General features: G+C 46.6%; 3 protein-coding genes across 3 annotated transcripts in view; 2 read left to right on the top strand and 1 right to left on the bottom strand.

Annotated features, from left to right (window-relative positions):
* Positions 1–833, bottom strand: part of LOC144157997 (uncharacterized) — a 30356-nt gene extending 29523 nt beyond the window's left edge. The window contains exon 1 of the mRNA XM_077688692.1: positions 662–833. Within this exon, the coding sequence (XP_077544818.1) occupies positions 662–818 (157 nt within the window). The 5' untranslated portion in view covers positions 819–833. The remainder of the gene's footprint in view (positions 1–661) is intronic.
* Positions 834–26617: 25784 nt separating this feature from the next.
* LOC144159605 (oplophorus-luciferin 2-monooxygenase non-catalytic subunit-like) lies at positions 26618–38144 on the top strand. The gene is made up of 5 exons (XM_077691193.1): positions 26618–26848; positions 33072–33462; positions 34608–34854; positions 35557–35749; positions 37904–38144. Exons 1-5 carry the CDS (start codon positions 26836–26838, stop codon positions 38050–38052), a joined length of 993 nt encoding a protein of 330 aa, XP_077547319.1. The 5' UTR covers positions 26618–26835; the 3' UTR covers positions 38053–38144.
* A 33808-nt stretch (positions 38145–71952) lies between these two features.
* Positions 71953–72089, top strand: part of LOC144159604 (uncharacterized) — a 6884-nt gene continuing 6747 nt past the window's right edge. The window contains exon 1 of the mRNA XM_077691192.1: positions 71953–72089. This exon is cut by the window's right edge and continues 30 nt beyond it. The gene's annotated coding sequence lies outside the window, so the exon portion shown is untranslated.

Here is a 72089-nt window from a genome sequence, read left to right as displayed (position 1 = left end):
TGTCGCAATTTTTATACACATAAAAATATTATTGAATGGGTCAACCTCAAGGCCCAAACATAAAATATTGAAATTTAATAGCGGAGAGTTGGGATCACAGACCCCTGTTAAAATAACAGTGGCCCACGAAGCTATAAGGTTTGACAGTATTGCAGTTAGGAGCTCTGTGTTTAGAGTGCCGTCCGGCGGCAGTCGTATTTTTTAGAGTGGGCTGACACATGCCAGCGCGCCCGCCATTGTTGTGCAGAAGTTCCGTCTTCGCTTCCTGTTGCTAAAAGCTGTGGTTCGACGCCACCTCTTGTCGTCCTTTTTCTTATCTTGTTTTAAATGTAATTTTTCTGACTTAGGTTAGTCTTGCGTTTAAATGATTTTGTCTGTTCATTAGGCTATGTTACTTTAATTTAGGTTACGTTTCTTTAATGGAGGTCGAAGTAGTTCCAGCAGCGCCATTTTTCCATCAAAACGCCGCCGGACGTCACTTTAGGGGAGTGCTTATAGTACCGTAGGACGCCACTATACACACAGCCGTTTGCGAAAGACCAGTTCCAACTCCAAGAGCTCGCGGAACTTACGGAGACCTTGGAATGGCTGCTAACGCCAACAAGGCGTCTGTTATGTTCCAACTCGCGCGACTGTACATTTCAACCATCGGTATACTTACCTACTTGACCAAAATTTGGAGGTCCCCCTGCGCTAAAGTCGACAACTTCCTCATCCGCGGCCATGTCCATTTGCGGCTGCAGCTCTTGAAACTCCTGGCCGTAGGAAACAGCCAGCAGCGTGCTGAAACCCAGGAGAGCAAGTAAAGTCGCCTTCATGTTCCACAAATGTGCCGATTCCTTCCGGAGAACCCAAAGTTTAGTTTCGCAGCCTCGGTATTTATCCTTTGCCTCCTCTACCCAGGCACTGCTCTAACTGCAACGTGCCGAGGCAGAGGCGGGGCTCAGAATTTGTTTTGCTGTTTTCATCACATATGGCTCATCGAATGTAACCTTTTCCGATGCTGAAGCAATCAAACGATCTCTTGAAGCACCTTTCGTAAACATGTTATTTCGCTATGCCAGTACCTTTCTTTTCTTTTCATTCTAGACTGCTGTGGTCTCGTTCGCGCGGAGCTCGCTTCGTATTTTGTTTCCTTTCGGGCCGTGTCACCTTTTGCTTATAGTACGGGCGTGTTCATTTTCTTCCGACGGGCGTTTCGTTTCTCAAAAGGGGAGCTTGCACAGTTTATTTTCCTCACTTCGTGGTGTGTTCAGGACCTCTTGACAACCACTTCGACCAAAGCATGGCTCTCCGTTTTATTGTTCGAAGCAATCTTTTTCTCATTACATTCACCGCCTGTCATTTTTGCAACTAAGTTTTTTCAAAGCTCAGTTTTTTACTCTTATTTTTCTTCTCCCATGTGCCACTCTCCAAGCGCAGAGAGCGGCACATTAGTGTCTCCTTCTGACGCTCGCCAAGGAAAGGTTAGCAAACAGCGTTACGTTCAAGGTGTGTAACGCATTTTCGATTAATTTACGGCTGAAAACTTTGGCAAGGAGACACCAGGGTAGCGTGGCCAGGCATGCAGTGGGTGTTGAGACAAAGGGCATAAAGAAGGTTGTATAACTCATGCGTCTGCGCACGGATTGAACACAATCGTAAATAAGGTGTCATTTTCCCAGTGCGTAGCCTTGTACTGCGTGGAATTGACAACAATGAGAAATGGATTGGGTCGTCTTAAAGTTATGAAGGCCTTTTCTCTTGCTATATTGCTGATGTTTCAATAGAGTTCGAAACTTTGCTTCGGTTCAGTGTTTATCAATTGTCCGGTCTTCCAGCACTGATGAGGCAGGTGAAAAAGTTTCAGAACGCCATGTCATTAAGCGCGCGTGCACTCGGTAGGCTTCATGACTCAGTCACAAAATTAATTATGGCAGGATGCTTCGCGGCTTTAATTCTAACCAGTCTGTTCGATGTAGGCAGCGAAATAAACTATCTGTAATTGAACGAAGAGTATATAGCCGGAAAAAAAAATCAGCACAAACTTTTAATCACGTTCGAAATTCGATCAACGGAACTTAATGGGACCGGCGGCGTCGGTTCAGTTTATCACGACTTCATTTACAGAGGGAATTCAGTGTGTCGGCAGACTGGAGAGTACATTTTCTCGGTGAATTCGAGAGGATATTCACGAGAGCATAACAAGTAGAGGTAAACAGTTATTACAGGAAAATGCCTTTTCAGCGCCGTACAGTAAATAAGGTAATCATAAAATATGATTGAACATTACGACCACATAACGACTGCCTTACGTCCACGCACGGGGAAACGTTTGTCGTTGCCTATCACTGAGAAGAACGAACGAAGAAGGTAGAACATTAGGCGCTTAGATTTACGTGAAGACCACCTCTACATTGACGTTATGAGCCAAGACGGACACAAAATGCGGTGGTAGTTATTGATACCGGCGGCTCAATTAACTAAAATTGAATAATTAACTTTTTAGTGACTGCAGTAAGCACGCATGTTTGTACTGAAAAGTTGGACGCAATCGTGTTTCGACGCCGTTTCATTTAGCAGAATTCTTCTAGCGCATCCGTACTCTGGGATGTCGAACAGCGAAGTTTAATTGCCGTTCGCATGATTACGCATGCAAGACAGTGAACACCGGCGCGAAGCTCCTGCCTTTTGCGACGTTCCTGCTGTGTGAGATGTTTAGTTTGACAACGGGGTGGAGGCATAGGGAAAAATGATAACTGGCACTGTTTCAGTCAGGCTGGCGTTGTAGCAATCATCCGAACTCGGAACCGCTATCGAAACACAGAACAAGAGGGAGGAGCTTTCGCCGGTTTTGATTGTCCAGCATGCGTAATCATGTGAACGGCAAATAAACTTCGCAGTTCGATATCTTGGAGTGCAGATGCTTGAGATAAATTCTGCAAAATGAAACTGCGTCGAAACATGATTGCGTCCAACTTTTCAATACAAAAATGCCTGCTTACTTCAGCCACTAAAAAATAATTATTCAGTTTAAGTTAGTGAAGCCAGGTACATCAATAATTGCAACCACATTGTGTGTCCTGCGGGTCGCATAACCTCACTGTAGAGGTGGTCTTCACGTAAATCTAAGCGCGTAATTATAAAACAACTTTTAACCTAATTTTGATCACCCGGTATATTACGCAATAGGCGTTTGAAAACGGATTATACGACGCTCTTCCCCCGCTTCGGAACGAAGAAAAAGCTATAAAATCAGTTATAATGCAAAATTTTCTCCCCACATTGCGCCATTGTTGTCCACCAGGGCGAAAGTTTAAGCATACGAAGTACAATATTTCTCATAACATGAGACAATTCTTAAACCGAAAAACGCCTTTATTCAGCCTGACCTGTACACTTGCAACGACCTTCGGCCATGACGAATCCCTAGTTAACTGGAGCTTGCAAAACAACTTAGGGCTGTGCCGGAAATTTGTGCCTAGGTGTTTAGTGCAACCTTCAGTGTCTTTAGTCATCGCTTTTTGTTCCGACTGGTTCTACGGAACGATCTTCAAGGGGGGGGGGGGGGGAGGGGGGATTGTGTTTAACAAGAGCCCGTCCTTGCATACATAAATACGGTCCCTATAAAACTACGTGCTCGTCCCGTCCTGTCCAGATGTTCAATAAATCTGCCTGCCCCGCAACAATAAAACCATCTGGGACGCAGCTTTTCCCTGCCGCGCTTTTTAAGGGCACTGATAGGGTTTGTCATTATTAATAAACTAAGGTGGCATTAGTAATCGCTCTCCTCTTTTTTGTGCATTCTTTCTTTGTTTTCTTTTTGCTGGAGTTGGTTTCTAAAGTTATATTTGAAAGTCTATAAACCAGCATAGTCTGCGGTGGCACCACTTTGTTGAGCGGGAGCGATTTGTTCATGAACTAGTCAAGACATCTAAGTGCAGCTGAAATATCCGAGCTGGGTGGTTTTATAATTAAAACGATCCTAGCCACATGAATACACACCTACTTTCAAGGTGTTGCAAAGCTTTTACCGTCTCTCTTACAGAGCATAACCTCTTTAGAATCGCCGCAATTGGGCTTGACCACAGCACTCCAGAACAGCCAATGATCATGACAAGATGAGCAAATTAGGTGTATGACGACGCGCAGCATACGATTACAGCAAAATACACTATCTGCGCTGTGACAACAACGTAAGGCGTGCATCTTCGCAGTTGTCACAGCGCAGATAGTGTATTTTGCTCTAATCGAATACTAGGCCTTGTCACGCTTGTGGCCTGAATGTCCACCGAGACGAAAGATCCAACGAGTAGAAAAGTTCAATTCGTCACGAGATCGGTGAGACGAAAGGTCCAATTGAGCCTCAATGTTAAACGGGAAGAGAGATCCAACGAGACGAAAGGTCCAACGAGTCTGAAGGTCCAGTCAAGCCTGAATGTCCAACGAGATGAAAGGTCCATCGAGACAGAATATCCACTGTTCGACCTTTCGTCTCCTTGGATCTTTCATCTTGTTGGACCTTTAGACGCTGAATCGCCTTGTCATACGACAAATTTGCATATTTGGGGACGAATATTGGTCGCTATTAAATGCTGTGGTGAAGTCCACTTGCGATGATTTTAAAGACGAAAATCTTTCTTGGGCTAATTAAACGCAGAAATTTTGGTCTGTCTGCCTGTCTGTCTGTTTGTCTGTCTGCGACTCTATTCAGCCACCCAGCCAAAGCGAAACGAAAGCTGCGCAATAGTCCTCTATAGCCACCACCAAATCTAAACGTGTAAGCCCGGTCTCAGTGTTCATAGTTGTCAAGATTGTTGAATAAGAACAAGACATTAGGCAAACATAAGGCAGTAAATCAATACATATGTGATATTCGCAGTGTTCCTTTATTAAAAAAATCCATGCATGCCTGGTTTTCGCGATAATAAACAAAATAGTACTATATCAATGGCAGAAAACCGTCGCCTGCTGTTGCCCGCGCTACCTCCTGGCGGAATTTAAGAAATCAAACGGCAATAGCAATGAAAAGTTCCACTAGATGGGATCCACGTTCCACTTGGAACGCTCGTGGAGTAGGGCAACGTGGGTCTATAACGGTTGCAGTAGGGTGCCTGAATTCACGCGCGTCTCCGCTGTACGGCAGCGCTGGCATCGAGACACCCGAGTCGGACCAGTGGAAACGGTAAATTCAAATTAACTAGATCAAACCTCTAGCGTGTAATCGTGGCAAGAACGAGGCGGGAGAGGGACATCATGAGAGGTGAGCGGGAAAAAGAAGGGAGGCAGACATTTACTAGGCAGGGGCGCCAGTCGACTACCGTCTTTCGTCAACATTTGCAACGAACGCAGCAGATACGCGGCCAATTTTGAAGAGTGTACGGTGCCGCTCTTCACTGTAGACTTGGGCGATGTGCAAGCGGCAGCGTAACGTTTTCTGTCGTTCGACGCCTAGGAGCAGACATCTACGTGAAAAATTTAGAGAAACTACAAATAAATCAAGCCCAACTTCAGTCGTTAGAAACATCTTGGAAGGCGAATACAGAAATTTGGACGCTTCACATTCGGGGACCTTTTTTTCGCTAATGATGGGACCATCTTCGACGCTGCTCAGCTTGCGTGCGCACAAGGACGACGTTTAATGAATGTGGCGATGTTTTCCAAGCAAAAATGCCTAGATTTCTACAGCAGATGAATCAGGTGAGGGTGATAATGGAAAAATGGTGGGGATGTTAAATATGCTGATTCGGGGAGTTGCGTTCAGGTATTATAGCGTAGCATTCTTTGCCCTATATAGTACCCCCGTAGAAAGGGCGGTGTAATGCCCTGCATTCGCATAAAAGTGCGCATTTAGCGGAAGCAACGCATATAATTTTTAGGATAACGTAAATGAAGATAGTTGGTCGAATAAAAATGAAAACAAGAAAAAAAAATACACATTTCGCAAAACTGTTTCGCAAAAACCAAATTATAAATATGCATCTTCTACATCTGCCAATAACGAAGGCTGAAATACAAAGGCCAGTAACGAAATGTTTGAAACACGAATAAAAGCCACAAAATTTGGCAAACCATTAAACAGCCCTCGTGAGCGTAAAAATGCACAATTGGCTGAAAGAGCAAAGTGTAGTTGTAAAAGCGTAATTGGAGATATTTACTCGATCAGAATTTTGGGAATTCAAGAAATATTTCAGTATGAAAATAAACGCTGTGCAAAAATAAACTAACGCAAACAGAAATATGCATCTTATGCGCGCACCCCTTCCACAACACAAAGGCTGAAGTTAAGAAAAACCCGGAAAAGAACCCTTAAACACGAATAAAAATAGAGAAACGGGCCAACCATGCCTTGCATCCGAACTAAAATACAGCATAGGCAAGGTTGAGGGAGTTAGATGCCATAATAGCATCAATGCATATTCTGGACAAAACGAAGCAGACAGACAGACAGACAGAAAAATTTCCCCCACCTCCCCTCGCGGGAACCCCTGTGTAGATGCTACGCATGGGGGGTTCCGTTGTTGTTTCCGTTAGGTTGATTATCCCATCGCGTGAAACGTGCCGTGAAACCCCTGCCGCGGCTATGACGCAACACAACCCAACACAATCCACTTTAATCCAATCCAATCCAAATCCCATCCAATCCAAGCCAAGCCAAGCCAAGCCAAGCCAAGCCAAGCCAAGCCAATCCAATCCAATGCCCCTCGCGAGAGAGTGTTCGCTATCGGAGAGGAGAGGGGGTGAGCGTCGAAGAGCGCAGCTCGCGCGGCGAGGAGAATGGGGGAAGGGTGTGGACGGACAACAACAACGCCGTATGTAGGGACAAGGTGAGCGAATGAGATGCAGTCGCATCTAAAAAACTTCATTCAGGTCCCGAGGAACTGCGGATACAAAAAAATGACGCAGCTTGCACTAATGGAAGGCAGGAGAAACAGCAAAGATCGGGGTCAACTTAGCTTCTCCTACACTGACAGCGGATCCCAGGCAAGAGGGAGCAGCCGGGCCCAGGCAGTGCAAAGCCGTTTTGGACGGCACTGTAAAGCAAAGACCAATAACGGATGTACCGTGTTTTTCAGTAGCATTCATTCATTCATTCATTCATTCATTCATTCATTCATTCATTCATTCATCATTCATTCATTCATTGAGCTTTATTCACTTTTGTTTTACATAGTTTTTGTCTCTGGTCTGCTTAAGCAGCGAATGCTTGATGGCTTTCCAGGCAGTTGGTGTAAAAAGGGAATAAGCAGAGTCTTAAGTTTGAACATGACAAATACTTCTTGCTCAAAAATCACATAGCAGAATCATGCACTGCAACACAGTGTAAACAATAAAAACGTACTTGCGGACAGCACAAATGTCCTTTCGGAGAGCATTAAAAAATTCTGGCACGTAATGTTTCCGCATTTTTTTCCAGTAGTTTCTGAACACTCGCGGCTTCACAAACCTCTCGGATTTTCTTAGCGTTCTACTTTTTCCAAGAGGAACTTTGAACTGGTTGCAGAAGTAATATCGAGTAATATCGAGTAATATCGAAGTAATATCGAGTAATCGTCTTCCCTTTCGCCGTCGTCTTCCGACGGCACAGCCGCGTGGGGCAAATCTTCTTGTAGCTGGTCCTCCCTTCGAAAGACTTCCACTTCATGGTCACCTGGCCTAGTGTCCGTTTCAACGAGTGGAGTACGAGGGGCTGGCTCGACAGATTCGCCGTCACCGATTTCTGCATGGGGGATCCGCGGAGCGCCGTTCGCTGCACGACGACGACGGAAGCGGGGGCTCCTGGTGTGGCGTAAGCCAACACGCAAGCCTGGACGACGCCGGGCGGTTGCGCGATGCATGCGCTCAAGTGCGCTCGGTATTTTTATGCTAAAACCAGTGCCCGAGGGTTGGGCCCGGATCCTCGCGCCGGGGCGCCGGACGGTCACCGCGAGGCACGTGCTCACGGGTGCTCGTGGTTTTCTGTCTGAGCTGGACATATTTGTGTCGGGCTAAACAGTTCTACTCGTAATGAAACAGCCGAACGTATTTGGTCGCTCGTAACGAAATCTGTCTATAAAATTCACAACGAAGACAACTGGCTTGAGAATTCTGCGCATTAGCAGACACATCTCTGAATTGTACAGGCTAAGTTAGTTCGTAGAATAAGTGTAGCTAAGGCAACATTTCTTTTGCCAGCAAGTGGGCTTGGGCGACGAACAAAATCAAGTTGTGTAAAGTTCCAAATTCAGCTTTCCAGTGTATTCAAACACCACGCAAATTCGTGAACGCATTTGAGCAATGGTAGTAGTAACACGACAGCTGTTTGGGGCATTGCTTTCCACTAACGGGTAAAAGATTGGGCTATTTTCACTTCATTCTTAACTGAACTTAACAATCGTAATTCTGAGTATGCGCCGCGTAGGTTCCCAGTCGTTTAGCTCCTTCTAGTCTCAGAACGATGATTTGAATTTGGCTAAGGGCGGGGGCCTGTCTTTCTTTGTTCTTTGTTTGGTCGTGGAGCGCCTGTCATGTTCGAAAAAAAACAGTACTTCCTACTGAACACCCGCATGTAAGACCACATGATCTTTATGCAAAAAGAGGTAGCTTACCTAACTTTCTAAAACACGGCCTTTTTAGACCAGAAAATATTTGGGTTTCTATATGAAATGAAGCCCTACAACCCCTGTTCCGTAACGTTCACAATACATCTTTTCCCCCTTCAATACAGAGTCTTTCGGTGTGAAATGGCACCTGTTGCAGCTGGCTGCGTGGTCTTTAAATTGCGGGAACTACTCCGACGAAACTCCATTTTTCGGACAGCTTGAATAGAAAATGCTCCATTTACACCTGTTTGTTTCGCCTCGGTGAAAGGTGCTCGTTTCAGGCTCAGAAAGGCGATGGCCATAAAAAAAAGACGTGCATTTAACCGCTGGGAGCGCGGCCGTTTTTGCTTCTTCGTGAATCTGCGCCGGAAACCATTCAAGCAGCGTAACATCGACTAACCATCTGTGGCACTTTTGTAAATACGAGCTCGTCACCGTGTCACGATCGCGCATCTATTGGGAGGACGCTAGTTGCCTAACATCGTAAAATCTTACCTGTTGGTGTGGCGCCTGTAGATAAAGATCTTACATGGAAGGGATGCTGCTCTAACAAGAACAAACACAGCCTCTAGGCGACGCGTTCCACATAAAACTGTTTTCATGAAAATTACTGACAAACGAAACAGCCTTTCCTTCCCATACCACCTTCCTGCTGGTCCACTTTGGGAAGTTAACGAATACAAATACTTAGGTGTAACTTTAGCAAATAAGGTTAGTTGGAATAGATACGTTAGAAATATTTGCCCGCCCGTCTTTCGTAAAGTCTGTTTTTGAGACATAAACTGCGCCATGCTCCTGCTAATGCTAAGCTCCTAGCTTATACTTCCATAATAAGGCCAAAATTAGAGTATGTGCGTTCGGTGTGAGAAACTTACACAGAAATTAATGTAGATGCCCTTGAAATGATCCTACGTAAAGCGGTCCGATTGATATATTCTCTGTATCGTGCAACTGAGTGTCCTAACCACCTGTTGAAGAAACATGGAATTACTACGTTGCAAATTCGAAGAAATATATTACTGCTAAAATTCCGTTTTAGTTAAAAACAACTCATTATCCTTGCAACCTGACTCTCATATTAAGGCATCCACAGCCCGGTTGTCAAGAAATAGGCACCTCCAACCACTTACCCACGCTACGCCCGAACTAACATTTTAAAATCAATTTTGTAGCGTAAGCTACACTGGCCGAGGTAGAGCAGTTTCGCGTGGACCTTGAAGTGCCGTGCTGCGCATGCGTGAGAATCATTGGGTTCGATTGGATTGGATTGGGTTTAGATTGGATTGGTTTAAATTGGATTGTATTGATTGGAAATCCAATCCAATTGGAGAGAGAATTGGGTCTGCACATTCGCCGGTCTGCGCTTTCCAGAGGAGTGACTTCATAGCCGTGGGAGACACACTGGCGCTGGCACGTGCCCAGCTGTGCGCCTCCGTTGCGCAGTAGCCAAGTCTGACGCTGCGCCGGAGCCGCTTTATAGCCGTTTCGCGTGGCTCCTGGAGAGCCGCGCTGCGGATACGCGAATAGCAGTGACTGGACTGGACTGGAGCGGACCGGACTGGATTGGACTGGACTGGATTAAATTGAATTGGATTGAATTGGATTGGATTGCAGTGGATTGGATTGAATTTGAAATCATTTTGGCAGCAGTAAGCATGATAATCAGCTATTCCTGTACAAATAGGAAACCTAAGAATAACCAGCTGAACCTTATTTAGCTCATTAGTCCTGCATAGCCGAGCTAAGCTACTGCAAATTTTTTTCCTTCGAACCATAACAGAATGGAACCAGCTTTCACTCTCGAACGTTGCAAAACTTGACGCCATTCAAAAACAGTTTGCTGATATGTGTTTTTATGTGCACCTTTATATTATGCCCTCCTGCTCGGGCCCTTGAATGGCGAGGCAGTGAGTAATAAATGCATAAATAAATAAACAAATAAATAAACAAATAAATAGACAAATAAATAAACAAATAAATAAACAAACAAATAAATAAATAAATAAATAAATACATGAAACTTTATTAACATCAGGATGGCCAGTCCGCCTAAGTGGGGGGCGGTTCGGGAGGTGGTGTCAAATAAGTCTGAACAAGTTCTCATTCTCAGATGGAAGCCAGTGGCGAGAGCAAAGTCGTATAGGGAGGCAAACACACGTTTGGCTGTGGCTGCGGGTAGATAAAGCCAGTCCTTCAAACACTTAACGCTGCTGGCTTTGGAAGGGGTGCGCTTTGCGTGCACTCCTGGATACTGCCAAATAGATGATAAATGCTGGGTGTGCCTCTTGGAGAGCACGTCACGCACGTAGGTGATGTCGTGTAGTGCCAAATAAATAAATAAATAAATAAATAAATAAATAAATAAATAAATAAATAAATAAATAAATAAATAAATAAATAAATAAATAAATAAATAAATAAATAAATAAATAAATAAATAAATAAATAAATAAATAAATAAATAAATAAATAAAAAAGGCCAATCGCAAACCGCGGCTAAAACTGTCCCGACTGCAGACGGAGATTGATGTGCACGAGGTCTCTCTCTCGCACACCCAATGGAACCAGATCTCGACCAGATGAAACAAAATTTTGGAATGAAGAAGACCTGGAAGCTACTTAGACACGTCCTGATGGGAACAAGACAGAACAGAGAACCAGCATAACCAAGATCATTCACACAAACTCCGGCTCTGCGACGGACTCATGGCACAAATCAGAGACATGTACCTCCCGATAGGATCCAAGATCGAACCACCCCAACAGCGACATGAACAGACATAACTGACGCCGAGATCCGATTGGAGATTCGCAAACTTAGGTCTAATTCAACCCCAGGTCCTGACCACATTTTGAATCGGGGGCTACGAAACCTGGACGATTTCACGATCACCGCAATCGCTGCTGTTCTCAATATATGCCGGATAACGGGGTGAATTCCGCAATCGTGAAAGCATGCCAAGGTTATTATAATCCCCCAGCCAAACAAAGCACTCACAATCGGACACCTCCACCCCATTTCCCTCACGTCGTGCTTAGCAAACCTCATTGAACATGAAATCCTAGCCCGGCTAACAGCACACACGAACGACATGGAATCATTCCCCCACACAATGATTGGCTTCAGACCTGGCCTCTAAACTGAATACATACTCAAGCAGTTATCAGAACAAATTATCGAACCACCCATCGGCATAGACAGAGCGGTGATACTGGTCTTGGACCTCACAAAAGCACCTGACTATGTCTCGCGCGAGGCCATATTGTCGGGTCTGGGATCGGTCAATCCGAGTGAGAGAACCTACAGTTACATAGGGCACTTTTTGTCAAACCGGACAGCCGCCATACATCTAGACAGCCTTGCCTCAGACACATTCCAGCTAGGCAGTCATGGCACTCCGTAAGGAGCCGTATTCTTACCATTACTCTTTAACCTTGCAATCATAGACATTCCCAACAAATTAGCATGGATCCCCCCCTCTAGCACAGCATCTACGCAGACGATATCACCGTCCGGATTAACCGGGGAGTGATGGGCACATTGAAGAAGCACTGAAAAGAGGCAAAAAAGTGGTGGTGGAGGAGGGAAGAAGAGAGGATTTGGTCTGCTCTCTGGTAAAGTCTGAGCTTCTTGTCACTCTTCCGAATCAGAAAAAGCGGCTCCAATCCAGCATCAAACTCCGCATTGAAGGTACGCAGATCCAAGGGGTCATGGCCCTGAAAGTCCTAGGGCTATACATACAATCCACTAGACTAAATAGCAAATTTCTCCAAACAATAGAGCAGCACATAAACCAAACCATTGGTGTGCTTGAGATGGTCACCAATACATACTAAGGTTTGACCGAGCAGAACAGGGTTCGCCCAATACAAGTCTTCATCGTGAACAGAATATTTTACTCGATTTCATACCTTAATCTACCAGCTGCTGAAACCAACATATTTAATGTCCTCAATAGACGCGCCTTCAAGGCAGCACTACATCTACCCCCGCCCCCCAGCACGTCGTCTACTAAAGTCGAAGGCTTAGGCCTTTACAGCAAGGCCAGCGAACTAGTTGAAGCCCACCTGGTGGGACAATAAGAACGCTCCGCTCGCACACCCACAGGGAGACACATACTCAAGAAACTATGAATACGATATCATACACTGAGTCAGGACGCGAATACAGTTCCCCCGTAGTATTCCCTCGTACATTGTAGCCGAACCACTTCCCCACAACATTCACCCCACGTAGCACTCCGAGCGCAGGAAACAACGAGCCCGCGGCCTGTACAAGAACTATAAAAATGATCCACAAGCTGTGTACGTCGATGCAGCACAGCAGACACAAGGAGGCTTTCACCGCAATCACCGTTCAAAATCACGCCAACACCAGCATACTCGATTCTACCACAGTCCAGACATTCATAGCAGAACCGGCGGAAGAAGCAGCATTAGCATTCGCCCTTTCACTCACCCCCCCACCCGCAACAATAATTAGATTCTAAAACTGTTCTCCAAAATTTTGCCGCTGGACGCCTATCCTCAACGGCGCTCAAAAGTTTGCTCTGGAACCCACTGAAATCCCCAGTACAACTGATCTGGACCTCCTCCGCCCTCCCCCCCCCTCCCCCCCACATTCTGGGCTCGAGGGAAACCAGACGGCCCATGACCTAGCCCAAGGATTTACTATACTGGTTCGGCCGAGCCCGTATCTTTACCACGGAGCCCGGTCCGCGCGGGACCGTCTGATCGGTTTTCATTACATTATCACCTATTACCTCCTCTCCCGCAGAATCTATCCTCGGGCCGATAAATCCTTCACACCACAGCAAAGACACCTCTGGCGCCAACTCCAGACGGGAGTCTCCCCCAATCACGCCACCATGAACCATATCCACACCAGTCTTCGCTGAACCTCGGCGTGCCCCTTATGTGGCTCATATCATGTGAACATGCACACAGGACCCTTTCCCTGAAATCTCCTCTAAGGAGACGGGGGGGTCTCGCTTCACAGCCCCTATCCGGAACTATAGGTCTGCCTGGTCAAGAGGGCGGAAGAGGTCTCGGGAAGGCACCAGCCTACGGCAACCATGGCACCAGCAACACAAGTCAAGGAGACGTCCAGGAGGGGACGGGTCTTCAGCCCGTTACCTCCAACCACCATTCTGACTTCTATTCTCCTCGAGACACCTCCTCAAAGTAATGTTTATCTTTCCCTTTCTCTCTCTCTCTCATTATAAAAAAACATATATCACATTCTTGCTTTCGCAACCTCGTACCCATGCAACTGCAAGAGAAATTAGGGTCACATTACGTCGAGACCCTTGTAAGTGTTTTCTGATTGAAGCATGTACGGTGTTACATTTATATACATTGAAGATTTTAAATATTTAGAAACTTAAAGGGGTCCTGAAATACCTTCCGCCGATGCGTGGATGTACATGTAACCAAATAAAGCAATGTATTAGCAATCTCCTCCCGCAAGAATTTTGTTGAAGCGATGAGTATTAGCTGAGAAATCGTAAATCAAAAACCGCGCATTTTCGTCGCGCCGCGTTTCCTCCTCCTTTGAACTTACTCTCCGCTGTTGACGGCGAGAGAGCCTTCCCTCCCATGATGCTGCGCTCCTCGGCGGTGACGTACTTCCGCTATTGCTCTGCTCACACACAGCCGTCTGCTACGGGCAAGCTTTGTTGACACCATGAAGCCCGCACTCCGCTCAAGGCTATAAGCGAACGAAAAATCTGGCCCCATGTGTGCGGCGGCCTGGCCTTGCCCTTTCGCGGTGTACGTGGCTGCAGAACTTTGCTATCGGCGGCACGAGACTTTTTATCGGCGGCGAACTCGCAGCCGCACGGGGAGGATCCTGCGCTCGCTCCCTTGGATTCACAGCGCACTGTTTATCCAAAAAGCGCCGTATCAGATGTGGCCCCGCTGGTGCCGGGTCTTATTTTGTGGCGGTGGTAATTCCTGCCGGCGGTATGTGAAAAAGACATTTTAAACAGTTACAGAACCCGTGCACAAAACGCCAGTTCAGCTTGGGGCGACGCGTGGTGGAGAGCGGCAACGTTGGCAAAACATGCTCCGCCGCCGCCGCGGCTCTGAGCTTTCTAGCGCTGGAGCGAGCACCATTTCTTTAACAATATCAAACATCGGTTGCCCTGGCAACAAGGCACCAACCGCTCTAGAAGTCAGTTACGGCTGCGTGATCCCGGTTCAGCTTGGGGCCCCACCTCGCGGCATATGGGCACTGCAAGCATACTACTCACGCTACTCACTCCCATTTGGGAAGTGAGAGATGCGTTTGGCATTACAGGCGGCGATGGTGTGTGTGTTGTGGACGCCTTTGTTTCGCGATGAAATCCGACGTTGTCCTTCTGCGGGTGGATAGTGCTTCCTATGGTCTGGATTATCTTTCTCAAGCGGCGTACGACTCAACCTCGCATGGGCTATGTGCAGCGTGCGTGGCTAAAAGCCATCTCGGCTTGTGCGCCAGAGTTAAGTGACTTGCTGTTCGTCCCCGCAAACCGCGCGCGAGGTGAGTGCCGAATTTACGAGGGGCTGCAGGAGGCAACCCATCGTCTGTCAATCGCGGTTCGGACTTGCAACGCATGTTGTGACGTTGTGTTCGTTCGAAACGCATCTCTGGATTGTTTGGAAGTTGAATAAAATGTATGCGTCAAACCCGGGCATTCGGCTCAGGGCGTTCTCTGCGATTGCAAGAAAGAAGTGCCACGGGGCTTCAACGCTTTCTTTATGGAACGTACTCAAGTAAGAGAATATTCATGTCGTGTTATGGCCCTGTTGCATTCAATACAAACGGTTAAGCGTTTGTTTACACTTGTTTCGTTTGTCGTAAAATGTCCAAGCACTCCGGCACTCCGCTGGCAGATCAGCCGGCGAGCCGACGCTGAGCAGACGACTCATCTCTTTGCCGGAAGTGCGTGAAAAAGCCGCCCAATAGCAGGATGTCTAGCTCATGACGAACATCTGGGAATCGATGATGTAGACATGTGAAGATGGCGGCGTCCAAAAACACGAAGGAAAGGGTGAGAAAAAAGCGACAAACTTTGCAACAAAAGTGTGAGCTTTCCGCTGCGCGTAAAAGAGTAATACTTGGCACAGATGATGTTGACGACCCAATCTAACGATTGCGCTAGTCAATTTAGTGTGCTCAAAACGCCTTTCAGGGCCCCTTTAACGTGGATACATTGAATAGCGGGCTAAGTTTTGTGGGGAGCGCCTTGGCCCGACACCTTCTGGCCTAGGGGGTGTCGCCCGGAGCCCCTCGCCATGGGCTCCCTTCCCTCGCCCTCTTCGCCTACCGTGAGGCCCGGTCGCCGGAGAGATGGCGCGAGTGGACGGGTAGGAACGGGCGGTGGTGCTGAAGAACCGCACGCGGGGGGACTGGGACTCGGGAGGCAGAGTGTTTTGGTGTGTGCGTGTGTGTATGCCCGGACGGGCGACAGCGTGGAGGATGTAAGTAAAGAGTTCTTTCACGCAACCGCAGTGTGCCTCATTCCTTGGCATGCCGTAGAGAGAAGGCCCACATCTGGCGCCCGAACGTGGGGCTGATGTCAAGCCCACCCGTGGACATTTGCTCTCTGCGGCTGCCGGGAAGGGGCCCACTGCGGTTTGGGACGGCATTCCTTTGTTCCGGGAAGGAAGCGCCATTTTGGCAGTGGGAGACCAGGGCTTTGAGCCGTGTAGATGCATGTTTGTAAATTAGTTTTGAAGCCAGTGTTTTAGTTTGCTTAGGTTTTACGATGGCTGTAGATGCCTGAAGTTTTTCTTGCGTTTTTTTCTCTGTTGTTCGCGTAACGGCCTGAGTGGTTACATTGCGAGTGTATTTAGCGTTTGTAGGGATATTAGTCATTTGTGTATTTTGACGTGTCCCTACTGTAGTTTTTTTTGTATTTTAATGTGGCTGTAGTTCAGCCCCGTTGGTCGAATGCATTGTCGTGACGTTCGTTTTTTGCTTCCATTATAGATTTGTGTGTGGAGTGTGTTTGTCGCGTTGCGTATGTAGTTAGCGCGGCTTCCTCTGTATTTCGCGTCTACAGTTTGGCGTGGTTGAGCCAGCTTTTTGTTGGGTAGTTCGCTGGAAATGGCTCCTACAACAAGGAGAGAGACGGGAGAGAAGGAGGAGCCGCAGGGCTCGGGGGGAGACTCAGCGGCCGCTGCGCAGGAGGCTGCTGGTCAGTTGCAGCCCGCAGATCTCGCCTCAATGATGAGGCAGATGACCGGGATGTTCGCGGAGATGACCCGAATGCTCGGTTCGGCGCTAGCTGCTCCCACCGCGGGTCCTGTAGTGCCGGTCTCGAAGCCGTGTTTGAATATCGAGGTTCCCTCCTATTCCGGCTACGGAGACGTGAAATCCGTTTGCGAATACCTGCAGCAACTGGATTCGTATCAGACTGCGGTAGGCGCATCGGATGATGACGTGCTGAGGCGGGTCCTGCCCGTGGCACTGGTAGGAAGCGCTGCGCGTTGGAGGCGCTGCCAACCGGCTTTCGAGTCGATGGCAGATTTTAAGGACCGCTTCCGCGCTGAATTCCTGCCACCCGATTACGAACACCGTATGAGGGACGAGCTTGCCCTTCGCACGCAACACCCTGAGGAGAGTCTCCTTGAGTACGTGCGGGCAATGCAGGAGCTGTACGAACGGGCCGACCCCGAGGCAGCCGACGCGGTCAAAGTAGCGCGCGTGTGCAGGCAATGCCACCCGCGTTTCAGACCGTACCTGCGTGGCCGGAGTTTTCGCAACTTGGAGGCCCTCGCACAAGAAGCGCGAGTAATTCAGGCGGATTTACTCGCCGAGCTTCACTACAGGTTGCCGCCGAGACCCGAGGAATCGCTCGAACCGGGTTGCGCCTGGTCGGGAGGGGGAGACGATAACTCCTCGGTCGGAAGCAACGCAGGCGACGGAAGAGGGAGGCAGGACAAAACGACCCGTTTGTGCTGGTTTTGTCACAAGCCTGGCCACTTCTCCCGTCAATGCCCCGAGAAAATGCGTAGCACGCAGGGAAACTCGGATCGCCGGCGGCGGTGAAGGGCGGTAGCTTGTCGTCGCCGGCGGGAAGCGAGAAGGGGGGGCCAGGCAGAAGGGGTGCAAGGGAGCCCCCAGAGCACCACGACGCTGGCGCCGGCGGCCAGCTGGTCCCCTCCGCATGTAGGGCACACGGGGACCCATCCTCGGTGGCCCCATTCATGCGAGTGCAATTAGTCGGTCAAGAACTTTTTGCACTGGTCGACACGGGCTCGACGGTTTCTCTCATCGGGGACGAAATCTTCGAAGCCTGCCGGAAAAGAAGAATCCGGGTCAGGCCCGCCGAGACACCCTTGAGCTTAGCAGCGGGTTCAGCAAAAGCAGACGGAGCTGTGAGACTCACGCTCGGTTTTGATAGCAGAAAGCGCAGACAGCGTTTTGTTTGCTTGCCTGGTTTGTCTGTTCCAGTCATACTGGGCAGAGATTTCCTCTCGAGGGAGGGTGTTGTGCTCGACATGGGGAGGAACGGCTACCAGTACGGGCCGCAACCCCCTTTCTTTCCTTTCGCGAACGCGCCGATGCACGGTTTACAACCGCACGGGGCAAATAGACTCTACTGCGCTGCGGAAGGCCAGGGAGAGGCGTCAGGAAAGAGGAGCACTGATGTAGAAGCGATCGTCGCATCTTTTTCAGGATCCGATGATCAGCGCCGAATGTTGGCGGAAAGTTTGCTCCCCTTATCGGAAGGGGGTGGCGGAAGCGCGTGCGCCGAGTGCGGTGGTTTCATGGGCGGCGCGGGCCACCCCGAGAGGGGGAGGAAAGGGCCGGACGGAGGAGTCGAGGCCGGCCGCAATGGGAAAGCGGAGCGGCATCTCGCAGCGGCGCTTTCTCGCCCCCCGAGAACAGAGGCCGAAAGGAATCTGTCTTGGGGGGAGGTAGTGAGTTAGGAAGAGCTCATTGAGGCCCAGAAAGCAGACGGTCTGTGCCAGCGGGTGCTGAAAAGGCTAGCGGGAGGCGTAGCTTGCACCGGTAACGCTGAGGGGTTTGACGCGTATCTGCTGGGCGACGATGGCTTATTACTTCGCTACTTTCCCCAACTTGACGACGAAGAGGCGGTTTCATCCCCTTTCGAGTCGTGGTCCCGAGGAAGTTGCGGAAACGGTTCATGCGGTACTTTCATGACTCAGCGCTGGCAGGACATGGCAGCGGCAGTAAGACTTACGACAAGTTATGCCGTGTCACGACCTGGCCAGGCATGAGGAGAGACGTGCTGAACTATTCCCGCGCTTGCCCTCTTTGCCAGGTAGCGAAGCCGCGCGCTGGGAAGCCTGTTGGTTTCATGAAGCCGGTGGAAAGCAGCTACCCGGGGCAGATTGTAGCGTGTGACGTAATGGGACCCCTCCCAAGATCCGCGCGAGGAAACCAGTTCATCCTGGTTGTAACGGACCACTTTTCTAAGTGGGTGGAGCTGTTTCCCCTTAGAAAGCTAGCGTCGGAGCGGATCGTAGAGAAGCTGTTGGAGACATTCACTCGTTTTGGCTTCCCCTCCGACCTGATCACTGACAATGCTTCGTATTTCACAAGCAAAGTGTTTTCAGACTGTTGTCGAGCGCTGCACATTCGGCACAGGAAAACGAGTCCTTATCATGCTCAGAGCAACATCACTGAGAGGGTGAACAGGAACCTGAAGTGCATGCTGGTTGCGACAACCAAGGAGCATAAGGACTGGGACGCGCGTTTGCCTGAGCTGGCTTTCGCGACTAGGACTACCCTAAATAGGTCAACGGGTTTGACACCAGGTTACCTAAACTTCGGTAGAGAGATCGCTTTTCCAGTGGAAAATGCACTGCGGTACGCGGCGGCGGGTAACGCCCCTTCTCTGTCGCAGTACGCGGCTAGGCTCCGGGAACGCCTTTTGACAGCGCAACGCACGGCTCGGGAGAATCTCGACGGGGCGCGCATGGAGCAAGCCGAGCAGTATAAGAAAGGCCGTCGTCACCTTGTGTACAACATCGGTGACCTAGTGCTAAGGAGAACACACCCACTCAGCAACGCTGCACGCGGTTTCACTGCAGCGCTCGCACACAAATGGCAAGGGCCATACAGAATTACGGCGCAGACGACTCTGCTCACGTATGAGATGCAGTCGCTTGAAAGCGACGAGCTGGTGGGTCCTGTGCACGTGAGCGATCTCAAGGCCTATCACGTTCGCACTGGCAATGACGAACAGGTGGTAGCGGAACCAGAAGGTGGGAGTCCCGCTTCTAATGGCAGAACGGCCGGCGATAGGGTTCGCACCCATCGTTACGACCTGAGGGTGCGGTAGTGTCTACCCCCCACGGGTCCGGGTCTCACGTGGTTCTACTACGGAGCAACCCGCAGCGCAACAGTCACCGCTTCAAGTTTCATCGCGCCACCTGTGCGGTGGTGCGAGGCGTGTTTTTGTGCCTGGCCGTTACGATGCCAGCCTGGGCCTGCCGACAGCGGGCCCTCCCGGTGCGACCCGGGAGCTTCGCGCCACCGGCCTGGTGGTGCGGGGCGAAACGTTCGTGCGTGGGCGTTGCGAGTCCGGCCCGGGCCTGCCGAGCAGAGGGCCTTACTGGTTCGACCCGGGAGCTGTTGCCACGGTCCGGGGGTCCTACCGCCCTTCCGAGATGCGAGGCGGCTGCGGTTCGCCTCCTTGTCAGCGGCGGAGCCCTGTTCGTGGGTTGGAGGCCTGCTGAGCTCATCGCGGAGCTGTAGCCCTGGCGTGGAGGCGCCGGTGGGCGCAGAGCCTACAGCTCGCTCTGGGGCTGCGAGCACCCATCAACCGGGTTTGCCCCGGGCTCATCCCGGCGTCTCCGGTTCCGGCGCCGAGCAGCGGAGATCGGGACACCGGGGCACTATCGAGAGGAGCCTGGCCGTTCGGTGGAATCCTGCGCCGGGCAGCCGAGAATGCGCTCCCGCGGACGCCTACATGGTGGCGATGGCGACAGAGCGGCATGCTGCCACACTTCGGCGGGTGCCAGCCCACCCACAGCCGCACAGGGCGGCCCCAGGCGCCGACCAGCGGTTCCTCGTGCACTAGAACCCCGAGGGCGATCTTCAATGATGGACCCGTATCCCGTGTTTGAGGGGGGGAGAGATGTGGGGAGCGCCTTGGCCCGACACCTTCTGGCCTAGGGGGTGTCGCCCGGAGCCCCTCGCCATGGGCTCCCTTCCCTCGCCCTCTTCGCCTACCGTGAGGCCCGGTCGCCGGAGAGATGGCGCGAGTGGACGGGTAGGAACGGGCGGTGGTGCTGAAGAACCGCGCGCGGGGGGACTGGGACTCGGGAGGCAGAGTGTTTTGGTGTGTGCGTGTGTATGCCCGGACGGGCGACAGCGTGGAGGATGTAAGTAAAGAGTTCTTTCACGCAACCGCAGTGTGCCTCATTCCTTGGCATGCCGTAGAGAGAAGGCCCACAGTTTGCAGCCTTTGCAATGAAAAAGAAGGAAGACGTGGGTGAAACTACAAAGGCTGCAATGGCATTTATGTATTGGTATTATTACACGGCGCAAGTTTCTGTATAGTGCATTCAACAGCAACGTTTATGGGCGTTTTAGGGCAACCAAATTTTATTTGACGATGGTCAGGAAGAAAACCCGCAATTCGTCCTCAAAGACGAAATGCAGAAGCTGTTTGTTCAACCAAATGAATATTCAAAGGAAGCGTAACAACGTTTAACATACCCGTAAACTTCAGCCCCGAAAGAAATTCAATTGACCAAATCTTCAGGAAAACTGCATCCACCTCTTCGCATGGGCATATACCCGTGCGGTATTAATCTAATATACATGTGGACTACAACGCCGGGCATTCAGATTTTCAAACTCTGGGTTGATGATCTCCAACTTTGCCTAAGACGCACAGCCTCATTCTGTATTTAGGAAACCACAATTCCATAGCTTTTCCATCTGTCTCCTCTTCATTCTGTATTTAGGAAACCACAATTTACTGCCTAGCTTTTCTAGCCGGCTCATCTTAATCTGCAAGATTTCACGAAACCACGTCGTATTCGAGGGAGCACATTTAGAGGGCAACCAGTTGCATCCTAATTCTTTTATTATATATCGGTTTAAGAAGTGTGTTACAACACCCCCATTTTAAGTACTTGATCGGCTGAATACCTAGAAAGTCTTAACAGCCCACATAAAAAGTGTTTTTTTTTTGTTATACATTTTTTCAATAGTATTGCTTTGATGCGCGCTGCCCGTTTCTCGCGTTGTCTGATGAGGAACTAGAGTCTCTTCTCTTTCCGCGTATCACGGTCCTCCGTGTGGTCTCTGGGAGTAATAATAGGCGTATTTCTTGAGTTCTGTTTACGTAGTCAAATAAATATTTATCAATTTAAGAAAAGGAACTTTGACAGCACTTCTGGGGTTGGAACCTCATGAAGAATACCTATAGCGTTGAACAGCCTTCGAGATGTGCTGTGGAGAACTTTGTTTAGTGAAAATAACATAAGGGGTCTCATAGCTTGCTGACATAGCCTTTCGTTCCGGTTTGGCTGTGTACAGGCCAATGGCTCAGATCAATTAATTTATCAATTAGCGTGTTATACATCAATATCATCAGACGCGTGGGACTTCCCTTTTAAAACAACACAAGCAATCCATGATTGCTTGCAATTTGCAACAACTCTGACTGCTCCATGATGATGATGATGATGATGATTTCTATTGGTTTCCCCTTTGTATCGGGGTGATGACATGTCATATTACCAAAAAGGACTAATATACATATGTTTTACACTTTTGGTTCAATACTAGCGCTGCTTAGGGCAGGCACAAAAAGCTTATTAGGCACAAAATACTTTTTTTTTCTGTTACAGGTGGTAACTGTCCTAGGCAATATTCCCCTCTCTGCTTTTCGTCCACCAGCATTCTAATCTTCTTTTCGTCCCTCGACAGCCTTGAAGTTAACTTCCTCTGTGATGCCCTTAAATCCTAGGGCTTCTCAAAGCCCAATATTCCCTTCTTGTAGATTTGGATAAACCCTTATTCCTTCTCCTCCTTCCTTGGGCGTTTGTTTCAGGCTTATCTTACATGTGGCCGCCCGCATCATGGAGCACGAAACAATATACGAGTGGAAGCTTTGTTCCCTGAGGCCGCTAGATAACGTCACATGCACTTGGCGCAGCTTAAGCTGGCGCCATCTGTAGGCGGGTAAACACACTCGGCGGGTGCTGCAATCAGCTTACCGCTGCGCCGCCTGAGAGTGGCATGTCCAAAGTGTGGACCTGGACGGTATCATCATACCCACCAGGTGCCGCTATAATCTCATTCACCGCCTCAGCTACGAAGGTTAGTATTGTGTGTTTGTATTGTTTGGGAAATTATCCAGTCGCTAACTCGCGCAAGCCAACATGACGTATCAGCCAGTAAATGTATTTTTGCTCTGTGCGATGTAAATTTTTATGTTGTTTTTATGTTTTATCAGGGCTTTGGCAATTTCAGAGAAGTCGGCGGCCGTTCGCTCCTTCTTAGACGCTCAAGGCTTTGTTATTATTGTTGTCGTCGTCTTTGTGGACGCATGATTGATAGCCAGGAAACTCGACGACTCAACGATGCTTAGCGATAAGAACATAATACGTTACTCAGTCGCCCGAAACAGAGCTTGTTGACAAAAGCAGAAAAACTGTGTTAATACGGGCTTGTTAGTACATAGTTTGATAACAGCGCTAGGACAGGACACAGAATAGGCGACACGAGACAGCACCCAATCTTGTGCCACATTCTCTGTGTCCTGCCCTAGCGCTGTTATCAAACTAAGTTTGTTGAAATACTTCACGTTTCTGAACCAATACGGGAACACACTCTTACTTTGCTGAGCGCATTACTTTGAGCGTACTTCCTAACACATTAACTGAATCAAACTTGGAAGTACTACAGCTCTACTATAGGCGCCATTCGTTGAAACGTTTAGCGGTCAATTTCTTCGCCTGGCAACACTGGAAACGGCCACAGACATGGCCGATGCGCTAAGGACACGGCGCGGCTTGGGCCACTGCGCCCGCACTCCGAAGAAAAAAAAACACCGGCGTGCGTCATCTGCTCCGTTCAAATCGGATTCTAAACGGTGGCGTCAACAGAGATGTTATTAATTTCACTCACATTGAACTCGAGGAAATACTGTCCGTTCGTTTAGTAGAGTTTGTGACGTGAAACAGTCATGTGTTTCACAGTCCTGCTTAGCAAGGACAAGTACCGCCATCCCGCGGAGCCTGACGTAACGACTGCCGGCGCACCACGACCGGGCTAGAGCGGCGGCGCGCACTGATACGGCCTTCGCAGCGGCGGCGGCGGCGGCGAGAACAATGCAGCCCTGTCTCGACGTAAAGTTCCGCCACCAACGCGCGCACGCCGTTGCTCTAGCCCGGCCGTGGCCGCACTCACACGGTTGGATGGAAGAGAAGAGGGGTGCCTGATCTGCGGGCCGTGCGCACAACATCGCCTAGCAACAGACGCTTGGCCACAGATATGGCGGCGCACACTTGATTGCCTGCGTCAATTCCGCGCCATTGAATACCTGCTATAGGAGACAAATGAAGGCTGTCCGTTTTCCTCGCTCGTCGCAGGTATTTTACTGTTGTGTAATATACCAAACCGAACCGGTAGACCATGGAGGCCACCAGTGGCGTCGCCTGGAGCCGTGATACGTATGTCAACGGTGAGCGCCTGAAGCCCGCTAACGAATACACGCCCTCCACCTACCGAATGCGCGCGTATAAATGGCAGGGCAGGCAGAGACAGGGCGAGTGGCGAGCAATATACGCGGCTCGTAAAATAGCCGCTCCGATAACGAGGAGTATGAAGTGGTGCTCTACCCATTCTCCCTGTGCATATGGCTATGCTTCACTGCGCAACACATCGTAAGCCAGTTTACAAAGACAAAGCTTACACCGTTTTTCCCAAAGTCGGCTTCTCCTCTTAACGCAAATACTTTGTTGGGAAGACATTTTTGGGGCGGCAGTATCAGCCATAGGAGCATATGGAGGCTCTAAGACCTCGTATTTTATGTTCATGAATTTTTCCATGCGCTCTCTATCGCTGTAAACACAAGCCTCCAAGTTTTTGTTCCACACGCTGAGTATTCGTTCCACAAGACCGCGAGAACAGGGGAGGTTAGAGTTATACAGCTTCGCTGTACTAGGCGGTTTACCCAGCGAAGCGTGGCCAGAAGTCATCCTCAAATTTCCCATCAGCTTCAAAGACGATGACCGTAGCCCTCAGAATCTCACTGCCGATAAGAGGAATCTAATATCGTTGCGACGTTAGAGTCGCCACCCACTATTCCCATATACGCAATGATTATGACAGATGCTGTGGTAAGCTTATGTGGGTTTCACCACTTCCAATCTGGTTTCAGAGTCCATCTCGCAATCCCGCTTCCCTCGACAGCCTGGCCAGGCTACTCAGCTAGACCTGGTGCCCGAGCATAAACAGCCAGTCGAAGACAAGGAATTCCAGATTAAGGATGTCTTCCAGTGGTCGAGACTCATAACAGCAGCCTCTGCTCGATAAATAAACATTTATTCTTTCTCGCTTTCCCATCCCGATCAGTGAGATTGAGCAACGCCACTGATTCCGGCCCGCTGAGGCTGAAGGTGGACTCCCGAATTCCGGTCGGAAGCGACGTGAACCCACCCTCCCACACACGTGTTTTCGAAACTCCGAGAGAAATTATTATCACCAATTCTCACATTATGAGGGTTCTTCTTGGGTGCCCAAAAGTTGTTGGGTTTCCCTTGCATCGTTATGCTACGATGAGTTTCCTTAGGGGCGTCTTTATTGTCTCAACTGCATTGCTGTGATACCGTCGCCGATACGTTTCTTTCTTTTGGTGACGTCGGCCTGTAAGGTAGAGTGACGTGTCTTAGGTTTGTACACCTAATTATTCCCTAGAGCCCTACTACGGACCTATCATAGGCCAGGTTACACGCAATCACGTGCAAAGGAAATTAGGCGCTTTAGGTGCGTAATTGCCTTCGGGACTAGTTGAAACTTGGAACTTGCAATGGGAGTCGAACACACAGCGTCCCCAAGATTCGGCAGTTCGCTCTGCTCGAACAAAAATAGAAGAGCAAATGCTCTAGGACCACAAACCATATCGGAACGTCCCCTCGCGGTTACGAACCATCATTCTAGCACAACTTTCAGGACAGAATGTTTCGATTATTGTACATTGTATGCGGAATAAACGAGTAATGATTTATTTGTCCCCACGTCTACAAGTTACCTTACTTCAAATTCTTTGTTCTCTATCCTTTTTTAATCGCTAACCTTAATTAAGCAGGTAACAAGTTGCGAAAATTTGAGTTAGGCAATATTAGATATCTTTTTTTATATCAGTATACCTGCACATAAGCGACACCTTTTGAAGTAGAATATATGGTCGATACAAATGTCCTTTTAAAAACAGCTTCTGCTTTTTTTTAATTTGTACTTTTACCGGTTTATATATTTACTCATTTTAAAAACTTCTGGTGGCCCACTGCCTCCGTGTTAGTGAGATACTCTTGGAATTCCACGGACCGGCAGTCTTCTAACGAAGAGACTGTGTCACGACGACCCGGACTACGGCTGTTTATATAATACACTTTTCTCTATATCTTTCTCTAATCATTTCTCGGAATTGTTTCCATTAACAACTCAACAAAACGAATTTGAGAGGTAAAATGCATTGAATCATGTAGCCTCGAGATCCGCAGTAAGACGAAACACCCTTCCCAAAGCGCTTGTCTGTAGTTACTGTGTAAATCACAGAATTTTAGGCGGCACTTATTTTCAAGAAAAAATGTGTTTAACACTACTGAATGTCGGATTGCCGGCTTATCTGTGAGGCGGCAGCGGAGGTCAGCGGAAATGTCGCCGTGACAACTCCGAAGGGGGGCGTAAAAATCTCCAGCCGTTCTTATCTTGCCAGACACAATGAAAGATTCGCCGTAATGGCACAATGGAAAAAACTGTCAGCACAGAGACCATTGAATGCTCACCTTCGACCTAAGAGAACAATTTATCTCCCTGAAAGCAGCGCAATGAAAGAGGGCGCGGAGATATGCCTATTGAGGTCACACATATGTGCTAATATATTTATCAGGCACACAGCGGCTACAATTAAATCTGGATAGATTGGGAATGAGATAAAGGGTAAGTGCATTGATTACAGTTGACTCGCCGTAGGAAAAGCCTTTTCTGCAGAGAACACCCTTCGAAAGTTCCGGCTCGGCTCAGGAAATTTTCTTCGGTGTTCCGGACAGTCCGTTGTAGGCTGAAGGTACAATGGAGAAAACAGGTGAGTTGGCATTGTTGACGCAGGTGACGTTGATTGCTCACCATTTTTGTTCATGCTAGCTACAATTTATTTCGTTTGTGCAATATTTAGCGATAATATATTGCCCACCTTTTTGCAAGCTGAAAATCTTTATTGCTTTTAGTACCGCATTGCGACATGACGGAACAACTTTATTGTTTTGTGAGAAGCTCATGGATCACTATTTTTGCGCTGGCTTGACTTGCCGTGAACGTTTGAGTGGTTGTTTTTTCGAAATGACCTAGATCCAGCTAACGCGAATTTGAGAAAAAAGTGAAGTTTGTTTCGGGACATAAATGCAACGCTGTCAATCATATGATTTTATATATTTTACATATCAGCTAGGGAAAGTTTACGGTCACAAGTAATTTAAAAATACGCCATCAATTTAAGAGATATCGGAGTGATAGGATTGAATTTGGCTCGTATTGAATCGAAATACTCAAGTTGACGCGGCATTCTTGAGACAACTTTATTTAAATTGACTATCAAGCACGGTGCAATTTATGTTTGGTGGAAAAGGCACTAAAAAAAGAAACAGTGCTTCACTAAATACACACCACAAGAGCGGGTGAGTCCTCTTGGCACCATTAGCAATGCTTTTAGAATTTTTCCCTAGGATAATTTTCTTGAGCACGCCTGAAGGCGCTCATGAAGTAACAAAGCTCTTCATTGCTTTGCCGTGAATTTCCAAAATGCTTACAAGTAGGCTGCCCATGTCTTCTTCTTTGCCTTAATGAAGTGGTTCGTACTATCAGAGGGAGGCAGGGGAGGGGGAAGATTTTCCAGTGCTTGTAAGCGATGACGATTTAGTTAAGTGCCCAAAATGGTAAATATGACATTAGAAAATAAGGATAGCTAGAGTTATTTTGTAGGAACGGCTGAGACGAAATGAACTCATTGTTTGACATTTCTAAGTTTCATTTATTTGATTGTTTCTTCCGTTCACCCCGTCATTGACATCTGGGGTCAGATATTTCGCCGATCTCCTAAGGGCTGTCCGAATTCATAATAAGCCAGCTCCGAAAAGCACCACCCACGAAACAGCCTGAACAGACAAGCCAAAAGCAAACTCACACTGGGCAAATGAATTTGGCCTAAAATGTAGGACAGTTTCAAGCTGGGAGAGTTGGTACGTGTTCATACTTAATCACAGCGCGAAGGACGGGACAGACAGAAGACTAACAACTGGACAGGCGCTGACTCTCAACACTCAACAGCAGAGAGTCCGCGCCTGTCCAGTGGTTGATCTTTCTGTCTGTCCCGTCCTTCGCGCTGTGATTAAGTACGAATTTGGCCTTTTTTGACCCGTGAAACCGCAGTATCAGGCTCATTATTGGTACTAACTACGATTTCCGTACACGTTTTCAGGGCGTTATTTCAACTATTTCATTGCCACGCCTTTCTAGAGGGCAAAGTTGCTGAGGTTTTCTTGTCAGTGCAGTTTTATCCGACTCAGTTTCGGCTTCGGGATCTGGTCATTAAAAAAAATGCCTCATTCATTGACCTTTGCAATAAAAAACGAGCGCGTTACCACTGCACCACCGCCACAATCGGAATTCATGCCCGAACAAGTGCCATTTATTTGGTTTGTCAATCTGAGTCGCCCATGCATGCACAAATATTGTGATTTATGTTTACTGCTTCTCGTATATAACCCATTCCGGCAGTCATACCGCTTCTTGGGCACGCACCAGTCTCCAAAACGAGGCTCACCTTGAGCCGTGTAGCCAGTTATCTCAACCTAAAAGAGATATCGCACACCCCCGTTCTCCCCGACGAAAGCCAACGTGGCTATGAGTGAAATGGCATAGAGTGGAATGGCATGCGCGCCCGGAATTAAAATTATGTTGTGTAATAATACCGTGCTTGGATCTGTCTCAAGGCAGCTGATTACAACTAAGGAGGATCGGCGAAGCGCTAGACCCGTAGTCTGCCGCGTACAATTTAAGCCATGCCACGGACGGTTCTGTCCGCGGACTCAGCGCAGCGAAAATGAACACGTACGGTTTGATGGTTTGACCCTGTCGCAGCGAAAAAAAGCTGCCCATGTTTTCAACGTAAGAGTCGGCACTGCCATCCTTACACCAAAAACGGCGAATAAAGGGCATACAGTTTCATACCAGCCCTCCAAGTTCTGGCTTAAAAACAAGAAGCGCTAATCAAAGTAGCTTTTCTCTAATATGCCACGTTTTTAGCAGCACGTTATTAAAAATGCAGTTATTGTTTTTTCTTCTCGAAATTCCCAATGCAACCTCTATGTTTCTGTTATTATATCAGTCCTTCGCTATCGAATGAATTTTGGCTTGCTGCCAGCATTCGTTCGGAAAATGCCTTTCCATCATCAATACAGCAGTCAAGCTTGCCGTCACGCGAACATCTGCCGTCATCGCGCAGCGTGCGTACCAAATTTTCGGCAACACCTTTTCAAAAAGGCAGCTTTTGTAATTTTCTCTCAATGGTCAATGCCAAAGCTATGTTTCTGTTATTACAAGCGCTTCCCTCTCGTATAAGTTTTGGCTTTCTGCCATCATTCATTCAGAAAATGCCTTTCCATCATCAATTCAGCAGTCAAGCTTGCCGTCACGCCAAAATCTGCCGCCATTGCGCCGCAAGCCTGCCAGCATGGAGGAAGGTGCTGGAAGGTGCTGAAAGGTGCTGGCAGGCATGCCATCATGCCTGCCAGCACCTTCCAGCGTCTCCTTCCAGCAGCTTCCATTACAGTTTCTTACGTACATCAAGCTTTCCAAGGCGACCATCAAACGCAATCAACCTTTCCAGCAATGAATCTTGATGGTTGGTTGATGGAATTTTCAACAGGGACACCCAGAAATATAACGTAGCTTTTAAATGCGTTAGATTCTATGAGGGGCGGCCATATTTGGGTGTGCGCGATGTTGTTCTTTTGCTGCATTGATGAAAGAGTTCCTCTATTTTGGTGCTCCACAGACAATCTGTGCACTCCCAGAAGTTGCGCATTCGCAGCAACTTATTTTTCCTAAACATTGTCTTTCTAGTGTAAATGCAGCAATTACGCGCGCAAAACCAAAATTGTAAACAGCTAAGCAAATATAAACTTCCTGAAACACACGTCCTGGTAGATAAACGTCCTGTAAAGCTGGTTCCTGTAAAAACTCAATTCGTTATTCCATACTGAATTGGTGTGTGAAACAATCTTCAGACATATTAAGTATTATAGTGAAGTATCCCCGAGTTTGCGGTGGTCTAAGGACGTTTACAGATATAAGGACGCTTATAAAATATGTAAGATATATGATACCAGGGCGCTAAGGACGCTTACATGCGGCCAAGGGGCGCTTACAGTGGATATTTCCTATATTATTAGACTTGCAGTGGTCTCAAATTCGCTGCTGAGCCCAAGAATTAGTGTTCGATCCTTGCTGTGACGGCCAATGTAACGAAGGAGGCTAAAAATCGAAAACACCTGTGTGGCAATATGTCGGCTGAAGCTATAGATACGCAGGTGGTCTAAAACTCCTAGGCCATGAGGCCTCATAGCTTAGGGGTAGCTTCAGCGCTTAAAACATCCAAAATATAATTCTCTTAGTCTGTGAATTTCTCAGCCAATTTGGCGGTAAAACTACGTGTTGATGCATTATACTCTGCCTAAGGTAGACAAATCGCAGCACTGAGCATGATTAGAACTTACAATGAAGTGGGCGTGTCATAAGGTGCAAAGGGGTAGGGGGGCTGCTGCAGCTTTGCCCCTTTCTCAAGGCGTTTTGCCCTAATATCCATAGCGAGCAGCGAACTAAGGGTCTCCTCTTTACGTACGACCGAACCAGCTACGATTGCTATCCCTACCTCCTTATTTGTACCGTCGAGGCTGCTTCCCTGATGAGTATCTACACTGTTTCTAAGTGAAATAAAAACGCTTCGTACTCGAACACGTCATGCGCGATAACATGTATTAGTAGTGCTTATCACGGGCCCGGAATCACAGCCCCGCTTTTGGCGCGCAGCAGGAGCCATTCACTTGTATGCACACATACGGGCAAATGAAACGCGGACTAAAATATGAACCAGCACCCGCAAAATAAAAACTAACTGTTCGTGGAGTTCGCAAAATCGCACACATCAATTCGCATATATGGGAAAACACATTTCCCACCTTTGTTACTCTACTTAAAGGAGCTATGAAGAGAAAATACAACTTCATTTAATTTGAAAGAACTAGGATCCAGTATCTCAATCAGCTCCCTTACAGCCACAAAAGATGTTTTCTAATAAAAAAGCAAGCAGTATTTTCAAATTTTCAAATTTTGCGCCACGGTGACGTGTTATGAGCAAGAATGACGTCATACGGGCCAACAATAAAACATAATTTTCAGTGCGTTTACTGCACGTTAGCATTCAAGTGATGCGGTCAAATAGAACTACAGGCCCCATTACAGACGTCCAGTCATGTGTCGTCGCGACAGGTCAGTTAGGCGGCCGCCAATCGCACATACAAGTTTCCGTGACGTTATAGAAAAGTTGCGGGAAATTCGCTAGGGGGTCGCGACTGCTTCACACGTTTTCTTTAATATCTCCGTTATTTGTTCGAAGATTGCGATGATATTGGTATCATTGTTTTCGGGACTAAGCCGTCTTTTTAATAAACCCAACTTGTATTTTGTCTTAATGGCTCGTTTAAGTGGGACGTCCATTTGACCAGCATGAATAGAAATCGCGCTATTGATGTGTTCTAGTTCACATTTTTGATTGATTGATTGAGTGATTGTAGGGTGTAACGCGACGACGCAACGCAGGCGATGAGGCGTGCCGTAGTGGAGGGCTCCGGATTAATCTTGACCACCTGGGTATCTTTACGTGCGCCGAAATCTCGTACACACGGGCATTTTTGCTTTTCGCCTCCACCAGGAAAAGCGGCCGCCACGGCCGGGAATCGAACGTGCGACCTCGTGCTCACCAGCGCAACGCCTTAGCCACTGAGCAACCGCGGCGGGTTGGTTCGCATTTTTGGGGCGAAGCTTTTTAGGGGCTGGGGCTGTTGGCGTCTCCTGCCGTCGTCATAATTGTCATCGTTGTCGTCATCATCATCATCGTTTCGTATAGACGCTAGAGCGTAATGCGTTACTAAACGCACTAGAGCGTATCGCGTACTGAAAAAGAAAAAAACACCGGGACTCTAGTTTACCACTCGCGCTAAAACGTTTCGTGCTTCAATGACAAGATACTTTTGCAGCAAAGTGGTTTAGTTCTACCGCCTAACGGTTTCATCTACGTTGGAAAAAGCACCAAGGCGCCAAGAATACAATTATAAACTGCAGGCTTCGCCCCTCCGCAGGTTTCACGTTAGTGGAGATGGCCCGGGATTTTTGTGTGATCGCGTTTCCCTTGTCCATGACTATACGTAGGAAAATTCAAAATTTCTGAACCACCTGGCATGTTTTTTTGTGAATCATTCCGACTTCATTCCATGAGACAATCTGGAATGGCACAAGCTTTCAAGAGGTTGCTTACGGAAATCTGGTCATTTCGTGCTGATCCTCAAAAATGTGCAGCAGCTTGGCAAATATGCCACTTGGTACACTTTGTAAATATATTCATTGTTCCTCAAAGGCACTAGCGTGGACTATTCTTTAGCTCAACTCGCTGTCTAACAAACCGTAAGCTAACGAGCTTGAGCCTGCCTAAATTTTCAAGACTATTACGACATATTAGCGGTGGGCGCATGGTAGGTCCATGCATAGAATTCCTGGATCGGCACACGGAGGATGGGCCGCTTACTTGGTCTGATGCCTGGATCTATCAAGTACCCAATATTTTGCCTTCATCTTCGCAGTGCAAACCAAACCGGGCAATGAAAGAAGAGAACACAGGACAAGCGCTCAACTTCAGCTAAGCTGTTATTGAAGGAAAACAAAAACACATAACCAGTGGTGCTAGAAATACAATGGAAAAGTGTGACCCGACAAAACCATCTGCGCATGTGCAAGGCCTCACATGCCACACTCATTGAGATGCGCAACTACTTCGTCTAGAAAGGGAAAAGGGTTAGAAACAGACTTTTTTGCGCGAAAAAAATCTACATTTACCCATTCGCCCGTTTTTTTTTTCAATGTTGCTACGTTCTTTCATGGTTAGTTGCAAATTTTAGGTTGGCACTTCCTCGGTAGTGTACGGTATATAGGCTATTGTCACAGCATTGTCAGAAATATGGTGCGATGTTTCTTGACAGGTTCTGCTACCCTGTTTGCGACATGCCTTGCTCTGCTGCTGATTGCGGCTGAAACGGGAGCACAGTTCAATTCCTGCCCGGACCCGGAGTCGCTGCTCCCATGCACGTGCGACTTCACTGGCATCAACTGCATGAAAGCAAAATCAGCAGAACAGCTCGCGAAGGCGTTCAGTGGAAGGGAAAAGACTGTGCACAGAGCCCTCTGGGTGCAGAACCTACCAGTCACTGGCATTCCGGTCAATGTCTTCGGAGAGTACGCCTTCGGCAAGGTGTTCATCGAGATCAACACCGAATTAGCAACGTTTCCGTTGTCCGCCCTGGCAAACTCGTCCCAGTTCCTCACAGAGCTTAGCCTATATGGGAACCGCTTGCGTGGCATCGACTCCAACTGGTAATCTATCCCATGAGCCTGGTTAGCTTGCATGCCTGACCTGTTTGTATTTCGAACACTTTTCTTACTGTTCCCAAAAAACACGAGTAGCTTGTCAAAGCAACAAAGTGTTGTTTAACGCAACCATTTTTTTACTGAGTCTCGACGCATATGTGCATACATTCTAAATGCATTCTAAATACATTCATTATGCGCAAGCTTTAGATAAAATAAAAACGATGTCATGCAGCCTAAAGAACAGCCACGAGGTTCCGAGATGAACAAGATGATAAAAAAGGGCTCAATATATCAGTGGGAACGAGTTGTTTTAGAGAAATTTGTTTTGGATCGAGACATTCCTAATGCAAAGGTTACATGTTATCGATGCTTCCTGTCATCGGGTTTGTATCTTCGGGCATCCATCGGTGTGTTTATTCGTGTTTATCATATTTGGTGCGGAACATGGTTCTTCAGAATTAAATGGGCGTTTTATGCCAGTTATAAGTGCTCCCCGGAGATCAAACTGAGGCCGGTCTGCTTCCCAAACAAAACCATATTGACTCTACCGCGAGTGTTTTGTTTTGGTAACATGCCACTTTACAGCTGCGCCGTTTGTAATCGCGTTTTCTGGCCTGTTTAAAGTCCCAGGAGGCGCAAGAATAATTTATCACGGCTTCATCATCATCGTCATACTATCATTATTATTAATCATATTTGATCACAACTCAGCAACCCCAATTATGTGGTGTAGCTGTTTCAAACTCTTTCCTATGCCCATGTAACACACGGAACATATTTCCATGGGGATCAACCAAACTTTTCGAGTCCCGCACTTTACATGACTCGTGGGGCTTCGATATGCCTACTGCATATATACCCTTACTAGGAAACCATCTTTGTACAATTTAAAACGGTAATTTCTAGACGTTTCTCATAAAATATTCTGATCGGATAGCTATTAAAGCAGCATAGCCTTACGTCATTGTAACTAGGGTTGGTTTTTGTTAATTATGCTAGACGGTGAACTAAACTTAGCTATGTGGGACCTTGCATACTACCTGTCGATAATCACATGTTTAGTATACAATAATTGCACTGTAGATAATACCTTCGCCAGATAATTTTATTGAAACTTCATGGACTGTCGTTGTTTCGGTAACTTTCAGGCTTCCAAATTTCCAGAGGCTTCGTGTTTTGAACATGGCCAATAACAACGTGCAAGAAATCCCGTCCTACGCCTTCCGAAGCGTGTCGATTCAGACCCTCGTGCTGAACGGCAACCCCATCAAGACCATCGGTGCCTTCGCTTTCGAATCTTTGCCGAAGCTCAAGAGCCTCCGCCTCCGCGGGATACAGGTTAAGACACTGGGCGCGAACGCGCTCACCATTCCTCTACACCATCCGCAGCTCGAGGTAAGAGGCTGGAGGTTTCTGAGGTAATTTGGTGTTGTTTCCGAGCGGGGGGATAACAGAAACAACACAATCAAATGCGTCATCTTTGACCCCTATGGACAAAGCGAAACAGCCTGCATCGAAGCTGCGAAAAATTGCTGACACATGCCATAGAGTGGACAAATCAAGTACAATAAAGGATATCACGTTCAATGTCTCATAGTGGCACCGCCACTACAGTCTTCACGGTAAAAAAATGGCTGAAAGTAGAGTTAGCCCTGGATTCAAAAATACCATTGGTGAGGGAGGATGCGTCTGATAATGATATCGCTGAAGACAATTTCCGCACAGAACACCTGCAAATCCTACATCCAAATAACCCGTCTATTACACACGCAAATATTTGTTTCTTTTTCCGTAATTTGTGTATTTATAAAAATGTATTACGGTCACCCGCAAAGATCAATTAAGGAAACAGCTAAATTTATGCTGGTCATGGAAACACAACAGCGCCCCTGATGGCATTCTGTAGAGAGCAGGGATACATATCACCTAGATTATAAGTGCTGAGCGGTGGCTCGCAGTTTGAATATTCATTTAAAACCCCTCGTTCGCGAGGTAGTCACTGAGAAGTTGTCGGAAGAAAGTTACTCTGTACAACTCAGGTTCTTCCACAGAACCCAGCACTGACTTCGTTCCCTTGCCTTCTTTCCATCGTCACAGATCCTTCTAGATGGCGGACTTCTGGAGAATATTGAAGAGAAGGCCTTCGACGGGACGGCTCCTTTAACGCTGCAGTTGAACAAAAACTCGCTCACCGACCTAAGCGGTCCGGTGTTCAAGCCACTTATGACGGCAATGGCATCAAATGCGCGACGCAACAATTTGATCGGGGAGTCCAGGATAATCACCGCAGGTAACAAACATTGCACCAAGCAGGAGTACGTACTGAACTTAGAGTGGCTGTTGCGGATCAACTAATTGGGCCACAACAGCACCGGACAAACCCTTTTAGGGAACTTACACAGCGCAAACCGTCGTTACAACTGCGCAAAGAAGGTCTAGTGAACGACAGTGAATAGCAGTAGACAGGACTTCGGCGCAGGCGAATGAGGAATGGTAATTTGTACCTTGTCTGGGCTTGTGAAAAACATAAAAAACACAAAAATAAGTGTTATTAGTTAGTCCGTGTGAGCCTTTTTTCTAGGTGTCTTAGTCCGCGGGCACCATCTGTAGCCTCCGAAGCATCGTAAGCTTATGTACGTATTTAGAATCGACAGCAAACGGACACGGGAAAACACAAAATAGTACCACGGAGAAGAACTAGGATGCGTGATGCCAGCACGTGCCGCGCCTGCGCAGTATGGTTGTGCGAAGGACGTTTGGTGCATGGTTTATGCGCGCAAGAGTTTATGTATTTGTGAGGGTACGGCGTCCGTCATTATAACGGGCGCGAGAGATCGAAGGGGCGGCGTGCCAATATGTGAAAATGGCGATAGTTTCTGAAAAAAATATTCAGTGTAGACGCGTTATGGACAGCAAGCAAGATCCATTTGGGCAAAATTCGTGACAAGCAAAAACGTTTAGGTAGCGAAGACACTCTTCGAAGTTTCCCTCCTTAACACAGTGATGGAGCTTCATTTCTTCCTGGTTGGAACGACAAGGTAAAGATTTAGCAAATCTCAGGGTGCATTGGAATTAACTTTTGTTATCCTGATTATATCGATCTGCGTTGTAGCAGTTGCCCTTGCCCACTCCTGAATTTCGGTGAAGATAGCACATTGACAGCTCCTGAAGGCCCCACCGTACGGCTGCAATCTCTAATTTGCAATGTTCACTTACTAAACAACTACAACCGCCTAGCAACGTCTTCCAACAAATACGAAGTACCACCGTATATATTGATTCTAAGTTAGTACTTGGGCGATTTACTCATTTATTTTATATCTGTGACATTTTCAGACTGATTTACGCGAGTCTTTGAAAGGAGATCCCTGTGATTTTCTTCGTTATTATGTATTGTGAGACCACGGCCGCTGGATGGGAGAGTCGCCGTAGTGAGATACTTCCCATGCGACGCCGCGTTCTTCTCGTCTTCAACATCAGTAGTACGTGTTGATGTTGTAGTAGTAGTAGTACTACAATATACTACAATTGTACTACTACAATTGTAGTAGTACAATTGCATCCTAGAGAAAGTTGAGAGGAGCACGAAAGTTAAAAATGCGCCCAACCTTCGCTGAAAGTGCGTCCAATTAATCGTCAAATCTAAAAAGACTCAAATCGCATACGAAGAACGAACTTCCATAAAGATAAAGGCATCTACGAAGATAAAGGCATCTACGATAAAGGCATCTACGAAGAATCTAAATGTATAGCGATGTCTGGTTTATGAGATAAAGGTTTACTATTGTACTTCTTCATGTTCCACGCGTTTTCTTATCTAGAACCATTTATTTTTCGCAGTTTTCCAGTAACCGTCCTGATACAATCGAAACACAGTTGCACACATGCGCCGTGCGCCCAGAGGCCTTACCAAAGCTGTTCGATCGGCTGACCAGTCTATGGTGAAATGTGTTAGTTTATTGGCAGAAAGTCATCGGTCCCACCAAGAAAGCTTTCGCTTAAACCATTTTCCGAGTAGTCAGACTAACTCTTCATAGTCAAACGACCTTTTTAGCCCATAAAAAAGCTAGGCAAGAAAACGCCCATGTATTCAACGGATTTGTATTACCGACATGCGCATAAGTAAGAAATTTGAATGGGATGCTAGCTTTGTAAACGGGCCTATCACACATGCTTAGATACTGGCAAAATACCCACAAAATATAAAGGCCCGTTAAGTTAAAACCGCGTGTAGTTGGAATGCCTGTAGAGAATAGCAAAGCGCTTTCATCTCGAGTTCTTTTTCTTTCATATTGACTGGATCCTCAGCCTATCACCTTAAGTACGGTTTACGCTATTTTTGACCTGCTGTATGTTCGCACTATTACCTTTAACGACAGGGCATAGAGAATCCAGGCTTATTTGAACGCGCATGCAACAAGCCTGTCTCAACCCACACTCGCAGGAAACTCCTTCTCCTGCCGTGGCTGCGAGTTCTCATGGCTGTCTTCGCTGGCCGGCAAACCTGAAATGCTGCTCATGCTCATCGACTTCCGGTGCAAGGATGGAACACGCGTGTGGAACGTCACAAGTAGCGTCACTGGATGCTCCTGAACGACCAAAGAACTGCCGATCACGCCTTCAGTCAGTACATCTAGATTGAATGAAGGAAGGCAGAAGACAAAATAAATGCTTCTCCTTCACAATCACTTGATTTAAAGAGCTGGTTTCCATCAAAATAGCGAGCTAAATTCTATTTCTTCAAAAAAGAGAGATGAGCGTTATTAAACCTTAAACTACGGGATACGTGGCAGTGAAGAGCTTGCTGTCTGTCGCCTGCATGCCTGTGCAGAAAGGTTTCGGATTCCGTCGAATCCCTGCAGGGGGTTCATTTCATGTGACTTTTTTACTCGGGTCTAGTTCCGCACTATATCTATTTTCATTTCGCAGTTGCTGAGCTTTTGCTATTTCCCGCATGTATTTGACATAAGTGCGACGAATGTCCAGGGGATCTAACAAAGGGTAGTAGTTAAGCATTAAAGAAGTTTCCACATAGAGGCCGTAATCACACGCATACACAGAAAAACATACCACACGCGCGTTCAAGCCCAGATGTTCCTATTTTAGGCACTCAGATATTCTAAAAGATAGAAGATGTTCTCGTCTAGCCAGGCAAAAGCAGTTGAAAACATTGCCTAATTACCTTAGCTGGTAGTCAAACTGTGTTTTGAGCTCCAAGGGTTGATTTACATGTGCTAAGGCAGAACAAGTGCACTAAAAATGAATAAAAATGAATAAAAATGGATATTTACTTTGCGTTGTCTTCCCTACCGATTTGGTGAAGTTTAAATTGTATTACCAGAATGTTGCACTAGTTTTGTGAGCTTTGACAAGTGCAGAGCCGATGTGAAGAGGTTAAAATGAAATCCTTCAGGGCTCAATTCGCATATTGAACACGATAGTCGCTGTGACGTCACTGTGGCTGTGTGTAGGGTGTTCGTCAAGGAAATGCAGTGGTTTGCCTTCCTCTCACCGCTAGAGGTTACAAAAATTCTCAATGCGGGTAGTAGTGACCGCGAAAATACACAATCGGAAACGAAAAAGACATCGACCCCACAATGTCGGTGTTCTTTTATTTATTATTTATTTATTATAACTCAAAGGCCCCGTAAGGGCGTTACATGAGGGGGTAAACAAGTCGCTGAAGGATGATTTGTGCGATGGCTTCTTTGAAATGAGTGATGCAGGAGTGGTGCACGGCGTCAGAAGGCAGATCATTCCAGTAGCCGTAACAGTAGCCGTCTTTAGTAACAGCAACTTTTTTGTACCAGTTGATTTCTTTTTCTCGAAGTTAAGATTATCAGCTGTAAACCACAAAGCTGGGTTGCATATTACTAAACTATTACCTAACGGCTCACCGAATAGTCACAGCGGAACTAAACTGCGGACCCCAAAAAGACGTCGACGCGACCACCACGGTGTCCCTTTAAAAGTCCTAACAGCCCACAATAAGTGTATGTAGACGGTAACCTACCCAATTTTCCGGATGCCCTCTGCAACAGAGTACGCCACGTTCTCTCATTGGAACACTGGCAGAACCGACTTCGTGTCACCTCGATTTTAGGAAACTTCGTAAGCGCACTCGTCATGATATATTCAAATATATTGGCACATAATCGACGCCCTATATTATCTAAATTCCGTATAAAATAGCACCAAATGTAGTTTGAACTTTTTGTGACATGCGGGAATAATGAATTAGAGCTACTTGCAGCGATGACTATACAATTCAGAAGAACGCTTTTCACCTTTACCTCTTATCGGCGTAATGAAGGATTTTAAGTACTTGCGGAGTTGTTTGCTTTCCCAATTGAGTGGAATAGTCTTCATTCGAATAAGCATTAAACAAGCAATAAAGAACAAGCAATTAAACAAGCATTAAACAAGCAAGTATTGAATAAGCAATAAACTACCATTATGGGCGAAAACAGCTTCGTTCAATGCATTTTTATATTGCCAGGTAAGGAACGAACAAAGACGAACAAGAACTAGTAAAAGGAGTTATTTTAACGCCTCCCCCAGAACAAGGCTTTCGCGGTTGTCGCAAAACATTCCTAACGCTCACTTCTTCGAGCACTTAAAAATATGGAGGAATATTGTGTTGTTATTCGGACTCAACTGGCCCGTAGTTGTATGGATGCCACTAAAGCTGTTACTGCTTCGAGTCATTGCTCTGCCTCTTCAAGGAGTTCAGCAACAGCAGCAATTTGCAGTGATAGCTACGTTCTTATAAAATCGTTTTACGTAGCTTGTACATGACGTGCCCACCGCCTTCGTGAGTGCGCTGTCGTCAGTTTTCTCAGCATTTCTAAAGACTGAAGCACCAGATAAATTCGCAGCCTTTTACCATGCACACAGTTCTACAGCATGGCTGCTACAGGGAAGTCAGTACAAGCTATAGATGTGTGCAATGTGTTCGTGGTTGACTTTCACCACAGTGCACTCGATTCACCAATCCATTTATAAAAATGACAATGTAGAACATACCACTTGATTGATAGTTTATTCTGCGCCATGGCATCACTCAATGCAAGCACAGCGTTCTGCATTACACTGGTCTCCTGCGCAGATCACAATTTTTAGTCAAATACGATGAACATAGCTGTCGCTGGACGAATTTGCTTTGGTAGCGGAACAAAGTGGTCACCTATGTGCATGGCAGTGAAGTTGAACAACAAGATTTTCCTAGGGTGTGGTGTAATGGTAGTTTTCTGGGCCGCTCCTCCGCCTGATCTTCACCCCATCCTTTGGCCACTCCTCGCCCGGCACACTGCCCACGTGCAGGGCCCTGACACCTGCGGAATTCCCACCTGAACGTCTTCCAGGCCCACCAGAACCAAATTTTTGGCAGCCCGGACATGGGCCACTTTAAATGAAGTTTGATCTCTCTCTCTCTCTCTCTCTCTCTCTCTCTCTCTCTCTCTCTCTCTCTCTCTCTCTCTCTCGGATTGTGCGTGCCCTCGTGTGTACTTACATCACCATGCGTACGCAGCGGCGGGCTCATTGCGTTACGGGCATCAGCGGTACCAGTGCGAATGTGGAGTTGAGCCCAGATCTGAAAAACCAAACGCTTCTGCCGCTACGGAATCTCTCGGAATCAAAGTCAAAGCTCGCTGCTTCTCAGGCAAAAGTAAGCAGCTTGGTCATGAGGATTCGCTGACAAGAAGTTATATTTGAATGTGCTGTATTCAACTTTTGCTGTCTTTTTTGAGCCAAGGAGGTAGGAGAAAAATTCTTTGCTGTGGCGTGCAGATTTCGCAACAAGTCAAAAGAGCAACGGGGAAAATACACGTGGGTGCTGCTCCGGAGCAATGCCCACGAACACACGACTGAAAATAGGCATATCAACACGGGGGATTGACCAGTAACGACCCTATTGGAATACTTAAGAGGCTATGTGCCTCGAATTCTAGTGCTTATACAGCTACACACAGGCTAGGGATTGCCTCTCCCCTTGCAAAGCAAGCATTTTTGCTTGCCCAGCACGGAACACGCCGTCAGCATAACATAGTTATCGCATAACCATACGTGCGTCACAGGCGCGGTATTTATTCTTATCACCTTAAGCTAATCTGGCTCATGACTAACATGGCAAATTTGTTGTGTTAGTGTGTAATTCAAAGATAGCAGCACAAAGACCGGGAAGGCGACAAGGGGACAAGGACTCTCCATGATGTCAGCGTTGCTGCTAGCAGCGTAAGCAAGGTATGGGATGTGATAACAGTGCTATCTAAGAGTAAATGTTACTGAACCTAAGGAATTATGAAAACGTTCGACGTCACATATGAACTATGTCAGCAAAGGTTATTATACAAATTAAGCAACTCTGGAAGTAACGAGCAAGATATTGAACTTGCTTGGGACCTAATTTCCTGCCATACCATGTTATTTTGAGGACACTGATCGGTAAAATTCACGACCTACAAACACTGGGTTACTCAGGAGAAGCAGCAATAGCGGTCTACAGCCTTCCCCTTCACTCCCGTCCCTCTAACCTCCGAATTTCAGCTTACCAGGTGTCCCTCTGCTTGCCTGGGCTAAAATTGGGCTATACAGTCATGGACAAATGACGTGCGGACACACAAATATTATTCAGAATGCGCAAACGTGAAAAATACTGTTTGTAAGAAGTCGAATAAAGGCGAGCTACTGGTATACTAGGAAATCCAGGTTTTGGAATTTTGTTACTGTATTTAGGTCACGCGTCCATTTGACCTGCATGGAAATAAATTGCTACATTTGTGTGTGCTGGTTCATATTATCGTGATCGCATTTCATTTGTTTATGACTATATATATTGTCACGGGAAGAAGACGTAAATAGCTGTGGGCCCAACCTTTGGGAGAAGAAGCGGAAGACCAAGCTGTGCGGGTCTTCCGCTTATAGCAATCCTTATAGCAATCTATAAAGACAATAGAGTGCACCTTACTTGGGAAGGACAGAAATGCGCCCGGCAGGTCAACATCCATCGGGGACTGAAACAGGGATGCCCTTTGAGCCCAATACTGTTCATGCTTTACATGGCAGGGTTAGAAAAGAAACTGGAAGAAAGTCAAGTAGGGTTTAGCCTAACCCATATGCTGCAAGGCGAAGTGGTACAACAGCATATTCCGGGAATGTTATACGCAGACGACATTGTTCTTTTAGCTGATAACCAAACCGATATGCAGCGGCTAATAAATATTTGCGGCCAGGAAGCCACTGACCTCGGGTTAAATTTCGGTGCAGAAAAATCAGGAATAATGGTTTTCAATGACGCTACCACCGACGTAGTGTCTATCCAGCAAGGCGAATTACCTAGAGTCAAGGAATATAAATATTTGGGAGTGTGGATAAACGAAGGGGATAGCTACTTAAGTACTCACGAGGAGCAACTAAAGGTTAACGGAAAGCGAAACGCAGCTATAATGAAGCATAGAGCTCTGTGGGGGTATAACAAATATGAAGTAGTAAGAGGAATGTGGAAAGGAGTAATGGTTCCGGGTCTCACGTTTGCGAATGCTGTACTCTGCTTAAAATCAGACGTTCTATCACGCCTTGAAGTAAACCAGAGAACGGTAGGACGTCTGGCCTTAGGCGCGCATGGAAAAACAACTAACGAAGCAGTTCAGGGAGATATGGGCTGGGCGTCGTTTGAAGTTAGAGAAGCTCAGAGTAAAATATGCTTTGAGATGAGGTTGAGGGCAATGGATCAACGAAGGTGGGCAGCTAAGGTTTTTAGGTACCTATACTTGAAAAGCGTGGACACGCAGTGGTTAAGAAAGACTAGAAGGCTAACGATGAAATACGGAAAGAACAGTGGGGAATCCAAAACAGCCAAGGTAACCAAAAAAGAGGCAAGGCAGATTGAAACGAATAAATGGAGGGAAAAAATGGAAGCCAAAACGTCGTTAGAGATGTACAGGGCTGAGAAGATGAACATCAGAAAGGAAAATTTCTACGATAATTCCCAGGGCAGTGCTTTGCTTTTTGAGGCTAGAGCAGGTTGCCTGCGAACTAAGAGTTTTGTGGGGAAGTATTCACAAAATGATGGGGTATGCGTGGTCTGCGGGAAAGAAACAGAAACTATGCGGCACATCGTGCTAGAATGTGAGGGTATCCATCCAAATCTACATGAAGGGAATATTGGGCTGTCAGAAGCCCTAGGATTTAAGGGTATCACAGAGGAAGTTAACTTCAAGGCTGTCGAGGGGACGAAAAGAAGATTAGAATGCTGGTGGACGAAAAGCAGAGAGGGGAATATTGCCTAGGACAGTTACCACTTGTAACAGAAAAAAAAAGTATTTTGTGCCTAATAAGCTTTTTGTGCCTGCCCTAAGCAGCGCTAGTATTGAACCAAAAGTGTAAAACATAGGTATATTAGTGTTTTTTGGTAAGATGACATGTCATCACCCCGATACAAAGGGGAAACCAATAGAAATCATCATCAATCATCATCATGGGTGTTCTCATGGCCGACGTCGTGTACATAGTGCAAATACATCGCTCGCATCTTCCATGGTTCATTTCCTGTATCCTGCCGCCACGTAACACTATATATGATTTACTATCATTGTTGCTTTAATTTCCTTTCCAAAGTTAATGAGGTTCGCTAGTTTTGAAACAATACTTCTTATTTGTTACGCTTCGTGGTTAAAGGAGTCGTTGTGTGTGTGTGTGTGTGTGTGTGTTTTTTGCTCCTTTTTATCAGCCATTAGAGGTATTCAGCATACCGTGGGCGTATGGACTTGTCAGTAGCTCTGTTTACACAGCCTATCGCTCCTCGCGAATGAAACAGGATGCTCATATCTGTGATTGCACTATCTCTCACTGCCTTTACGGGCATGTGATGCCTGTTTTTTTTATGTGGCGCATTCGCCGGCCGGCTTTGTTTCAGTGGACCTGGCTGGTCTCGTGCCAGTATGTACTTTCTCAAGAAGCTGAATGACACTTTCGGGCAAGCCGCAAGCACGTAGCGTGCAGTGGTTGTCCTATTTAGCTTCCAAGCTGAACTAAATGTAATTTAACGGTATTTCGCGTGCCTAAATGCGCCTTCCACTTTGTACTTGAATTTATAGAAAAATGTACGAGCCCATCTTATTATGTATTACCAACGAAAGAACAAGCTCTGGGTTAGCTGCGTAGGAAATATTCAGATACAAAAACTAATAGCCGTGTTAGCTTATTTTGACTAGTAACATATTGGTCCACATAATAAATTAGTGTGTATTAGTCTCCTAGAGCTATTAGTGTGTATTAGTTTGTTGTAACCGTAGGAGTCTATTAATGGCAATGAGCCAATACAATGTCTATCAGTGTATTAGTGTATTAATGTATTAGAGCCAGTAAAAAATGTTCAAACAATGCAATGGTTCATGGGAGAACATTTTATCACCAGGGTCACAGGCCAATTTTCTTCTGACAGAGGTCTGGCTGAATAATTTAGGAAGGTGTAAGGTCGCAACCTGATCAGGAACGAGTAACGATTAAATTAGAATGCGAATCAACAAAATAAGTAAAACCATAAAAGGTTAAGTCAAACCTTCTTGCTCCAGCCAACAAATGGCCGGTTGGATTTCATTCCCACTTTGATGTTACTCCAACCGGCATTCACCCTACCGCAATAGTATTGGATTCCATTTGAGTCTCTTCGTCATCATGCGTTCGTTACACAGAGTAATTGAAGGAACGACGATGTCCGAAGTGGCAAGGTGATGAGTACAAGATGGGTCAGGTGGCGGCCCGGTTCATACTTACAAAGCTTATGCCGACCCTAGCCATAACGTGATGCCAATACATTTTATGTGGAATAACGCTACATGCCCCTCTCTACTATCTGTCTTCTTCCCGAGGGTACGCATGCGCCAACCGCACATTATCATTGTCGACATAATGACAATCCAACGAAAGGCTTGGCATGAGTTGGCTTGACTTCCCTGCAGGCTTGATAAAAAAAGGGTGGTGGCTTTATTAGACATTTTTATGACTCAGAATTTCAGTTTTCTTGATTTCTGAAGGCAGTGCGGTTTTGAGGCAGGAACGTAAAGAGAAATTGCCATGCTAATTTTGGCCAAGTATTTATGAATATTTGCTAGATAACAAAACACTTCTTATTATATGCCAAATCAGAATGTCTGCTTTGGTGTCTTCATTTTACGTCTTGTGTTCTGCTTTTCCAAAAAAATATAAAAGTGTAGGAATAGCCTTTTGTTGGTCTATTTGTATTATTTTTTAAACCAACACATATTTAGTAGCGCTTAATAAACTTATACTAATTTCTCTTGGGCAGAATTTCCCGCTTTCGGCATTTCATTTCCATTCCAAAACGACCGTTTCGAGTGAACCCCATGTCTGCACGCGAACGACCGATTGTGACGCAGCACATCCTCTGGCCAAAGGTCTCGCTAGTTCAACCACGTCACGATTGAAACGGAAGGGAAATAGACATTCTCGAAACGGCCACAGCTCAGCATACCAGCCTGCAGTCCATCAGCGTTCTAGTATCTTTATTAGTGCTTGTAAGCTAAGAGATACCAATAGCTGCATTTTTGTTGCAATAATACATCCAACAGAGAAGATTTATAAAACTGATACAAGTTTGTATAAGACTAACACATTTCTCAAGCACCCAACACAGAAATGCATAATATTAATTCATTTCTATTAGGCTTTTCATAGGGCCGCTAGACAACGGTGCTGTGGTTTCGTCGCTTTGCTGCTACTGCGTCTCTCCGGGGTGTTCAGAAGGCGAACGAAGTTAAGTGAGAGGAGCCCGGTAGAAAAACCTCTCAAAAAAAGCATGTGATGTCATTTTGTGGAAATTAAAACCGATTTAGTTTGGTCCTGTTGCTTCTGCACTCAAGCTTCGACTTTCACGCTGAAGCCTAGTGGCAGCTGGAGCATAGGTTTCACAACCCCTAGTGCAAGAGAACCACCCGTAGAAAGTGTACCCTTTAAGAAAATTATGCGCCGTCTTAATTCCAGAGAAAGTGAATGTCCAGCGAAGCTGCAGAAAACCCAGTACGCCCTATGAGGGGGTATGCAATGCTTTATTGACTTAGAGTAAAGGTGGCGGTTGTGTGAACATTGATTGAGCTGGTCTCTGAGAGAGTGGTCCCTCAGTCTAGGGATCAATGAGACAGTCAAGCGGTCTTCGCTCTGGACGCCAAAATTAGCTGGGCCGAAAGTTGACCGCTCATAGGATGACGTGAGGTAGGATGCCTGGTTGACAGCAATATTGGCGTTCTGCAGAGTATTGATCACGGAATCCGACGATGACGAAGTGAAGTGGTGCCTAGCCCATTCTGTGCTCTGCGAAGTTTATTTGTGTGAAGTGAAGGTTCTTTGCAGTTATGCGGGATTATACTGATGTGCACCGACGTTCGCGATGCTTCCCGCGGTCGCCGTGGAGGCGCCCGGCCTCCCCAGCCCGTACGAAGCACCCATTGATATTCGAGCTGGGTCTGCTGTTGGGCGCTGGGCTTGCAGCCTGCTCCTGATGCTCCGATAGGATTGCCAGCACCGCAACCGACAAATGCATTACCTGCATAGAGATGTGATTGCGGCCACGTGCACCGACAACACCCACGGTATAATGGAGCCTGAAGGCAGCTCAACCTTTTTTATCTCCTCCGAGTCCCTCAACGCTGTGATTTACGAGTGCCAACAATGCCGCACCGAGTGCAAGTGCACCCCGAAATTCGGCCACACACATGTGCTTCCAAAATACTATGGTCAGTGAGTAAGAGACACTTAATCCACAGGCTAAAAGATTCCTCGGTCAGCAAGCCATCTGTCGACCTGCTACAAAAGGAGCACGAATATTTTGATAGATGACAACCTTCTTCGCGCGTGTCCCTGTGTGTGTATGTAAACACTTCACAATTTCTTATATTAATTTGTTCTCTGCTGTTTCCTGTTTCTCTCTTTTAGAAATTATATATTCGGTCCCGGCGAAATAAACCATGTTGTTTCTAGCCAGTGCGCTGTCCTGTCACTCTTGCCCTGTTTTAGCGCGGTTGTCCGAATGTTCAGTATGTACCAATAAGCCCGCACTACTACGATTTTTCAGGAATTTAAACCCACCACAGCTATTATAATTCAGGAAAGGAACGAGCAGCATTGACAATGTGATCCCCCTGGTAACATATATTCGTGCACAAAAGGGTGCCAAAAAGCTTAGCATTGCTGACTTGCTGGATAAAGAGGCAGATTTTCATAGTGTTGCCCAGAATGCAATTCTAAGGAACGTGGCGTTCGCAGGACTCCAACGTCGCATGCATGCCTGGCTCAGTGATTAGCTAAAGGATCGGCATGTCTGCATGACTGCCAAAGATGGTTACACGATACGACATCCCATCAATCAAGGAGTTCCACAAGGTTGTGTTTTGAGCCCAACATGGTTCAGCATATGCCTCGTCCTCATCCCAAAATATTATCCCAGGGAGTTCCCATCTCACTGTATGCTGACGGTACTGCAACAGAGGACCTGGAGAAACATTCCACCAAAATTGCAAAAGACTCCGTTCGCCATAAAAAATCCCTCAGCAGCTGCGGGCTACAACTGTCTCCTGAGAAATGCGCTGCGATTACATTGACCAAACGCGATGCATCTCTATACCCACTGGAGAGAAATGCAGTGCAGATACCCCATGTTTGCAATCACATATTCTTAGACATTACATTTGACCTGTCGACGTTCTGGGCTCGTAATATAAGGCGTCTAGAAAGACCGACTCCTATCGTTCGTTCATGTTTTGCGGATGATGACAGGAATCACCTGGGGCTGCTCAGTGTCGGCATTCTAGGGCTCTACAAAGTGCTCTTTGTCAGGCTATTGCGATATAGCCTTCTGGCTTTACATGCTGTGTCCAGGACAAACGCGAAGGTTCTGGAAAGATTGGAAGCTCGAGCTCTGCGAATATGTCTGGGCCTTCCAAATAGCACCTCCTCGATAGGAACCTTATTTGACGGAAGATGCTTTTCTGCGAACACTTTGCGTTCACAAGAATTGCTCCGTACTATCCTCCGCCGTGTTCGTGATGCTGCACTCGTCCACTGGCTGCCGAGTTTGTGCATCTTACATGGAGCAAGTCGTTCCATCTAATTACCTCCGGCTCAAGCTGCCTGCTACACCACCGTGGTTGTACGCAGCATGGGCTGTGTGCACCACTGTACCTGGACTAGGCGAAAAGTCGTCCTACGGCGAACCCGATGTATGCTTCTTCAAATCAGTTCAAATTCCCCGCGTTACACTGCTCGCGTGGTATTGGTTACTTGGAATGTCACCACTAGGTATCAGGTGCGACATGCTTTGTTGTTGCGGGGTCAAAACACTATTTTCAACGCAAATATTTTTATTTGCTATCGCAAAAATCAAGCCCACATTTCCTTACAATTAAGAGTACAGTGAAGTTACCTTGGGTGGTGATGTTTTGCCCGAACAATGTCGACTGTTTCCTCTCTTAACGAAGAAACCGCGTCATGAGACTATATTTTTCAGTCAAAATCATGTTCTAAACGAAGTTCGAGTGGTTGGGGTCGTATACCACGACGCCCGTTTTGAAATACCTCGCGCTTAATTGGCACGTGGAGGCTCGGGATGTTTCGTCCATGGACATAACAAACAGGTGAGGCCTTAGCTATATAGGGTACGCTTAAAAGTCCGGCAAAAAAGCGTTGGCACATACACACACAAACTATGTTTCGACGCTGAGGCTCTGTTAGGGTCAACAGTACGTAGGCCTGACGTTGTGAACAATATAATGCGAAGTACCGTCATGAATTTTGTATGTGAAGCCCCGCATACCTCTTGGAGGTCGTGTCCTCAAGCGGCAACGTTAGCTCTTACGTCAGCGAAATTCTGAGGAGTCGTGGATGGTCAACCTCTTTAAGGAACTACGTCATGTCGTAAAAAACGATTCGAAAGTTCCAGTGAATTGAGGCGGGGTTGCACACTGTTCTCCCGCATTCGAGAAAGAAGGAGCACGGTTACGCCTACTTCATAGTCATCTTTGATGAAAATTGCGCGTGGTGTAACCCATACATATTGTACGCATGAGGACACGTTTGTGCGATGAATGGTAGATGTTAATTGTTTCGAAGTGAAAATTGTAGGAACCGTTCCCTAATGCGGAAGTGAACGGCTTGCGAAGCGGTATGGTAGAACCACAGAAAGGTACCTTACGATTATTGCTTCATTTTGCGGTATTGACACCGCCTGCCTTGTGGTGGCTGTAATAGACACTTATAGGTGAATCCTGCCAAAATAGATAATTTGTTTGCCAAAAATAAAGCTCAATTTTTTTTAGTGTCAAACGATGAGAACCACTTCATTTGTGTTCTAGCGATACCCACATCGAAGTAACTCTATATCATTACAGGTAAATTATGTTTCGGCTTCACTCTGTAGATCGCTTGATCATACCCTTTTGAATGTGTCTTCTGGAAATACCCACTTTAAGTACGAGTGGAAGATCAAAACACCATCTCTCGTCTGTACTCTGCATACATCTCCATAGTCGGTGAAATCTTCCTTCGGTGATGGTGTTCGATGGCTTCACTGATATCTCCGAACTAAACATGAAGTGCGTTCATCCAGTCAATTCCCAATCACCTTAAATGATAGAACAAGAACAGTCGTTATGTCGTTTCGTTCTATTTGGTATATCAACAAAAGTTCTGAATCTTTGTCTTTACCATGTACAGGTGCCTTAAAAAGTAAACGAAGCATGGGCTGGAGGTTTTCAGGGGTTTCTGCACCATGCACCTAGCCCACAACCTCTAGGTGACTTTTAAGAAACGCACTCTTGAATAAAATCGGGCGACACATATTCTAATGATGCTGGCAGCCGCATTAAATACAAATTTACGTAATTTCACGAAGCTGTGCTCTCTTTACCTTTGGTGGCATTTGTACAGAACAAAAAAATTCCCTCGCACTTCCCCGAGGGGGAGAGTGTGTAAGTGCGAATGCACGGTTGTTGATTGCGCGATTACGGTGGATATCGTGATCTTAGTGAGTAGTCGAGAGATCACAGACATGCACACAACTACAAAGAAAGATATTTCACTCGTTATTGCTGGTACCGTTGCCCGGTCCGCCATCATCGTTATCGAGATGCAGGACCAGCGACCGCTCTCGACGATGGCGCGCGCTCGACTAATACCTCCCGCGCCACGCGGCCGCTACACGAGCGCCCTCACGCGTCGGAATGCGGAGCGCCCGCTACGCGAGCGAGAGCTCTCCCGCCCGAAGTGGAGAGGAGGTGCCCAACACCCGCAGTCACTGAGCGGAGAGAGGAGGAGGAGAGTAGCGCGCGCCCATCTCCCCCCGTTGCTAGGGAAGACGAGGAGCGCGCGCACCCGCAGCTGTTGCTATGCGGACGACGGCGGCGGACGATTCAGGCTCGCTTAAGAAGTGCATTCGCACTTAAAAACACACCTAAAGTTGACATCGATAACTTCGTCCGTGCGCACTATGCTTGAGTGCAGTGCAACCAACATACTCAAGCGGTGGTCGTCGGTGAGTTCAGAAATATACGCCTCCCAACAGGGTATCCGCAGCAGCCGAGTTCTTGCGTCAGTGGATATTTGATGTCCTTATGTATAGCCTAAATTTTAATCATACAAGATCTAGTGCGTGGCATTATATACAGATTTTACCAATTTTAAAAGTCAGCTATGTGTGCGGCGAAACAAAGCCGCCTTCGCTAGTTGGAGCGGACGTTTAGACAACTGCACACCAAAGGGTAATCTCTCACAATGAAATCTTGAGGAAGAGTTCTGATGTGCCACCTCCGATATTACAGCAACTTCGACGTACGTGCTCTAAACGGCAGAGAGCATTGCGGAGTCTCGAGAAATGATGGAGTGTCAATAAAAACACGTAGACAGCAAAAGAAAACACTACGGGGCTTTCAAAACCCATACAAAAATATTGTATGGTCGGCTATAGAAAATCCTTTTTATGGTCGTCTTTAGCTATTTGGCCCAATAATCTTTAGACTTTTCTATGGCTGTCTTTAGCGATTCGTATCGCCATTCCTATGGGTGTCTTTAGCTTCTTCTATAACCGGTTCTACGGCTGTCTTTAGCTATTCTTATCGACATTCCTATGGGTGTCTTTAGGTTCTTCTATAGCCGGTTATATGGTTGTCTTTAGCTATTCGTATCGACATTCCTATGGGTGTCTTTAGCGTCTTCTATAGCCGGTTCTGTGGTTGTCTTTAGATATTCGTATCGACATTCCTATGGGTGTCTTTAGCTTCTTCTATAGCCGGTTCTATGGCTGTCTTTAGCTCTTCTTTCAATATCGCTATGGCTATAGAAGAATCTAAAGACACCCATAGGAATGTCGATAGGAATGGCTAAAGACAGCCATAGAAATGTCTAAAGATAATTGGGCCAAATAGCTAAAGACAACCATAAGAAGGTTTTTCAATAGCCAACCATACAATATTTTTGCATGAGCTGCAGCCAGAAGAGAATCACCCCTACTTGAAACACAGCGACAGCAGCAGCCGCTGAGAAATTATTAGCACGCTGCCATGCCGGCATAGAGCCTTGCAGATCTCTAGAACTTCTCCAGTGGCACTTAGGTTGTGTGCCTAGCTGCATTCTGTAATACATGCTCCGTGAACACTTCAGCGATATAGGGGGAGTGCGAGGTTGCGATTGCAAACACTTCGCCAGTTTTCATTCACAAAAGGCTTAACCACAGGCATTCAAGGAAAGCAAAATCAAGGGGTTTATTCATTCCATTCATCACATAAATGGCTACTATCTACGCTATTTCACCACCAGTAAACAGTTGTTCACATACGCCGATCGAAAAACACAGCACACGCATTCCAACACTCTGGCTCACGCTTAAGTGACTCGCTCGACAGCCACACTACGCGACACATTCCCCGCGAACGTCCGCCGAGACACAAATACCTACAGGTGCTGGGTAGTCCACAGAAAAGAAAGCACTCAGAAGTCGTTCATTACACTCAGTACTCAACGCACACAGCTGCAAGTTCGGTGGCTAAAATGGAAATGCACTCTCAATAAAACAATGAAGATGGTCGCACACAATGCAATGATAAAAAAACGTTTTTCAAAGTAGTACACTCTATTAATTCCTTGTAGGTTTTCTCAGTTCGCGAAAAAATTATTTTTGTCACATCACCGCGGCCAAATCTTCACTTCTGTCTACGTTGCAGTGCCCATGTGGTGCAGGGTAGTTTAGAAAAGTATTCGTGAACACCAAAAAAAGTCCTGCATTTCTCGCACTATAGAGTCTCTTCAGTTCGTAAGATCACTCACCCTAGAGTTTTGCGTACGATGAAATTCCTGTCACAGTATCGCAGGTATCCATTTTTGCATGACTTGAAGTTGATGTTGAATTAATCGTAACACTGTCACCGTAAACACCGAAATTCACGACACCAAAAAGCGACACATTTGCTTGGCGTCACACCATCTACACGAGCACATTGCCGTCGAGTCGAAATTCCCAGCACCAGGCGACACGTGCCATGCCCCCGCACATGAGCAAGGAGACGAAATGTGGCTGACTGAGTGCATCCAGGTATAAGCAGGTCCATCGCGATAGCAAATAGTGCGGAGATACATGCCCATATTTTGATTTTTTCTAACTTGTTCGCTGGTAATTATCTTTTTGGTAAATACAAGATCGCTTAACGTTTTGTTTTCTTCATCCGAAAAAAGTTGTATCTGTTCTCAATACTCAGGGAACATTGTCTGTCACTAGCATTAGCCCCGTTTACATTGACCCGACGAGGGCGCGTTGAGTCGAAATAAACAGGTTTTCTGGACTCGCCCTCCCCATGTATAAGCGGACGCGTCGGGTCGGGGAGCCGTCGCGGCGAGTCCGGTCGACCCGGAGACGGGGGGTAGGTTGGCTGAACTCGCCGCGCTCGGAAAGGGCATGTATAACCGGTCGCGCCGAGTTGACGGGCCTCCGCATACCTCCGCCCATTGTGACCTTTCCGGCCCGTCGCGGTCTCCCCTTCCCCTGTCCCCATCGCGCCGAAGTTGCTCTTGCTCTGCCGGCTTGGAGGAGCGGAAACCGGTACCGGAAGACGGGTTTTCGGCTCGCCTCGACGCAAGGCGTCGCTGCGATCACCGCTCACCTCGACTCGTCCGTGGGAGTTCATATAAACTCGGACGCGTCGAGGTAAGCTGAACCCGCCACTCAACTCACCCCGCCCCCGTCGCGTCCATGTACACGGGGCTATTGCTGCGCGCAGGAATACTAACACAGCGCGGGCCGCACGGCCGTGTCCTTCGGTACCCATCGCCAAAACCAGTATGCCAAGCAAACAACAGAAAATAAAACAGGAAGCAGGGGTGTCCCCTCTACCCTTTCATCGCTTCCCAGAATTTCTTCACCGCGCCTCCTTCGGTCCGACGTGGGTCGCTCTCCCCCTTTCTCAATGACTAATCTGAAAGTGGGGTCCGCGGGAGAAAGAATGCGGTTGTTCGCAGCTTCCACCATATTTCTGAGAGAGCGTACCCCGTGGGCCGCGAAAGTTATTTCCATTCTGCTTCGACGCTGTGAGGGCCGTTTTCAGAGAAGCCCGCTTTTGCACTTGACCGCGGCAGCGAAGGGCCACAGAGGAATAATTCTACGAAATTATACGTCTTTGGGTCAACGTTCATTTGCAAGCTTTGCGGACGCGCAGTATCCAAAGTTGCAACCTGAATTTGAGCGTTAATCAGTAGCTTCTTTTAATTGTACTTTTCCCGTATTGTTGGTATAATAAGTACCTAACCTTATTGAACAAATACGTTCATATAACCGGCCGATCAACCTCATCATCGTTATCCAATCTGTGTTGTAGATGTAGCTAGGTAAATCATGAGTATATATGAATTTCGCGTCATAAGTCATATTGACCAGCAGAGTAGGATTTAAAGGTTGGTCGAATTATACCTTTATAGGCTAACACTTTTCGATTAGCGGCTGGAAACTTGGAGACTTATGTTACTATGTAGTTAGCTAAAGAAGCCTTTATGGATGCAGGCTTGTAAGTTCTGCGCCAAACGCTTTCTTAATGCCGGCAAAATGTTGCTTAATTATCACACATCCAAAGGTTTACAGTTATATATTGTACTGTACCCAGCCGCAGAAGCTTTTATGGCTGCCTCACTTTAGCTTTAAAGCAAATTCTCTCCAATAGCTGGCAGAAGACATCCGTATGGTTCCAAGTTTGTAGACTTAGAGCTAAACAACGGCCCATAGCCAGCCAAATGAGCTTTTATGGCTTTCTCTCTATAGCTTTAGGACGAACTCTTTTCAATAGCCGGCAAAACACTGCTGAATGGTTTGAAGTCTGTAGACTTAGAGCGAAACAACGGCCTGTAGCCAGCCGAATGAGCTTTTATGGCTTTTTCTCTGTAGCTTTAGGACGAACTCTTTTGAATAACTGGCAAAAGACAGCTGAATGGTTTTGAGTCTGTAGACTTCAAGCTAAAAAATGGTCTATAGCCAGCCAAAAGAGCTTTGCCGCGGCTGGTCTATAGAACTAAAGCCATACATATTTCTTTAGCTGGCTACAGGTACCTGAATAGCTGTGACTCTATAGACTAAACACACTAGGATGTTCTATAATCATCTAAAGAGAATTGTATGGTTTACAGTCTTTAGTGGAGGATCTATTAAAACTTCAATAGCTGGCTATAGCCTAATTTATGCCTTTTTATGGGTGACCATAGAGACCCATAGGCGGCCATAGCTCACCATACATTTTTCAATAGACGCCCATGAGGCATTTTTGTATGGGAAGAAAATGTTTTTGTGTTGCGTGCTCTATTAGTACCATTGCGAGGGGACTAAAACCCTCTAGACAGACCTTGGGCAATGCCTGATAAATCACAATGCCGGCAACTGTGAAGCAATCTCGAAGCGTTGGTTTACTTAAATATTGGTCATCCGACACAAAGCTATCGCTCTTCTGTTTTGATTGAATAGCGCGTAGCTTGGAAGGCATGATCATACTCCGGTCAGCTCTGCAAATACAACACCCACTTCACGTCTACGTCATGGTCGTGCCCTGTGTCATCTTTGTGCTCGACGCGGCAGCCTTCACGCACAGCGCAAACGCCATGACCTCTGTCACAGCGCCTACGCCACAATGCACAAAATCACGTGGCGGATGAGTTTCGCAGTCTGTGATTTCGCGGTGGAGAGAGATGTAAAATCTGTGTTGTGAAACGTTCTAACGCAGAAGATTGGTCTAAATGGTACATTATTAAAAATAACCAGTGCAAAACCAGGACACAAATGGAGAATAATAAAAAGAGACACAGCGTTATTTTGTGAAGCCTCCGCTGTGAAACCTCTTTTACAAAGCCTCTCGCATCTTCCAGTTTAAAGCTCCCTTGCGCTATGGTTGGGGCGCAGAAAAGGAAAAATCGAACACGCTACCAGCCAACGCTAGCCCTGACGTCCCCCTTTTATATTCTTAGATTTTGCGAAAGCATTTGATAAAGTAAATCACCAACTGTGATTACATAAATTAGTCAATTTGAAAATCGATCTTCTAGTCCTAAAGCTTATTCGAGTCTTTGTTGCTAACCGCATGGAGTTAGTATCCATCCGTTAATGGAACTGACTCTCCTAAGGTGGCTGTATATTCCGGCGTACCTCAGAGTACGGTGCTGGGGCATTTACTTTTTCGAATTTACATTATTGACTTCTTTCTAACATTTCTTCTTCAGTTTCTCTTTTTGCTGACGACTGTGTGGCTTACCGTAAAATTACTAATGACACTGACATTGTGTGTCTCCAGTCCGACCTTAAGAACAATATTTCCTTGTGTAACCTCTGCCACATGGATCTCAATGTTTTCACATGTAAACCAGTGAGAGATTCGCGTAGCAAATCACTTAGTCCTGATTACGTTCTTAAAGATACCTTATTAGAGTCAGTTGAATCATATAAATATCTCGGTGGGCACATAACGAATAAACTATCCTGGGAGCGCCGCCATGGATATGTAACATCTAATGCCAACCGCATGCTAGGTTACCTCAAAAGAAAGTTCTCTCTGTCTCCGTCCTCGTTAACAACGCCACTATATATAACCGTTCATCGTAGGCTTGAATACGCTTCATCAGTTTGGAACGCTGGCTACGTAACACAATCTAATAAAATTGAAGCTGTGCAAAACCACCCCGCAAGCTTCATTCTTTCACACTACCACCGCACGTCCAATGTTACTACCATGAACTCCATCTTTGACCTTGCTACTCTTGCCACTCGCCGAACACTGGCTCACCTTTGTGTGCTGCATTAAGTGTATCACCACCACCCGGTACTTAAATCGCGTTGGCTAAAACCTCCCTTCTTTATATTTGAACTCCTCGACCATCATTACAAGGTACATATAACGCGCCAAAACACCGTAGCATACTCGCATTCTTTTTTACCACAAACGTGCTGTGATTGGAACAACCTGCCTGCGTCATTAGTCACCATTACTAACCATGAACGCTTTCGGGAGGCACTCGAAAGTTTTATGCGTTGATTTGCTTGACGCATGTTATTTGTCTTAGTTTTTTTCTTAGTAATTATTTGCTGCTGCTCATGTTACCGTTCACTTGTGCATCACAGAAGTTTTATGCCGATTTATTTTTTCTTCACCAGTGCTTTTTGCCTGCATTAGGCTGTCGTGGTAATTTTGGCATGGTGCACCATTGTTTGATTTTTTGTTGTTACTTTCTATATTTTGTACGCACTGTCGTTTATATGCAGTTTTTTGAGGGTTGTATGTACGTACTAAATTTGCTTTGCTTTTCATGCGCATGTTTGTAGTTTACTTGTCTCGTAAACCCACTCCCCTCTAAAATACTGTATACCCTGAGGGCACAATAAATAAATAAACAAATTAATCAGGTAAAATTCATCAACTAGTACCCGCAACTCGAACAATTATTATCACGTTGCTCGACCAGTTGTTAGCAATATACTTCACTGTGTCCCCGCCATTGAACCAAGACGTATATTTTAGGCTGAAGGTCACAGTTTGAGGTTTAGCATCGTAATACAGTGCTCATCATTGGAGAAAGTAATCGTTTGGGCTCCTTGTACCTCAAGCTGGTGGGTCCCGGCTAGTGAAGTAAGACCATAGAGCCAATGATTTAGCTTCGGCCTTCATGTGCTGAACAGTTTGAGAGTTTCTATAGCAGTGATACGTACTCGCAATTTACAACACACCAGAAGTGCGGGAATGGCCAACGCTATATCACATATATAAATCCATGCTATAAATCCTGTTTCCGTATTCGGATGCAGACTAAAATGTTAAGTACCCACCGTTTCACAATTAACCTCTTGGGGCTTTTTAACCACTTTTTATAAGCATAAGTGCATGAGTCTTACTCACGACATTTTGTTGTTGGCGTCGGCAAACCTTAGACAATCCCAGTGCCAATTTTACATCGGCATTGTAGTCTATTCCTGCATTTTGATTCGTATGCATTTTTATTGGCGTATGCTTCGACAGACGTACAATTTCCAGCCTTAGAAACTAATTTTGAACTACTTCAATTATGCATAAATTTTATATATGAGCCAAAGATAGTCACGCGTACCGGCTGCCTCTCTTTCGCCAAACTTTGGCCGTTACATCTGCATCGCGTTTCACCGTACCTGATTAAAAGAATTATTTCTGACACCAAAATTGCAGACGATTGCGCTGACTCAAAATATGTTGTCCCGCTTCCCCGTATTCGATATTCAAGAGGTCGTAATTTTTTATTTGCGCCCCCGAAACACTTGCGGCCGTTTTTAATACGTTATATTTTACTCTTTTAGGCAACCGACGTCTACGTCTTTTTTTATATTTTCGCTGCCTCCTTTCTGTTTTTGTTTATTCTGTTCGGCTCAAACACAGGTTTTTCTCACGCACTAGATATCCCCCTCGAAATGTCTTAGTAAATAATACCGCATCTCCGTTCCGTCCTTGGTACAATTTATTTTTTGCACTTCACCAGTTGATTAAAATACACGAAATACACAGAGCCCGTGTCTACACTTCCACTCTGTGAAGAGAACTGGGGTAGGAAGGACAGCAATCGAGCTGCGCGGAGCAGCTGCAAGTGTCCTGTGCTCTTTCAGTGATCATGCCCTTGCTTCAATCAGTGAATGGGGCACGGGGTTTGCGAAATTGCTTTTATTCTGCAGCATTTGTCCACATGTTTATGAGCACGCGTGACGTAAGGCTCCAACTCAGTATTTGGCCGTAATGCCACCACTTAAAGCGTATACGCCCAAATCTTGCCCACATCTTTTACCAGCGAAGCTGTTTAGCAAATCACAATTTCTCATGTTTGAAAATACAAAAAAAAATTGCCGAGCCAGTGCAAGTGAGCAAGGTCACGTGAGGGCGGGTTTGCGTTGACTGCGCAGCCTCCCTGCCACTGCGACATGTTTGGAAGCCGAGCATACCCACTTAAGGAGATGGGGTAAAATCTCCCCCTCTCCTGATCCCCCCCCCCAAAAAAAAAAAAATAAAAACCTCCATCTGCCGTCGTAATCGTAGCAACACTTGGCCTGAACAAGAAAGACACGTCATAGCGTACGCCCCTCCGAGGTGATGTCCACTTATTATCGCTTCCGAAAAAATTAAAGAAGCTCACTGTCATAGCAGCAATGATGGAGAAAATGTCGTTGCTGCAGCAACGAAGAAGCAAATCAGCTGCAATCGTGCAAATAATCCTTCGTGCTGGTCGTGAAGGTTGCGTAAAGCCTCGCTCCTATCAAGTCTTACCCATCAGTGCAACCTTCCTTCATTTTTTTCCGTCGGTAAATCTTTGTAAGTCACAATAAGTACTTTTTTCGACTTCGTTCCGTTCTTTATGCCCCAAAACTTCAGGCGTAGCAGCTAATGTTGAAATAAGCACTCAGGTTGTTAAAAAAATTTAAGAAAATTTGTCATAGACATTATTTTAGAGGCACACAACAAGTCAGCGTATATCCTCTGGTGATACACGGACCATTTGTGGCACTCTGCTTAGAGGCTTTCAACAGGGCTGTTGCGAAAGGCGCCACAAGCAAGCCGAAGCCCCAAATGCAGAACCGGGTCAAGCATTTTAAGAGCCCTTTTCGTTGCCGACCCATACACGACACGGACGTAGTCCAAGCGAGATCCTACCAGCGCAGTATAAAGACGCAGGAGGAGCTGCTTGTCTGCACCGCGCGATTGGTGTGAGACGACATTAAGGATATTCATAGTTTTTAGGCATTTTTGCTTAAGCATTTTCAGATGCGGAAGAAATGCTAGTTTGTTGTCGAATATTAGGCCTAAAACTTGTGTTCCTTTAGGAATCGACACGCCGTTCATAGTAATGTCAAGTTCTACATAGATCCCCCGCACTCGGGTGAACCAAACGCAACTACTTTTTCCGGGGTTCAGCTTAACACCGTCTGCGTCCAAACAGCCAGCAAGTTTGTTCACGCCGAGCGGGACTTGGCGTTCACAGATTGACATATTACATGATTTAAAATGATTTTTTGGGCATTTATTTACAGACGGTGCGTGGCGGTATTTTGACTTTGGGACCCTTGTCTGTAACATTGTACCTCTTGTACTTTTGTGTCGGAACACAATAAATTTTATTTGGCTTGGTTTCATTTGTACGCCCTTACAATTCTGGCACACACTCAAGCTATAATTAAGGCAAAAATTGTGTCGAAAATTGTTTTCGCGAGCAGAACCTTGTCGCAGACTTGGTCCAGTGTTTTGATAAGAGCCTGCAATAGTATTCTAACGGGATTTGAAAATAAAGCTGATTTTGTTGTTTTTTCACGCGGAGTCCTGTTGGTTTTTTTAAGAGTTTGGAGACTCGCTGTTGTTGAGAGTGTGCGGACGAACCTCCAATCGGTGTTTTGCGCAGCTATTTGGCCGCAGATTTGGACCGCTAGTATATAGAAAATACGACACCAAAAAAGGATACACCGCAAGAAAAAGATGTGATAACAATTACCAAACAAAAGCTTAAAATAACAGATACTATTGTGTTTAAAGCCTGTATTCCTGCGGAGAGACACAAGCCTTCTCCTGGCTCTGTGTCGCGCGCGCAGCGCTGGCTGCTTTCATTGTGGCAGCCTGTGATAAGCAAACAGTACTTGACCGATGAATGTAAACGCGAAAGGGAACGCGGCCGGATGTATAACGTCAACAATCATTACCAAACACGTTACGTATGCATAGTGACGCGTTTGTTCTGTGACAAATACGTTCCAGACAATCAGTTCAAAAAATTACTTATAATCGGCTGCTTCTGGTTCGTGAATGAAAGCGGATGTATGCACTCCAGGCACGTTCAGCACGTTAAATAGGGGATGACAACGAAACAGTAACGTCGCAGTGCGTTGCCGTTATCAATGCGTCAACCGGACGCTGTGATGTGGCAATAAAGGAATCTACTAGAACACACACCACCCTAAGGCATGTTCGCACAGATAAGTGTAATACAACTGCTCCCTCTTTTTACGGGACTGAAACACCTGAGCGTCGGAATTTGTACACATACGAGGAAATACCTACAGAATTCGCATTGCCTGGCCTAGGGAAGTTGCTTTCGCCGTTGCATTCAAGAAAGTGTTGTATCCAAGTAAAATGTTGATTCACTCCCAAATTACCTTGAGACAAACACATCAACGACTGGGCTAGCGAATGGGATAGAACGTACATTGTGTTGTCACTATCACACTGTACAGATTTTTGCTTTATGTTGTACCTCTGCTCGTAAACTGCGTTTGATCCAATGAGGACACACCAGCAATTCCCCATCAGGGCTTACATACACTAACTGAAAACAGATAAGCGCTTGTGCTGTTGCCGGCTCTGAGCAAAATATGTAAGCATTGGGGCAGGTGCAAGCAAAACGCCATAGTTTAAAACAGCGAGCTGAGCGGGGAGGATTGGAGCAATATACTCGAACAAATACCCACAAGTTACCTCCGCCAGAAAAAAAGCATCAATAATTGTATGCGCAACAAGCTCTTGCTAATTATTGCTGACAAGGGAGAATTCATGTTAAACTGAGCGTTTTGGGCCAAAATGCTGGTAATTTATCATCCGAGTCAAGGTCAATGCTTTTAGTTGGACATTAAAATCAAGGCCAAAAATTGGTCGGGGCCCTCTCCTAATATGTCCAGTACTTTGTCTTTCTTTTATTCAGCTGCAAAAGCCGCGGATAACCAAAGAAATCCGAATTCTTTAAACAAGTTTGTACCTCACATGAAGCCAGTACGCCCAACGTTTGGATGGGACGCGATACATTTGCCAAGGCGGCTGCAACATCACTGGCAGATGTCATTATGTGACCACTTAGATGCGTCACAGCCTCTTTGAAACAATCTATCACTCTTTTATCGCTTATCGGCATTACCAAGGGAAGGCTTTATCTGGCAACGAATTTTTTTTTTCACACCCCAATATCCTGTTTGGAGAAGAAGGCCTTCAGGCGACACTGTCATCGCAGTTGCCCCGTGGTATAGAGCTATGGATTAATTTTGACCACTTGGGGGCCTCAAACTTGCACCGAAATTTTGATCACACGGGCGTTTTCTCCGGGATGGCAGCCTCTGACGGTCGCCTATAACTCAGTCGAAGGAGTTGTTCTCTTAGATGAAAGAACGTGAGGTTAAGTTAGAGAACGGGGAAATTGGAGCGATAATTTCTTAAACTTAAACGAGAAAAGCGTGGTTTAATGCCGTACAAAGGCTGAATTACTTTTATTGGGTGTGGTCTTCCATTTCAGACCTGAACTACCATATGCACTCGCATAATGATCGCACTCGCGCAATGATCGCACCGTTGAAGTTTGTCATCAAAATTTAATTTTTTTTAATTTCCCGCGCAATGAACGCACCCTTAACTTGCCGCAGCACTACGTCATGTGTGCCAAGTCTAGCTGATGATGATCGTGCTTACCTCTGTTTCCTTCCCTTTCAAAATAAACATGGCTACGTTATTGCCGCAGACTTGCTGATATTAGCGATATCGGAAAGCATGCGTTCAATATTGATGAGGAAGAAACTCTCACTAAATGCATATAATCTACTCACAAGACACAAAAAAATGCCCTCAGCTTGCTGCGTCGGCCCCCATGCTGTTTTGATGTCCCGCACTGTGACAGCGGCAGCCACTTATTGGTTGCCCTGTTGTCACCTCGCAGCAAACACATTCCGGCGCATTCCCTAATTCAAGAAAACACTGCTTTTCGCGTCCTTTGCAAATCGGCTGGCGGCGGTTTGCGGAGTTTTTATGTTTTCAATATTTTTATTATGTTCATGATACTTATCATAAAAATTCTCACCTGCAACTTGCTTGCGTTTTCTGAGCTCAAAAGTTTTCCGCGAAAAAGTTTAGCCCGCGTAATGAACGCACCCCTAAATTTTCATCAAATATTTTAGAAAAAAAGTGCAATCATTGCGCAAGTAAATACGGTATTCTATATGTACGAATATTTATTACTTTTTCTGTCGGAAATTATTTGTAGTTTTATGTTTACACAAATTTTTGTTCCTGTACCAAATTCGGGTCGTTAGTGCAATTATTAGTATTGGCGGTGCATATGACCGCATTGAACTGTTTCTGCTGATTTATAGAGGGGAGCCCATGAATAACGGCAGCAATTACCTTAAACCCTGTGCACATGTCTGTAAATGGGATTTGTATTCATAAGGCTACTAAAAGGACCCCTAGAGTATGAAGCCTAATCCGACAAAAATAAAGGGGTTGTTGATTACGGACAATTTATGCAACTACGATGACATGATTTCTAGTATTACGGTTGACGTACAAATAATGTTTATTCAAAACAGAGTAGCTTACCGGGAGTAACCTGTCAAAATTTGTTCAACTTTTCTTAATAGCTTGTAATCACAGGATGCGGTGCAAACGATGTCTAGAGGTGCTGTTTATATCTTATTTATCGAAGCAGACTTTAAATGTTGCCTTTTGCCATAGCCCCAGAGCAACCTGCTTTTGTTGCCTAAATAAACAATTCAATTCAATGAAAAAATTTCAAACTGCGAGCGTGTCCACATATAACTTTGAGTATCACAACTCTTCTGTGTGTAGGAGAAAAATTTTCGAGCGACAAATTACAAAAGAAATTCGGCGATTCCAGCCACGGTTTCTTAGTAAATAAGGTAATTTCATGTGGGCAACAGTTCAAACTCGTACCATACCGCGATGAGTCACATTTTGTGGCAAAAAAGTCAAAGACGATATGCGGCAGCCGAATTACCCCTTCAGGTTCTTTTAAAATGCACTTCCGTCGTCAAACAAGCAGCATCTGGAATGAAAAGGTTTGGTTGTTAACGCAAATGATTTGCGCGTCCTTTAAACTGCACACTGTTTTGTGGCCCTTAGGCGTGAAATTTGAGCTTCAATTTGAAGTCCCAAACATTGTGCCGAAGAAGCTTCACTCAGAGCTGTTATTGTGCTGGCCTAGTGGACGCTGAGAACTCATATTACTTTAGACGGCTGCAATTTGGCAATAATAAACATTTAAAATTGTCAGCATAGACCTTAGCAGCAACCCGTGTAGCACATACGAATAGAAACTCATTTTGTTTTACTCGTCGCTTAAAATATTTAGCTGAACAATAATGATACACTGCCTCCAGATTCCTTCTTCGCTACATGATGGGGTCAGCTAAACGTATTGACAGTTCATTGGCAGAGATAGTATCCCTACTCGGACAATGTTAAGAAGTATTAAGAATAAAATACAGAGTAATGGGACATCGTTGATAAGGCCTTCAGGGTCAGCCATCAGCAATCATACTCTCGGGTTCCCAGAATCATGTGATTATTTCTTATCTCTAGACGTCCCCTCTCCTGCTTGCGACTCGCGACATCAAAAAGTGTCTTAGCGGCAACAATAATGCTGACCCGTGTAACTTAAACGACCGAGGCTACTCGTGTGTCAAGCTAGAACGAATGTCGCCGGGTCACAGCTAAAAGTACTACAACGTAATCAACTTTTCATCTTTCTGCAATGTGATCTCCTTTCAATATCTGGGACATCAATGTCATTGACACCCGCCGCGGTGGCTCAGTGGCTAATACCGCTGTCACAAGGGCACTTTCAATCGCGATTGAGTCGATCCCGATCGAGCTCAATCCGGATCGGGCGCATGCTACACGGCAGTTTCAATCGCGATCGAGCTCAATCCCGCTCGAACTCAATCCTGGTTTCTCAAGCGCGATCGAGGCTTCCAAGCGCGATCGAACGAAAGCGGCGATACTCTCGTCCCCGCTCAGTAATGACACAGAAGGTCAAAACTTCAACTAATGCCACAACTTCTGTCAAATAACTTGACCCGAACAAGCGTGAGGTAACATTTACATAGTTACGTATACCTAAGACCGCGAGAAGATACCAGATGCCGGCCGCAAGTACAATGTTAGCTCCATCTAGCGTACACGAGTGCAACCGGTGCAACTTTTCGATCGCGATTGAAACAGGCCGTGTAGCAGCGGCAGTGCGTCGAGCGCACTCGAAAACTCGATCGCGATTTACTTCAATCGCGATTGAAAGTGCCCGTGTGACAGGGGTATAAGGCGTTGGGCTGCTGAGCACGAGGAAGCGGTTTCGAATACCGGCCGCGGCGGCCGCTTTTCTGGTCGAGGCGAAAAGCAAAAACGCCCGTGTGTACGAGATTTCTGGGCACGTTGAAGATCCCCAGGTGGTCAAAATTAGTCCGTACCCCTCCACTACGGCGCGCCTCATCGCCTGCGTTGCGTCGGTGCCTAAAACCCTACAATCAATCGATGTTATTCACAGATAAAGTAATAGCGGTGTTTACTAGGTCGGTGTTTAAGGTGCCGCCGTTCAAAGCGTAAAAAAAAAATTGGTGAAGATATCTATGAAACTGGTACCAAACCTGACAGAATGAGGATTTGTGTCTGGCATGAAAAGCCATGTGGATTTTAAGGAAGTGAAGTGGAGTGAACGAGACTTTATTGATCGCCGGCGGCAACACACATGTCTCCACTATGCCCGGACGCAGCCACTCGTCGATCCTGGTGGCATTCTACTAAGCAACGCTTTCGTTACTCACTGCGGGGGTGGGCACCTTTGTCATTGAAGGGAGGGCGCCGGCCCACAGCTTTCTCTCCGGTGCTGCCTTTCAAGAGCCGTTAGGACCTGCTGGACGGCTGAGAGTTGAATGTTCTTTTCGTAACTGCGTAACCACGGCGGAAGGTCGGTCATGGTTGAATCTTTGTGTGGTCACACTTCAGAATTCCGTAATAAATGGGCGGCGGTTTTCCTGGAGTTATTGCGCAACACACACGTGTCCTCCGTGCACAGTTCTGGTTGGATATGCTTTATAATGACCGGGGTCATAAAAGACTTCATCTGTAGCTGTCTGAACTTGGATGCTTGTTCTCTAGTCAACTCGGGTGAGGTGGTGCAAGCACACTGAATTTTAAATAGATATCTTTGGGTGCCCCATTTTGCAAAAAACCGTGGCTGTCTCGGCTCTTGTTTCCGCTGTAGTAGTTGTTGTATGGTACCAAAGTGGCCTCGGCAGTAGAGAGTAAATAAAAATCACATCGGTGTACATGTGGGATTTGAAACCGAGTGTCCAGAGATTCCGCAACCAGGTGGGCAATGTCTGCACGTTGACAACGGCGGAATAAATGGTAAAGTATTGCTTGCGGCGTGGCACGCGAAAGTGGTGGCACAGGAAGAGAAAAGTTGCTCCCCGGCACTGCAGGGCTTTGATTCGGAAAGCTGTGGCGCGTGTTACCAGTCTGCTCGTTAAGGTAATTCGTGCCAAAAGAACCAACGAAATCGAAGAATACGCATTCACGATGTAGTAGCATGGTAGCCTGACAAAGTGAATCCCGTCCAAAAAATGAAGAAACGAAAGGAAAGAAACGCAAATACAGTGCGTCAATTAAGAAATCTTTGGTAAATATCGTCAGCTATGTCTTCGCCTTCAACGACCGACGGCAGAATAAAGTGTGCATAGGGATTTTTTGGCAGCTTGGTACTTTCCGAGTACACCTGCTGCTGAAATTTCTTTTGAACCATGCAGCCGCGCCCGTCACCCTTTATCTAGCCCCCGTGGACAGCACTCCCCGAAAATCTTTCCACTCGCTCGCTATCGCTACGAGCCTCAGGTTGAGGTCCCGTTGAACTGTCAGTTGAACTGTGTGTACGCGCCCGTCATCACTTGTCCAATTCCCGGAACCGCACTCCTAGAAGCTTATTACACTTGCTCACTATCGCTATGAGCCTCATGTTGATATCCTGTTGAACATTCGGTTGAACTAAGCGGCCACGCCCGTCACCATTTGTCCAACCCCCTGGAGCGCACTCCCAGAAGCTCGTTCCTCCTTGCTCGATATCGCTACGGACCTAATATTGGTTTGCTGTTCAACATCCTCTTCAACGTTACAGCCGCACCCGTCACCCCTTGTCCAGCCCCCTGGATGGCACTCCTAGAAGCTTATTACACTTGCTCACTATCGCTATGAGCCCAATGTTGATATGCTGTTGAACATTCGGTTGAACTAAGCGGCCACGCCCGTCACCATTTGTCCAACCCCCTGGACCGAACTCCCAGAAGCTCGTTCCTGCTCGCTCGATATCGCTACGGGCCTACTATGGGTTTGCTCTTCAACTTCCTCTTAAACGTTACTCCCGCACCCGTTACCCCTTGTCCAGCCCCCGGGACAGCACTCCTAGAAGCTCGTTACACTTGCTCGCTGTCGTTATGAGCCTCATGCTGATCTACTGTTGAACGTCCTTTTGAACTGAGCGGCCGCACCCTTCACCATTTGTCCAGCACACCTGCACCGAAGTTCCAGAACCTCGTTTTTCTCGCTCGATATCGCTACGGGCCTAATATTGGTTTGCTGTTCAACATCCTCTTCAACGTTACAGCCGCACCCGTCACCCCTTGTCCAGCCCCCGGGACGGCACTCCTAGAAGCTCCTTACACTTGTTCGCTGTTGTTATGAGCCTCATGCTGATCTACTGTTGAACGTCCTTTTGAACTGAGCGGCCGCACCCTTCACCATTTGTCCAGCACACCTGCACCGAAGTTCCAGAACCTCGTTTTTCTCGCTCGATATCGCTACGGGCCTAATATTGGTTTGCTGTTCAACATCCTCTTCAACGTTACAGCCGCACCCGTCACCCCTTGTCCAGCCCCCGGGACAGCACTCCTAGAAGCTCGTTACACTTGCTCGCTGTCGTTATGAGCCTCATGCTGATCTACTGTTGAACGTCCTTTTGAACTGAGCGGCCGCACCCTTCACCATTTGTCCAGCACACCTGCACCGAAGTTCCAGAACCTCGTTTTTCTCGCTCGATATCGCTACGGGCCTAATATTGGTTTGCTGTTCAACATCCTCTTCAACGTTACAGCCGCACCCGTTACCCCTTGTCCAGCCCCCGGGACAGCACTCCTAGAAGCTCGTTACACTTGCTCGCTGTCGTTATGAGCCTCATGCTGATCTACTGTTGAACGTCCTTTTGAACTGAGCGGCCGCACCCTTCACCATTTGTCCAGCACACCTGCACCGAAGTTCCAGAACCTCGTTTTTCTCGCTCGATATCGCTACGGGCCTAATATTGGTTTGCTGTTCAACATCCTCTTCAACGTTACAGCCGCACCCGTCACCCCTTGTCCAGCCCCCGGGACGGCACTCCTAGAAGCTCCTTACACTTGCTCACTATCGCTATGAGCCCAATGTTGATATGCTGTTGAACATTCGGTCGAACTAAGCGGCCACGCCCGTCACCATTTGTCCAACCCCCTGCACCAAACTCCCAGAAGCTCGTTCCTGCTCGCTCGATATCGCTACGGGCCTGCTATGAGTTTGCTCTTCAACTTCCTCTTCAACGTTACTCCCGCACCCGTTACCCCTTGTCCAGCCCCCGGGACAGCACTCCTAGAAGCTCGTTACACTTGCTCGCTGTTGTTATGAGCCTCATGCTGATCTACTGTTGAACGTCCTTTTGAACTGAGCAGCCGCACTCGTCACCATTTGTCCAGCACACCTGCACCGAAGTTCCAGAACCTCGTTTTTCTCGCTCGATATCGCTACGGACCTAATATTGGTTTGCTGTTCAACATCCTCTTCAACGTTACAGCCGCACCCGTCACCCCTTGTCCAGCCCCCGGGACGGCACTCCTAGAAGCTCCTTACACTTGTTCGCTATCGCTATGAGCCCAATGTTGATATGCTGTTGAACATTCGGTTGAACTAAGCGGCCGCGCCTGTCACCATTTGTCCAACCCACCTGGACCGAACTCCCGGAACGCCGTTCCTGCTCGCTCGATATCGCTACGGGCCTACTATGAGTTTGCTGTTCAACTTCCTCTTCAACGTTACTCCCGCACCCGTTACCCCTTGTCCAGCCCCCGGGACGGCACTCCTAGAAGCTCGTTACACTTGCTCGCTGTCGTTATGAGCCTCATGCTGATCTACTGTTGTCCTTTTGAACTGAGCAGCCGCACCCGTCACCATTTGTCCAGCACACCTGCACCGAAGTTCCAGAACCTCGTTTTTCTCGCTCGATATCGCTACGGACCTAATATTGGTTTGCTGTTCAACATCCTCTTCAACGTTACAGCCGCACCCGTCACCCCTTGTCCAGCCCCCGGGACGGCACTCCTAGAAGCTCCTTACACTTGTTCGCTATCGCTATGAGACTCATGTTGATATCCTGTTGAACATTCTGTTGAACTAAGCGGCCGCGCCTGTCACCATTGTCCAGCCCACCTGGACCGCACTCCCGGAACGCCGTTCCTGCTCGCTCGATATCCCTACAGGCCCAATATTGGTTTGCTGTTCAACTTCCCTTTCAATGTTACTGCCGCACCCGTGACCCCTTGTCCAGCCCCCGGGACGGCACTTCTAGAAGGTCGTTACACTTGCTCGCTATCGCTATGAGCATCATCTTGATCTCCTGTTGAACATTCTGTTGAACTAAGCGTCCGCGCCCGTCACCGTTTGTCCAACCGCCCTGGACCGCACTCCCAGAACCTCGTTCCTGCTGGCGTGATATTGCTACGGGCCTACTATTGGTTTGCTGTTCAACTTCCTCTTCAACGTTACTCCTGCAGCCGTCACCCCTTGTCCAGCCCCCGGGACAGCACTCCTAGAAGTTCGTTACACTTGCTCGCTATCGCTATGAGCCTCATGTTGATCTCCTGTTGAACGCTCTGTTGAACTATATCGCCGTGTCCGCAAACACTTGTTTATCCCCCTGGACACCACTCAACGAACCTCGTTCCAATCGCTCGCTATCGGTACGAGCCTCCTGTTCATCTGCTGTTGAACTTTCTGTTGAACTATGCGCCGCCGCCCGTCAGCACTTGACTAGGCCCCTGCACTCCACCCTGCGATGCTAGTTTCCCTCACCCACCATCGCCAGGAGCCTTGTGTTCACTCCCTCTATTACCTTCACCTCTCAAGCCAGTTTCTATTGCACGTGCGGTCGCAGCGTACCATATTTCGGCGCTGTTATTTCTTTCTCCCGAAGGGCGGGGAGTCACCCGTTGTAAAAGTCCTCCCCTGACCCTCCTCTGACACGTGTTTTAGGGCGAAGCACCTTAGGACCTCGCTTTGTCTGCGGCTTGGCGTCTCTATGCAGTGTTGCGCATGCTCTAGGAGCATCTGAATGGATTTTGATTGGATTTAGATTGGATTGAAATGAATTCAATTGGATTGGATTGAATTGAATTGTATCGGATTGGATTGGATTAGAATTGTATGTACTGTATACACGCGTTGTCACTCGTTTACATGAGCAAGTGGGCAGTGCTACTGGTGATTTACGGTAAGAACGATCCCCAGAGCTTCGCCCACTTGTCGTGATTCAGTTGGTGAAGATGCGTGAATTTTTTGTTTTTTTTTTTCACTTTCCGCGCGTGCGGTTCAGGACCCGCGCCAGCTTTAGCGAACTTTTCGTACCACAAATTTCAGTACATTACAAGGCATGCGTGAAACAGAAAATTTTAAAAATAATGCCCTCCAGAACTACAACAATTTTTTATCAGTCTGTCTAACTTGGAGCAATGTTTTCGTGGTTTCAAAAGCCAGCAAAAGAAATTGTAAAAACAGGCGGTGTGACCATACTATGTTGCATAAACAAAAGCAAAACGCGTGCTTGTATCTGCAACGTTCTTCTATCACGACGCTAACACAGACTGATTGGTGAAACCTGATTGATTACTTCATTCTTCGAGTCCTGCTTTTATAGACCGTCTAAACATTTTTTTGGAATCCTACTGATGCTCGGCATTCAATTATCATTCGTCATAACATTTTCTTGAAATAATCTGCATGCACAATTGATAACACGATACAATACGGTTTTAAAATCCCATCACATAATCTTGAAAATTTTCTCTAGAAATATTATATGCAACTATCCCAGCGTAATAAAGCATTTCTGAATAAAGGACAATTCTGAAAAATTTTTTTTTCACTTGGGCGTCGAGTGATTTAAAGAAGCGCAGAAAACAAGATGTTTTCTTATTTTTTGTTTTTAAATATTTTCCCACTTTTTATGCAACAAGGATCAAAGCTCGACAATAGAAAAAAGTATGAAATTTTTGTGTCTGTTTATGTGTAATCAGTTTGCCCTGTTTCGCAAACTGAACAGGCTTTTCCGGGTCCTTTGAAAATTATTTCCATTCTTTAATTATTCTAAATTCCAGAATATTAGATCGAAACATTGAATAAACAGTGTAGCGCATTTGTTGAAGTGACGGCATAATATTGGAGTAACAACTCAGTTAAAAAAAAAACTTGGTTGAACATGTGCATTTTTAACATCTTCCTATCATACTCCAAAAAGACTCTACTACTCGAAGACGGCTCCAGTGAGAGAGAAAATCGGGAAGCGTTAATTCTGCACACCGGGAAATGCGCATAAAACTGCTACCTTAGTTTGTGATACTCAGAAAGAACATCGATAAATTCTTGCTCAACAAACGTATTCCCGAAATGAATTGAGAGATATCCAACATTATACATGCTCATGTGGTGCTTCTGCAGTAATATTGCCGGAAAGGCATCTGTGGCCTTGACAGAGAAAGATGAAAATATTTTTACGATTTTCAAAGTCATGTTCGCTGCAGAATGCAAATAGTCGCTAGACGCTGCATTCCTCAGCGAAAAATCTCTGAAGAAAACTGGGCTCTACTGCTCTTCAACACGGACCGTTCTAAGAGTACTTGGTTCGTGCGCGGCAATGATCTAGATTATTCTGGATAAAATCCAATTCCAAGTGGACATTCATGCCGGACATTTAGGGCGGTTTTCTTAGTTGTTTTTCACATACCGGCGCAAGTAGGAGCAACACAGGATTTTGTTCGCGTACGAGAGCTTCGTTATCGCGAAACAAAAGAACTGATATGGTTAAAGCACTCGACACAGCGCAGCTTCGTTGGCTTCCCACGGTCACAAGCCTTAATGGTCTGTTCGATATCACTTCTGTGTCGTCAGGAGTATGTAAGTCCGGTAGGGGCTGCGGTGACCTCTCAGCATTTAAAACCTCGTGCAGCGTTCACGCTTCAGCACCTCTCTCCAAGCACCATCTGGAAA

Source organism: Haemaphysalis longicornis, unplaced genomic scaffold (assembly GCF_048455015.1).
Source record: "Haemaphysalis longicornis isolate Haplotype H1 unplaced genomic scaffold, Haemaphysalis longicornis Haplotype H1 scaffold_10, whole genome shotgun sequence".
Taxonomy (NCBI): Eukaryota; Metazoa; Arthropoda; class Arachnida; order Ixodida; family Ixodidae; genus Haemaphysalis; species Haemaphysalis longicornis.
This window is presented reverse-complemented; position numbering and strand designations above follow the sequence as displayed.

Coding starts and splice junctions, on each gene's coding strand:
- LOC144159605 (XM_077691193.1), top strand. Junction 33,463..34,607: donor CGTGGCATCGACTCCAACTG/GTAATCTATCCC, acceptor GGTAACTTTCAG/GCTTCCAAATTTCCAGAGGC. Junction 35,750..37,903: donor GTCCAGGATAATCACCGCAG/GTAACAAACATT, acceptor CCACACTCGCAG/GAAACTCCTTCTCCTGCCGT.